Genomic DNA, 72,089 nt, shown 5'->3' on the forward strand with positions numbered 1-72,089 from the left:
TGAGTGTAAGTTTAAAATCTGGGCACTGGCTCCAAAATTAGCAATACAAGAGAGAAGCATGCTGCCAGGCCATCGTTTCTACTATAACTGGTGCAGTCACACAAGCGATAGTCTACAGTATCCATGTGGTTAAATAACCTAGTGTCAAACTCAAATGGTTTCCAGTCCATAGAAAGATGATGGACAGTGGACTACGTTCATCACCTTGGCTGTTGGGGCTAAGGTAGGGTAGAGAAGTATGGAGGTATAAGATAGAAGGATAGCTAGGACCTGATGTTGAGTGTGTCCATTGCAGACACTCTTTCCAGTGTGCTGGGTCAAACAAATGAATTACTTGTGCCAATGGATAAATAAACCCTGTGTTACCTACATTGCTTACCATCAACTCTCCCGCTGTGATTCCCTTGCCTTGGCATCCATTAGTTCAGCTATTTAGCAAATATTAATGGCACTCCTATGTAGCAGGAATGTGTTGTTAGTGATGCAATACAAATAAAATGAAGAATTGTGCCTGTTGAGAGATACAAACAAGTAGATAGTGTGGCAAGTGCTCTAATCTAAAGAATCACAGGATGTCATGAGCACCCATAGAACAGGCAGTTATGCCAGGCATCAGCCTTCCTGTCCCTCTCCTCACCATTTTTATCTCTGTATCTGTTGCTGTAGAGAAGGCAATGACAGCTGTTTTATTGTCAGCGTGGTAAGAAAACTCGAGAGACACAGATCTCACAAGTGTCCCCATCAGAGGAAAGGTGAAAGCAAAGAACTGTAGAGCTAAAAAGTCCTCTCTTCAAATGTCCTCCCTAAAACCTTGCCAGCAAACGAAGCTTTTGCTGCAAACCCAGGAAGAAAAGCAGCATCACAATTTGCAGGGCAACCTTCTGCTAACAATACATCTGCTGGGGCTCAGCCAAGTCCCAGAGTGGCTGCCCAGCCAAGTCCATGATTAATGATGTCATAGCAAGCAAGATGAGGCCTCAATTGAATGAGCCTTGGCTTTTAACAAAAGCCTTGACTAAGCAGTAAACTGACCAGAGGGATAACCAACTGTGGAATGCCCCAAATATCACTGACATGGAGTGTAAACAGGAATCAAAAAAGAATACCAATCCAGGGTTGTAGGCAGATGCAGGATTTGATGGGAGATAAATGGCACCATTATTTGGGGATGTCTAAATTTGTGTCTTTCATTGTATATGGAGAGTACATAGCTAGGGTAGTCTCATTTTTCAGATGCAGAAAACTAAGGCCCAGGTGTTAAGAGAAATATTCTTGAACACGGTTAAGTTGGTGATAAAACCAAGATTGGATCCCAGACTGTCTCTACTATTCCACACAGTTTTCATAAAGCTCAGCAAGATCTTATATCCAAGCAACGCTATTGGCTTCCTAAGTCTGGAAACTCCTCAGAGGCATGAGTAACTTTCAGCTTTTCCATTCATCATTGGTTGCTAAATTTCATCAAGTAAAGTTGGTTTTTTTTTTTTTCAAGGAGGAGTCATGGATACAATACTTCCTAAGTTGTTTTATGTTTGAGAATGACTGCATGCTACCTACACTCCTGAACAACTTAGCTGGGTATAATAGTGTTGGGTCATGCTTCCTTCTTTTAGACTTGTAGACACTACTCCATTTTCTTACAGTGTTGAAATGGTCTTTGTGGAGAAACCTGAGACCTACATGATAATTTTCTGCTTTAAAGAAGGCATAAGTTTTTTTCTAGTTTTTCTTTAGCCTTGACTTTCATTAGCATAACCTGAATATATCTACTATTGGTAGCATATCTACTGTTGGTAGCATTTGTCACTATTTTCCTGAGAGTGATTTATTCAATCTGGAGATTCAGTTCTTCATTTTAATTAAATTTCCATTTTTTAATTTTGACCTATATTTTCTATTCTGTTACTGGGGCTCTTCAAGAATAGCAATGACCTCTTCCAGCTCTGGGGCCCTATGAAGAATAGAATCAATGGGGGCCTCGTCATTAGTCTTTGTAAAGGGTGGCCAGTAGGGCTGGGTAAGTAATCCACCTGCCTTCCTTTCTGTCAGAGGCCACCCCATAGTGGAACCTTTTATTATAAATACACATCTTGTGAGTGATATCAGAAACAAGTTAAAGAGAAGGGCCAGAACCAATGTGACAACAGAAGTCATTTCTTAGTAACTTTTGCTAAGGATGAAACAATTTTCTGGCAAGTTAAAAGAAATTTAGACAATATGAGTTATGATTTTTTTTCTTTTCCTTCAATGAGAATTTTAAACTGTAAGTTATTTCAGAGAATGAAGCAATGATGACCTTGTCTACTACCCTATAACCAGTGCTCACCACTGGTCTTGACAGTTTAAGCACCTAATATTTGCTAAATAAATAAACAAAAGCAGTAAACTTGAACTGATGAGTGTTCAAGCTTGAAAATAAAGAAATGCAGTATCTTCTATCACCATGAAGTCTCTATTGCCAACGGTGTAACCAACATGCACACTTCAGTCTGAATGACTCGTGTTTTGGTTTGTTTAACTGTGAGATCACTAGTGACCCCTTAAAATTCTTTGGCTTTCGTAAATCCCTAAAGAGTCAGTGCTTGTAGAAAGAGACATTCTGGTGGTTCACAGCATTGTAGTATGGGGAAACGCTGTGAAGTAGTAGAGGGCACTAGGACCACATTTAAATCACGACTTTACCATCTAAGTGGCCTGAGATAGTAGCACTAAATTTCGTTGAGCCTTGGTGTTCTTATCTGCAAAATGGAAAACTAATTCCTCGTAAGACTGTTGTGAGAATTAGATAAAACCAGTTATAGGAAGCATCTAGAATGGCACCTAGCACAGAACAAGTATTCAGTCAATGGTGTTTATTAGTCCTAATTATTAGGAATAATAATAATATTATTAGACACCATTGATACCCAAGTCCAAAAATAATATTCACCTTACTGAGTATTCAGTTGTACCTCTGCTCCTTGACGTGGGTTGGGGAGAGAGAGGGCAGAAATCGTGATGGCTGTACAGTTACGTGCAGTGGAATTCCTTCCTTTTTGACCCTCCCAAACTCCTCTTAACACCTAATTTCGCCCCACCAATTGTAGCACAAGTCTGAGATACGGAGCAGAGAGAAGGGCCTCTCTCGTTCTTCCAAAAGAAACAACATTAGGTTTTATTTTAAGAGACACGAAGGAAATTTATTAAACTTGTCCTCCCAGAGGATCTAATAACTTTAATGAGTGGGCAGACCTCATCACATACCTTGGATAGCCCAAGATGTTTCACAGTCCCATGAGACTAACTGATTGAGTTGCTTTTGCTTATTCCGTTAAAGTCAATTTCCAGATAATATCCTAACTCATCACCCACAACTCGTCTATGCCCTCCATGTGACTCTACTCCGTAGAGTTTTATGGCAGAAATAACCTTAGTGAGGGACTTCTGGAGTCCCAAGGGAGAGTCAGCAAAGGCAGGTGATTTGTGCTTATTACGCAGCCAGAGCAGATTTGTCTACATGTTGAGGAGGAGGCGGGTACACCCCAAAGCTGTTCAAACCTTAGAGTTAGTAACAACTGCAGCCTGCAGCTCACTCAAAGAAAAGAAACAACCAAAGGCCATGAAAACATTGAACTCCCTCTGAAGAGAAAGTGGCTTGTGGATGCTGTATGACAACAGGCTTAAGGAAAGGTTCCCTACACACAGCTCAGAGGAACATTTCTCTGTAGCCTGACTTGAGTACCTGTTATGAGTTAAAGACCGTTCAGAGGGTTGGAGAGAAAATAATGAAAAAGGAAGATGAGGTCCCTGCTTTCATGAAATACACATTCTAGTCATGGGAGTGGGTTGAAAGACAAAAGTAAACACAAAATTGAAAAAATTACCAGTGAGTTACAAGGGCGACATAAAGAAATAACACAAGTTGATGTAAAGCATCAGTGGGTGACCACCTAGTTCCACTGGTCAGGGATGGCTTCATGGAGGAAGAGCTGATATTTGGAGGGGAAAGACCCAGCCATGAGAAGATCTGAGGCAAGAAAACTGCAGGCAAAGGGAACAGCTTGTCTAAAGGTTTTACGGCAGGGATGAGCTTACAGTGCCAATGAAGGGCATTAGTTCAGGGGGTGAAAGTACAGGCAGAATTTGGTGCAGATCAGTCAGTAGCTAGCAGCTAGATCATGCAGGATTTTGTGTATCATGGTAACAGGTATGACTTTACCATTAAAACCTTGTCTCCTAGAGGTGGCCTAGGGTAGAGAAAAGTGGAAAATCTTAGCTCAGAAGGACAAAGGCACGCATGAGAAGCAAGAAGGCAAAATGGGCTACATAAGCGAGAGCCAATCTAAACCCCAGTACTAAAGCCAATCCACATGTATGCATTTGAGTTAAACCCTCTGAAAAATCTTCATAAATTAATCTCATTGCACCAGTGGCTCTGACATTATGATCTGGGTTCCCGCAGGTACTGGTTACAGGGGATTTCCTACTCAGTAGTGTTAAATGCGTTTCCCATCCAAAGGATTAAATAAGTGGTTTTGGGTGCGTGGTCAGCAGTGGGTTTTGGTACCCACTGTTCTTTTAACTAACTGGGGATTCCTGGCGAAGACCTTTGCATTCTCTGGCATCAGTCTACTCGTCTGTATACTGACCAGTGTCTACTAATGATCACCGTTGTCTTTGCTAACAGTCTGAGGTTGTATAACTCATTGACATCTGGCATAAGTTCATAGGGATGTGTTAAAAAAATTAAACACATTTGGCATAATCATATACAAGGCCTTATAAATAGCTGCTAAAGCCGCATGCCAGTCGCCAAATTGTGATGGATGAACCAGGTAAACACAGTGCCAGAATTAATAACGTCTTGTCTATAATTTATTCCAATTTTCTATGTGAAGGGAAAGCTGTGTTTTCCTCTCTTACACAGCCCCCTAAATCCCCACCACCACCTCTAGGCCCCACAGGCAGGCATTTTCATTTACACAATGCGAGACAATTGCAAAATGAAGAGAAAATGGGTTTGCCCGTTCTGTTAATTGGCAGTTTGAAAAAGTACAAGATAAATTTGGTGCCTGAGCGCATGGAGGGAAGTTTCTGAGAAGATTGCTGATGGTTAGGCGCCCTCTACTGGTAGACTCGACAGAAAACCACCAAATGCTGAAAGATTTTTTTTACAATTCTGGGATCCTTGTTCTTCCTGAAATGACCTAGAATGCAGGTGTTTGTCTTCAGGGATTTACAAATGGAAAACAAGCTCAAACCAGGCCATACCTCATTGAAGAAAACTCTTTTCATGTCTTTACAAATCCTGGAAGGTGTCTTTAAAAAATTGTAATAGAAGTGAGCACAGAGTACCCTGGGCTCAGAGACGGCAAACACTGTTTTTAGAAGCTTTTCAGATGGAATGCTCGCATCCAGTAAAAATGAAATCTTTTTAGAATTTAAGGATACTCATGTTTAAAATTACAGACTTTGAGGTTATATGGAACAAAAAAAGGTTAGCACTCCCATGATAAAAATGGGAAACATCTTAGAGACCCGAGCAACATGCTAATGTATAGCCACTTATTTTTTGGCCTTGAACTGAGCCTGGAATATGATGGGTGAGGGCACAGGATTTACAGTTATACCTGGCTTCGAACCCTAGTTCTTCCACTTACTGGAGAAGCTGCTTAAAGCCCCTAACTTTCCTTTATATGACTCTGTTAAGTATTTCAACACAGCATATGGATTAAGTCCATGAAATTCAATCTCCCTCCATCAGCATCATTGTACCTATTCAACATGAACACAGAAAAAATGTAAAAATATTAGAGTGAATTGCAGAGTTTATTTATTCTCTCTGTATTTATGGAGTGGCCTCTCATAAGAACACTGGATTGGGAACTTGGGAATATGAATTCAACATAGACCCTGCTCTCAAAGAGCAAAAACAGTCTAGTAGAAAAGATAAGATGCATAGACAAATAGCTATGATAAGTCAGAAAGGTTCAGGACCGTGAGAGATACAGTCAATGGGAATTCTCAAAGGAGAAATTATTTCCAGTTCTGAGAAATCAGGAAAGGCTTTCTTTCCAGTATTATGCCATTCCAATGACTTCTGAGCTTTCCCTAGCATCAATTCTTGACCACAAGGAAAAATAAAAATTAGCAGTTTAATAATTGCATTACATATTTGGGGAAGTATTAGTAATAATGATATAAAAAACAAAAAAAAGTTAAAAAAGACAATTACAAATTTGCAAGGGGAAAAACATTACATAAGAAGACAAATATGGCCGGGCACGGTGGCTCCCGCCTGTAATCCCAGCACTTTGGGAGGCCAAGGCGGGCGGATCACGAGGTCAGGAGATCGAGACCATCCGGGCTAACACGGTGAAACCCCGTCTCTACTAAAAATACAAAAAATTAGCCGGGCATGGTGGCAGGCGCCTGTAGTCCCAGCTACTCAGGAGGCTGAGGCAGGAGAATGGTGTGAATACAGGAGGCGGAGCTGGCAGTGAGCCGAGATCGCGCCACTGCACTCTGGCCTGGGCGACAGAGCGAGATTCCGTCTCAAAAAAAAAAAAAAAGACAAATATATTTATTTACAGTACACCACAGGGCTTAGTAATGAATAATACTTACACTATCACAATATTAATAACATAAGGACAAACTTCAGAATTTGCCAGTAAGCATGATTTAGCTATACTGAGAGTAGAGAAAGGACAATAAGCGTATGTGAGTATGTAAAAGAATTGGATGTTCACTTTCAATTAAAAATTTAATAATGTCTACAACTATGATATTAAGAAATATAGTAGTGCCGATATAGTATTTGGTAATATGGAGGTTTAGACTAGAAAAATTGGCTAAAAGTTGAAAGCAGTTGTCTTAGGGGGCAGAGTACAGGAAAGGAATAAGACTTGGGACTGCTGATTTTCATTATGACTACTGTAATGCTGTTTTAAGTTTTTAAAGCATGTATGTATGTATCATTAAATAAATTTTTTAATGAACAAGAACAGAGGATGATGTAGTGGACACGTTTCTTTATTTATTTGTTCAGTTATTTGGTCGTTGTTTGGTTGATTGTTTTTTCTGTCCATTTTCTCCCCATGATTATTCTAAAAATGCAAACTTTTCTTTCTCAGCAAATTTTATTCCTCCACTTTAAACGCATGGTTTCTATGGAGGGTTACATTTTTTAAGATAAGCTTATTCCTTGGCTACAATTGATTAATCCAGAATTGGGAGGGAGAGAGGAAGAGAGAGAGACAAGAACGAGAGAGAGAGGAGATAGAGACAGAGAAAATGAAATGTCACATAAATATAGGTAATGATGAAGAAGAATTGTAGCAGTGTTGAAGTCGCTGGTTCCATTTATTCCTGAGGACCAACATCACCCTTGCCTTTCCAGTAACTTGGTTTGTAAGTTTTACTTCCTATGGGATACCTCCTACATCCTTGATACTTTTCTTCACAGCTAGTTTGATATTGTTTGTTCATTTTTTTCTGTAAAGAACAGTAACCACACTCCTACTCTAAAAGGGCATCTGAGCAGCAGCCCCTGGTGCAGTTTCTCAGAGATTCTCAGGAGATACCGGAGATGGCAGAGTGGATGGTTTTAAAAGGTGGACTTTCCTGTGACTAGTAGGCAACTGCATGCCTGAGTCTGGGAGGAAAACTTGAGTGATGAGGCAGGTGAAGATGGATTGAGAAAAACCTTCATCTAGTGAGAAGGAGACCCTGAAGGGAGAAGGAGATATGCCATCAGCAATCCAGGACTGGGCTGGGTGCAGTGGCGCATGCCTGTAATCCCAGCACTCTGGGAGGCCAAGGCGGGCAGATCACCTGAGGTCAGGAGTTTGGGACCAGCCTGGCCAACATGGTGAAACCCTGTCTCCATTAAAAATACAAAAATTAGCCAGGCATGGTGGTGCATACCTGTAGTCCCAGGTACTTGGGAAGCTGAAGCAGGAAAATTGCTTGAACCCGGGAGGTGGAGGTTACAGTGAGCTGAGATCATGCCACTGCATTCTAGCCTGGGTAACAGAGTGAGACTTTGTCTCAAAAGAAAAAGAAAAAGCAATCCAGGACTGGTGCAAACCGGAACTCTGAGGACCCCAATGGAGAGTACCCGAGAAACTTCTTTTGAGACACCAAGAGTGCAGTTGTTCCCTTCTCTCTCTCTTCACTCCACCTCCTGTCTTTCTAAAATCTATTTGGAGGTTAAATCTCCATGAACAGTGGGCATACAGTGGTGATAATTGGCTATGGTGCAATACATCCTAAGAGGAGGAGCCTGGCTAAGGAAAGGAAGGACAGGGACACAGGAGTGGGCAGAGCACAGATGGAGCCCCAAAGCCAACTCTATTTCTCTACAAGGCTGGAAGATCAGGAGAATCGGGGGAACAGTGGAGGACAAAGATGTCAGACGTAGAATGGAGCTTACATGGATGAAAACCTACTCGAATTATCATTTGAAAAGTTAAAAAAAAAAAAAAAAGGAAGGAGAAGACAGTTGATGCTGCAAAACAAATTAAATCCATGCTTAAGGATACAGAGGGAAAGGTCTGAAAGGAAATACTAAGAAAGGAAATAACAGAGATGAAAGACCAGGAGAAATAAAGCATAAGCAATTATCAAAGAAAAAATACAAATCAACCCTTCATTGGCCAAGGTTAAAAAAAAAAAATGACCTCTGTGTATGGATTGCAATTCCCATGCCGTCTTAGGCAAAATAGTATGAACATGTTCATTTAATTTTGGAATACTGTTTAAATTAAAAGTATCAATATACCTAAAAAAATACTTTAACGAAAATAAAGGGCTATGTAGAGGCCGGGCGCAGTGGCTCACGCCTGTAATCCCAGCACTTTGGGAGGCCGATGCAGGTGGATCGCGAGGTCAGGAGATCGAGACCATCCTGGTTAACATGGTGAAACCCTGTCTCTACTAAAAATACAAAACATTAGCCGGGCATGGTGGCGGGTGCCTGTATTCCCAGCTACTCGGGAGGCTGAGGCAGGAGAATGGCGTGAACCCGGGAGGTGGAGCTTGCAGTGAGCCAAGATCGCGCCACTGCACTCCAGCCTGGGTGACAGAGCGAGACTCCGTCTCAAAAAAAAAAAAGAAAGGGTTATGTAGAAAAGGAAAAGCAAATTAGAGGTTATACTTCTAACAGTATCAATCCCACAAGGTAGTGGAGCAACAGTTACAGTTTGGAGCAAAAACTATTGAGATACAAGTCGTCTTTTATCAATGGAAGTGATTAAAAAAAAAAAAAGATGTACGTATTAAACAAGAACTCCAAAAAAATCCATAGGAAACAATTATTTAAAGATTATCTCCAACTAATTGAGAGATACTAAAATATTACAAACTGAAAAATGGAGACTTTGCATTAAATTTGACAGGATTCAGCTCTAAAACTAGATAAACATGCTTCATATTTATCTTGTTCTCTCCAGGATAAATGTAAATCTAGTTGTAAAATGAATCTAAAATCAAAACATCTGCTCCTTTTAAAATAATGTGAAATTCATGATTCTATGAAAAAAATCTGAGTTTAAAACGTCAGCTAATATTAACAAAGCCTGAGAAATGTGGAGAGAGGAGAGCATGGAGCATTGTGTACTCAAAAGATCCTTTCCTTCTTGACTCTGAGAATTAGTCAAGGTGCAGCCAAAGAGGCTTTTGAAACATTAAAAGATAAACATCAAAGAAAGTAAAAGCAAAGAAAACATGGTTTATAGAGCAAATAGGAGTCACAAATGAAACAGCATAAAACAATATTTAAAAAGTATAAAAACTATGTGTTAGAACATGAAATAGGCCTTTTGTGGTAGTCAGAGCTGATGTTAAACGGCTCTTAAAAGGCAAAGACTCTTGAGTTGTTTTTTGTTTTTTTTTTCAAAATTTAGCCAATTACTGTCAACAAGAGAACATCTAAAACAAAGGTGTTCAGAACGTGCAGAGAAAAATATTAGACAAAGATACATCAATAAAATCAAACGAAAGGAAGGAGAAGTACAAGCAAGAATATCAAACACCAACTTCAAGACAAAAATATTGAAGGGAGCAAAAGTTCACTTCTTTTGATGAGTGGTACAAACATGTACGAGATGAATAAAATAGCATGGCAGATTTAACAAAACCTCTGAAAAATGGTCACGCAGTAATAGTTGGGGATATTAAGATATATCACTATTCATGATAGGTCAAACAAGCAATGATGAAGCATGTATATAGAAACTACAAAATCTACTCAATAAGTAACATGGATATCTCTTACAAATGAGCAATAAATCTCAACATTCACCATCTATAGAATACATTTTTTTTTAATTGAGCATTTTAGGTTACAAAAAAAAATCTCAAATTAAAAAACCAAAAACAATAAATGAACGGTACAGCCTTTCCTCTCATCCTTTTTTCTTACCAAAATAAAATAAAACTAAAAATGATGAAATTATTAAGCCACAGAAATAAAAACCTTGAAGTAACCTTCTAAATAACTTACACACAAAAATAATTCACACTGCAATTACAAAATATAAATAATATAAATTATCTCCTTGAGATTTTTAAAAACACATCCATTCAGATATGTGTCTTGTGAGCAAACATTATGGGTGGGAAATATATCAACGTGTTAAGAGTAATTAGCTTTGGGTAGTGTTTATTTTCTTTGGTGTAACAATTTGTCTATACACATGCATTGATCTTTAAATGGAACAGGTACTTGACAGAGGCTGTATCTTTGTGTTTTCAAAGTTAGAAAACTGTCCTTGGGGCCATTGCAAGTTCTTGCCTCATTTTTAAGATGGAAGATAGAAGTTATCTTTAGGGAAGATAACCCCTCTTGTAGCATAGCTGTGAAACAAATATGTAACCAGTGCTCTCTAGAATCGGTGAACTAATTTAAATATAGATAACTTCAGACTGAGCAATGTTAAGTTTCAGTTCAACTACGTGAACTAGGTGAAACATTTTTAGGGACAAGATTAACACAGAATTAGAGACTTGCTTTCTTTAAATTAGATTTAAATTGCTCTGTGCCTTAAATATATAGCTTGTTCTTGAGAGATATATTTATGTTTATAGCCAGACTTTTATTGGAAAGCCGCATTATGACTGGGAGGACAGGCTCCTCTTGCTAGAGCAATATTTCTCAGCCTCTGGGCTGGGACACAGGCAGAAGGATATGCCCCTGCTTGTGCACTTTCTCTGGGAGTGGAGCAGCATGGGGGAAATGGTAATTATAAGAACTGAGGAACTGGGTGGCTGAACACCACTGAGGCTTTGAAGAGAGAAAATGAGAGGTTTAGGGTGATCATCAGAAATTCAAAGTAAAATGTGAACACCAGAGGACCCTAGGTCTTTATAGGGTGGGATACTGAGACTTGGGAGAGGACATCTGGGTGGGCGCCCTGGAGAGCCTTGAATTGTCTGGGCCTATAGAAGTGGACTGCTCCTCCTTGTTAAAGGATAGGCCCCCAACCACTTTGAGAGCCATGGAGAAGCTTTAAGTGCGACAGTAAGGACCACTGTGCTAGGGGATAGACTCGCAGGAATTGAACTGAATTTGATGCTGGAGTACCCGGATTAACAGTGTTGCTGAGAGGCTGACCATGCCACACCTTATCAGGACACTGTTGAAGCCTGGGAGTGAGTTTTCTGTGCTCTGGAATGTAGACCATATCCAGTGAGTGAGGAGGAACATCTTCCCTGAATTAAACTGAAATTTAGTTAGTAGTGTTAGTGAAATTCAGTTAGTACTGTGATTGTGACTGAGCAAGGTCTCTTCCCAAATGCTAGGGAATAGTTAGAAGTAGGGGTCAGCAGTAGAGGAAAGTGGCTCTCCTTAAAGTTGCAACACATTAGGGTCAACAGCAGCGTAAGCAGCTACACAGTAGTAGCAAAAGAAGGAAGATGGGGACAGTCGCAGGTGTGAACCATTAGCCACAGTACTTGCAGGGGCTGAGGGGTGGGTTTGCTGGGTAGTAAGGGGAATGTGGCATAAGTACCAATAGCAACTACTACAGTCCACTCCTTTAGCTCTCAGCCTTATGGGTGCTTCTGACACTAAGTTCTCCCCCATCTGGATACAGCTTCTCCATGATCCTGCTTGGTCGTAAATTCTGGGGAAACTGATAAGAACAGCATAAATCATACCCCTGCTGCTGTACTTGATCTCAAGGCTTTACTTGATTTTATCGTTTTCCTTCTCTATACCTGTTTGTAGTTATAATTGGGCATGAGAGTGCCCAGAGGTACCCCAGTGGATCACTTCCCTGCCTGCCTTGTTTAATCACAGTTCTACCTCTTCATGATGATTAGGCTATAACCCCTCACAAGACACATGGTAACTACTTTCTTTAATTGCTGGTCTGTTGGCACGAGAAACCCAAAGTGACCACGTGGTAAATGCAATTTAAAGTTCAGCGTAATGTTTACTGTGTCCTTTGATGGAAGCACAGGCCTTCTGAGAACCAGAACTTGAGACTCACACTCAGGGGCAGGAAGCACAAGTTCCTTAAGAGGGCCTCTGGGAATGAAAGTCATAGGAGGCTCTCCTACGTCTACTGTGGGGTTCCTGGATCCATGTGTTCTAGCTATTGGAGACGCACTCCAAACGTTTTTAAAAGCTCCATCCTTAGGGGGTGTCATCTCAAAGCTGATGCCTCAGCTGCACTTTCCAAAGGACATTCTACTGTTCTACCAGGCTGGTAGCTTCTACATGGTACAATATATGGTAAGACCAGCTAATACCATGCCCATGTGCCCACTGCTGTGCCTCTCTTTGCCAGTCTCTTGGACTGAGGACATACCGTGCAAGATTACATGTTGGAAGATCAAGCCCTCTGTGAGCCTTTGGAATAATGGTACTGGCAGAGCGACTTTAGGCAGAAAAGGTAAACTGGTATCCAGAATACATGCCAATTGTGATCAAGATGAATTGCTATTTCCAGAGAAGAAGGGATCCAGTGTAACTGAATGGCCAACAGTAGTAGCTGGTTGGTCTTACTTATGGGATGGTACCATATAGTTGCTCAATTTGGTCTCTTTTACTGGCAGGTTGGATGTTAAACAGTTGAAGTCCAACCTGGCAAGTCTCAATCTTGGTGAGAGGAAGCCAGTGTTGCTGGACAGATGCATAGCCTCTATTTCTACTATAATCGCAACCCTACTCACTACTAAACAATGGAGTGGTCAAGGACCGAGGTTGGCTGCCATTAACTGGCTGCATCAACCTTTCCAGTTGGGTATTGGTGCCTCTTCTTCAGCGGATATTCTATGGTGGGCATAAAATGCAGTACAGGGATTACTACACTTGATGTCCATTCCCATATGTCCATCTGCATAACTCTTCCTCAGATCTCCTTGTCTTCTCTTCCAATCTTGCTTTTCCCACTTTCTTAACAACCAGCTAAGCCATTTGCATTGGTCATGAGTCCATATATATTCTAATCTCAGGTCAGTTCTCTCTCCACACAAAGCAGATGGCAATGAGCATGACCTGAAGCTCTGCCCACTGAGAAGTTTTCTTCTCATTTCTGTTTTTCAGGGCTACCTCTAAGTGGGGCTAGAGTGAAGAAGTTCATCTCCAGTTCATACAAACCTACCGATCTGAGTCCATTTATGTATTAAGTACAGGAGATTTTCTCCTCTGCCTTCTGAACATAGAGAATGATTCTTGAGATGAAAGGTGTGAGCTGTGCGAGAGGCACTGATATAATAGAGGAAACTGACATGGGGTCTGATGTCTAGGCCATCTATACTCTCTGAACCTTGTCCAGCTCAATCCAGAATATCCCACTTCTATCTTGCAGTGGCCACCTCAATTTTATGACTTGATGAGTTTGAGAGTCTTCAGTTCATTATGTGCAATTCTGACTCCATGGCCATTTGGTGTCTTAAGGTAAGACGTGGTGTCTCTGTCAGGGTTCGGTAGCAGATGCGTTTGAGCATGCGTGTGCACACACATGCATGTGGTTTTAATAGCATATATGTCTAAGCTGCAGATGGTACTCTTTTGCTCAAGAACCTAGGGGATCATAGGAAACCCTATGAGTTCTCTATTGGGACTTGCTAGAAACTCCATAAAGCATCCCAAGTGGCAGGGTTGCTTACAGTGCAGGCTGGACCTGCCTCAGAGCCCTTTTTGCTTTAGGTCCCCTTAAAACATCAGCATTACCAAATAAACGGGTCAGAGTAGTATTCTCAAGAGTGTAATATGCTGTGTCTAAAACCCGAAGAGGCCACCTAAGCCCTGTGCTGCTTTCTCAATGGTAAGAGATACATGGTGCAATAGCCTGTCATTTACATTAGAAAGGATGACCCATTTTGTGCCAGAATACAGGGTCCATAAATATTTAACTGATGTATCAGGACTCTAAATATTTTCAGAATTTCTCTCTCTCCTTCTAGAGTGCATGTGTTTTACCACTTCTTGCATATCAGGGCCAACTTACATGATGTCAGCAATATGGGTGAATGTGATCATCTATAGAATGTCCAGATGGTCCAGATCCTTTCAGACAATATAGGGACAGAGAGAAAGATAATTAACATATCTCTGGGGCAAGACCATGAATGTATACTGCTATTCATCCCATATGAATGCAAATTGCTTCTCTCTTCCTATTTGATGAGTATTGAAAAGAATGCGTTTGCCAGATCAATAGCTTCATGCCACTTGCCAGAGTCTCTAATAAAGACACCATTTCCAGAACAGCAGGTGCAATTGGCTGTACTAATTGGTTAAGTTTGCAGTGGTACATTGTTATTCTCCATGATGAACCTAGTTTTTGCAGGACCATTGCCCCTGCATCCTTTAAATCTTTATCTGCCATTTCCCCAAAGATATAATGATTATTTTACATTTGCTATCTTGGCTGGACATGAAGGGAGTTTCACTAGCCTTCACTGAGCCTTTCTTATTAAATAGCTCTAAGTATATAGGTCAATGAACCAACTAAGGATTCTGCCAACAACTTAATGTGTCCATTTCCATTATGTATTCAGGAACTGAGGAAATAACCACTGGGTGGTATCTGGATCCAGGGGACACTGTGAGATAGACCTGGATCAGGACTTCATTTATTACATGACTCCCCTATACTTTTACTCTATTGGAGGCCCAGATGGAGCTTTGGGTCCCTGTGTGTCAGTGTCAACTTGAACTTTGTATCTACAACCCTCAAATGGTATGGGTATTCCATTTTTCTCATTGTGCTTTTACCTGAGTAAATGACCAATGTTCCCTTTAGAGAAGAACTGGGGGAATCAATACCATATGTATTTACCATGTGTCCCACCCAGTTTACTACAGGTGAGAGTCTTCTTAACTGAGCTGCTACAGCAGCCAGGGACTATCACTCTGCACCTACCACCAGTGATGATACCTCCTTTAGCAGAAGGTTCGAAGTGATCCAACTTCAGAGTTTCATCCTTAAAGTCAGCTTCCTAGGACTACTCCTGGTACCAATTATCTCAGCTCAGGTTTCCCAGAAGTAAAGTCTGAGACAGAGATTCACATACTCTTAATATACTGAATGCTCTTTAGAAGAAAAAAAAATGTTAGTAACTGAGGGAAGCAGGCTAGAGCAGCAGAAGGAATCGAGAAGAACGTGGTCTCAAGTCAAGTCTAGCGCTGATTTAGTCCATGAGAATTCCAGAGTGTTTTGCACATCACAGTTGTCCAGCCTTGAGGCAAGTGATTGGATTTGGTAGGTTATTTTCTGAAGACCACTGATGTAGAGGAAATCTTTTCCTTTGCATACAACAGAAGGCAAATCTTGCCAAGGAGAAAGTCCTTGGTACAGCCCATGCCTTCTGTACATAGGCTGAAGGGGTTAACAGATGAAGACCAGAATCACAGGCATCACATCAGCCCTTTCTGGTGCAGACACCGACAAAGCCCAGCACAGAGTTTGTGGTGTCAAGCTGTGAATTCCAATTCCACTGCTTGCTTGCTGTGTGACCTTAGACAAATAATTTAACTTCTCTGAGCCTTAGTGTCATCAGCTGGAAAGCTATGTAGTAGAAACGTACCTATGTCATGTGATTGCTGTGAAATTTTATAATATAACATGTGAAGTGTTTGCCAGTAAGCTCTCAGTAAGCTAGCTGTTTTTATCTTCATTCTTATCATAAATTTTCAAGTCAATTTGGAAGTGAAAGATGTTCTCTCTAAGAAGGCAAGAAAAAAGGAGCCATAGAAATTAACTCCTTTCTTCCATAATCCTTTGTAAACAAGGAAAAATTCCTAAAGAAGATAGACAAAGGAGATGGATTTGTTGAATCAGAATCATCTAGTTCAGCTGGTGACCTCTTTTTGACTGGCTCATTCCTGGGAAAACCAAGTATCTAAGACTCTCAAATCCTTCTGGAAGCTTGGTTACAGAATCCTGTAGAAATGAGTTTCTGAGCCCTGGCTATAAATTTTGATTGACTTTACTTTTGCCTAATGTTCGAACGAAAGAAAGCTAGCTTCATATTCTCTGGGACAACCTATCCAGAAGTTCAGTGAAAGGGGAAAATTGCTGTTGACTTTCACTCCAGTAAGTCAAGAGCTAGAAAAAAAGTGGATATTGATGTGGTGGAGCCAGAAAATCATTAGGCAGGAATCCAGGAGACCTAAGGTCTATATTCCAACTCAGCCGCATCAAGGCCGTATGATCCATAAAATACGTTGGCAGAAGGGGAGAGGAATTTGAAGTTAGAAGTACCTGGGATTAAATCCCAGCCCCACAAATTTTCAGCTGCAACTTCACAAAAGTATTTAACTTTTCTGGTATTCAGTAACCGCATCTTGAAAATAAAGAACATGGAATGATTTTCAATTTTGACTATACATTAGAATCACCAAGGACATTTTTCAGAAATGCTGGTGCTACCCTAGACCAGTTGAATTAGAATCTCTGGGGTGGGGCCTGGACATCTGTATATTTTAATTTTCCCTCACGTGATTCTGCCCAGATGATTCACATGCACGGTGAAGGTTGAGAACCACTGGTTAGATCATCTCTCAGTGCTGACATTGATGTACTCCAACATGGCAAGTAATCCAAACACCTCCATTGCAGGCTTTTAAATGTGCACTTGTACTGTGAGCTCCATCCCAAAAATAAGGTCAGGAAAAGTTCACACTCTGATTTTTTTTTTTTTATGCTTTCAATGGTATCTTTGCGGCCTGAGTCCACAGTTGAGTGAAATAAAGAAGTCTTTGCAGCTGGTCGAAGAACAGGACTACTTTGTCTTGGGGTGAAGGCTGATGGGACCAGTGGAATTTTCTTATAATCTTAGCCATGTGGTACTTCATAGAAAGATGCTTTGTTGAGGGTTGGGTGCGGTGGCCCATTCCTGAAGTCCCAGCATTTTGGAAGGCTGAGGCAGGGGGATTGCTTGAGGCCAGGAGTTCACTTAACATAGCAAGACCCCATCTCTACAAAAAATAATAATAATAATAAAACAAAAAAATTGGAATGGCTTAGTGGCACATGCCTGTAGTTTTAGCTACTCTGGAGGCTGAAGTGGAAGAATTGCTTGAGCCCAAGAGTTCAAGGTTATGGTGAGCTATAATAGCACCACTGCACTCCAGCCTGGGTGACAGATGGAAACCTTGTCTTAAAAAATGAAGAAGGAAAAGAAAGAGAGAGAGAGAGAGAGGGAGAGAGAGAAAGAAAGAAAAAAGAGAAAGAAAAAGAAAGAAAAGCAGGGGGAGAGAGGGAGGGACAGGGGAGCGACGGAGGGAAGGAGGGAGGAAGGAAGGAAAAGAAAAGTGCTCTGTTGGCATCAGAGTAGAAAATTCACTTGAAATCAGATTTCAGAATGATAACCAGTGACTGCTTGTTTTTTATGGTACTGGAATTTTTTCTTTCTTTTTTTTTTTTCTCCCTGATACTGATTTTCCTCAAAACCACTCACTGTCATTTGTCTGAGTGGCCTTAAAAAAAGCCAGAGCCATATGCTGTTTTTGCATCTTCCTGACCTCCCATCAATCCAGTAGTTTGGACCATTTCCTGGGTGAAAAGGGAATCTCCAACTCTGCCCAAGAAAACTGGGGGTCAGTTTTCTTCTGCTTATTGCCTGTGAAGTCAGTGTTCTACCTGGCTTAGCTAAAGAGATCAGGGTCTTAAGCTAACACCACTCACTGACACAGCCAATTAAGGCAAAGCATGGCTTAAAACAGCAGAATTAGAAATCTTGATCGATTCATCTTCTGGAACATCTGCTTTGGGAGAAAACAATATGAGTACTAAGGCTATTTTCACTAACAAAATAATCTCAAATTCTTTTCTTTTTGTCAAAATATAAAGAATTGACAGCTTAAGAACTCCATTGCTCCTGAGAGGTCATAGTTTGTAGGAAAGCCCCAAGATGGCTTATAGTGCCAATATTTTTACTTGGATCCATCAACTTGCCTAAATGTCTTGGTTTTACATCCAGGTTGCTCCATCTGTACTGACCTGGCTTTTCTCCACGCAAAAAGTTTCTTACAAGGGGCCAGGAGGCAGGCAAAGTGCTTTAGGAAGAGAAAGTTTAAGCAGAACAGAAACCTAAAAATAGCCCAATTTAGTTAATATTTAACACTCTGTATTTTCATGAAGCAGGTTGAAAATTTAAGCTCCACCAGTGGCTAGGAAAGCCAAAAATATTTCTTTAATATTTTAGTACCTGAAGCCACTTAGCAGTAGGGGAAAGGCTGCCTGTTATGAAATGTGTTTAGTCATGGAGGACAAGGCCAAATTTCAACTGTTCAGAGAACTAGCCACCCATTGGCTATTCACAGACACAAGCCAAAACCACCAGGTTCAGAATGTAGTTGTGAAGCCTACAGTAGCAAGAATGCCTCTTTTTCCTTTTTCACTTTCCTAATCTGATTTTCAGTAAAGGAGCATCCCAGTTCCTACAGATTGTTCCTCAATGATGCCTGGATCTCACTTTAGAGGCCCTGATTGCTGTGGATGGGTTTTTGGGAGTCCAAGGAATGGTGTTCAGCTGGCGTCTCTGGGTTCTTGTCTTGTGGCTACAGGGATCTCTATCACAGCCCACCTCTCCCACTTCTGGCACCTGCTCTGCTACCTCCCTACCTTCCACCTCACACCTAATCCATGCCTATATGTACTTGGATACATGGGGTGGAGCTGAATTACTTAGCTCTTAAACCCTCCCAAGAGGTGAACTCTAAGCCAAAAATCCCGGGACTTTCAAACTCATTCTGCCTCATCCTGTCTTCCTTCAACACATGTTAATGAATTTTTACCAGCTGTGGTACAATAAATAAATAAGTGAATGAATGAATCAATCTTTTCCTAAAGCGCTTTGCCTGCCTGCCAGTCATTGCAAGAGACTTTTTGCCTGGAGAAAAGCCAGGTCAGTACAGGTGGAGCAACCTGGATGTAAAACCAAGACATTTAGGCAACTTGATGGATCTAAAGACCAAAGATGGTCTTTGTCTCTGGTTCCTGGCACAGAGCGTCCAAAACCCCTGGAATTTTTGAGTGACAGAAGTATAATTTGTGATTTGTAAAGGGGCCCCTTTTGACCATAGCCATGTTTACGCTAATGAGGTAACTCTTGGCAGGGTGGAGGGCCTAATAGCTTCAGGATGGGGACTGGTCACCAGAAAAAAACAACCACGTGGCTAGAGGGTTAAAATATCAGCCCCACCAGCTGGGCATAGTGGCTCATACCTGTAATCCCAGCACTTTGGGAGGCCAAGGTGGGTGGATCACCTGAGGTCAGGAGTTTGAGACCAGCCTGGCCAACATGGTGAAACCCCATCTCTACTAAAAATACACAAATTAGCCAGGCATGGTGGCGTGCACCTGTAATCTCAGCTACTCAGGAGGCTGAGACAGGAGAATCACTTGAACCCTGGAGGTGGAGGTTGCAGTAAGCTGAGATCACACCACTCTACTTCAACTTGGGGGCGACAGAGCAAGACTCCATGTCAAAAAAAAAATATATATATATATATATATATATACACGTGTGTGTGTGTGTGTGTGTGTGTGTGTGTGTGTGTGTGTGTGTCAGCCCCACCTTGGGAGAGAGGACAGGGGCAGGAGATTGAAGTCAGCCACCAAGGGCCAATGATTTCATCAATCGTGTCTATTTAATTAAACCTTAATAAGAAACAGAATGAGGAGGTTTGGGGGAGCTTTTTGGTTGGTAACACATCAAAGTGCTGGGAGGATGGTGAGCCCAGGAAGTGCATGGAAGCTCTGCACCACCTCCCTCCCCATACCTTGCCCTGTGCACCTCTTCCATTTCCTGAGCTTATCCTTAATAATAAACCGGTAACAGGAAGTAACGCCTGTTCCTGAGTTCTGTGATTGTTGTAGCAAATTATGGAGCCTGGCGAGAGCAGTTGCAGAAAACTCCAATTTGTAGTCAGCTAGTGCAGCAGTACAGGTAGCCTAGGGATGTCACTTGTGGCTGGCATCTGAAGTGGGGGCAGTCTTGTGGGACTGAGCACTTAACCTGTGGGGTCTGTACTAACTCTGGTTAGCGTCAGAATAGAACTGAAGGCCAGGACACCCAGTTGATGTCAGAGAATCAGAGAATTGATTGTGGAAGCATACATTTAATGGTTAGGAAAAAAACACACATCAGCTGAAACGGAATTGCTGTCTCTGCCTGTGGAGTATAAAGGCTAAGACGGTTTCCCCACTCACTACCTCTGAAGGCCATGTCCCTGTTGCATCAGGGGAGGGAAAAATAGGGTTGTCAGCTTAACAACACGAGCTGTTTTGGCCACCTAGGGGGAAGCACACTTAAGATTCGTTACTGGACCAAGACACTGCCTTGGAGCACCTACTTTGTGGGAAACCAGTGTGAGTACCCAGTCACTGCCACTCTGCCACATTCTTGGCTGCGGTACAAAGAGAAATTATGTCTTGGAACATCCTCTGGCATGTTGGGGCTGAGGTTCACTGAGGCTTGGTTATGCCTGGAGGGCCCTGGTGCTGCTTTGATGCTGTGATTCATTCGTTGATCTTAGTCAGTTCCACAATTTACATGCTGGTGTCAAAGTCTCACCCAACATAACCGCAGAGGCTTTCTGCCTTCATCCATAAAACAGGCTGGGGGATCAGGTGAGACTTTCTGGAGTTTTGGTACAGGGAGACAAAGATATGGGACATTCAGGGACTTTATTGGTGTGATTCATCCATCAGATGGGTCCATTTATCCCTCAAAGAGGATATTATGGAGTCTGGTGGGCAGGGAGTTGTAGGAAACTCTGAATTTGTAATCAGCTGTGGCAGAAGGAGGGTGTGATTGGCCTGGAATGCCACAGATTCTGTGGCCTACAAAAGCTGATCATTCTCCACAGTTCTGATTCGCAGGGACTTACATGTTCATGGTATCCTTGCTTCTGCTCCCACACGCTCTGTGTAGCTCTACACCTCCAGACCCAGAACTCAGCCTCCGCTTCTTTACTGGTGGCGGGAGGGAAGTAAAAGTGAAGAGCAAAATATTTTTTTAAAATTTTTTTTCTGAAGTTTATTATGGGAAGGTATTACATTGACATTGACATGATTCCTCTTCTATCTGTTTGATCTTCCTGTCCTCTCCTCTCCCTCCACTGCCATCTCTCTTCCATGCTCCTTTCTTTCCAATTCAACCTCAGAGACTATCTATTGACATTACTATATGTAATCTCAAAGAAATATTTAGCGAAAGGCCGGGTGCGGTGGCTCACACCTGTAATTCCAGCACTTTGGGAGGTTGAGACAGGTGGATCATCTGAGGTCAGGAGTTCGAGACTAGCCTCACCAACATGCTGAAACCCTGTCTCTACTAAAAATACAAATAATTAGCTGAGTGTGGAGGTGGGCACCTGTAATCCCAGCTACTTGGGAGGCTGAGGCAGGAGAATTGCTTGAACCTGGGAGGCGAGGTGGCAGTGAGCCAAGATCATGCCATTGCACTCCAGCCTGGACAACAAGAGTGAAACTCCATCTCAACAACAACAACAAAAGAAATATTCAGTGAAAAAAATTAAGAGGTAAAGAAAAGTGTGTGTGTGTGTATATATGTATATCTACCTATATATATACATATATATAAAATCCTGTAGTTTACCTTTTTTAAAAAATAAAAGAACATTTGCTTATTTAAAAAATGAAAAGGCAAACCATAACTTTAAAAAAAATGGTTATCTAAAAGAGAAGGAGAAAATAGGGTGGAGGGGATAAGACTTAATTGAAAATACCTTGTTTTGTAGATGTGACTTTAGAACCATATAAATATTTTATAAGATTATAAAATGAAGTAAAAAAGTAATCTTTAAATATCGAAAGTAAAATTAGATAAATTAGCCTTTCTGTGTATTAACATACAGTGGGTGGTGAAACCACTCAGTAAGAAATTAATCTAAGTGACTTTAAAAGATAGTAATTTGAGTGTAAACTTTTTGTGTGAGATAGCCTAAGGACTAAAAGAACTGGGGAAGAAACTTCTTCAGAATCATACTGTTGGTGGTGAAGTTTGTATCATTATGCTGAGGCTGATACAGTGAGAGATATATGTGTTGCTTAATGTGTTGCTGTCACTGGGAACTGAGAGAATTAGTATAGTTGAAAGAATAGACAGATGTCTATTCTTGATCAGGTTAAGTAAAATTTCTATAGTTTTTAATTAAAATGGGAAGTATGATTCTGAACTCATGATATCTTATAACTTAATGAATATGTGTTTCCTAGCGCCATCCATGGGAAAGGCCTATAAACAATGACCAACCCATTAATAGTGAGCACCCAACTTAAGGGCTCTAAATACCATTTCCCACATAGAAACCTCAGAGAAATGGCTAATTTCAGGACTGAGGCAGGAAAAATACAAGATGAGTCTGGAAATAGTTGTCATTTCAAAAATCAAGAAAACTATCAAACACTGCTAGGTCTCTGTCACAAGGACTCCATCTATGGCTTAGGCACCTAATGGCTAACGAGGGGACTATTGGAATATCAATAAGAATAATAATAACTGAGATAATCTGAAGTTCATCAAATATGTTTAAATTCATGAGTTTATAACAATTCTCAAACAAATCAAACAAAAACTAGACTATTGGACTTCTTTGGAGGATGCTAAGTAACAGTCTTATTATTATTATTATTATTTTGGAGATGAAGTCTCACTCTGTCACCCAGGCTGGAGTGCAATGGTGCAATCTCGGCTCACTGCAGTCTCCACCTCCCAAGTTCAGGGGATTCTCCAGCCTCAGCCTCCCAAGTAGCTGGGACTACAGGCGCATTCCACCTCATCCGGCTAATTTTTGTATTTTTAGTAAAGATAGGGATTCACCATGTTGGCCAGGCTGGTCTTGAAGTCCTGACCTCAGGTGATCCACCCACCTCGGCCTCCCAAAGTGCTAGGATTACAGGCGTGAGCCACTGCACCTGGCCAGCAGCTTTATGTTTTAAAACAAGCTAAAAAATGTTTTAAAAGAAGGTTGAAAGAATCAAATATATTCCGTCTTTCTTACAGAACCTGTAGTAATCAACAGTTGACAATGGAAGTTTTTAAAAATAAAAGTATTGTAGCTAATAAGTGAAAAATGAATGACAAATTTTGAATGCCATCATTTTTTGTCCTCTAATAATTTAATGTATCTAGATCGGGGTCAATACACATTTTCTGCCAAGAACCAGAAAATAAATATTTTAGGCATTGTGGGACATATAGTGTCTGTCACAAAGGCTCAACTCTACCATTATGGTGCAAAAGCAGCCAAAGATAATATGTAAACCAATGGGCTGTGTTCCAATAAAACTTTATTTACAAAAACAAGCAGTGGGCCAGATTTGCCTTTTAGGTTTGCCTACCCTTGATCTAGGTAATGATTATCAATGGCTGCTAACATCGTCGAAAAGGGGATATTATGTACCTCCAGATGGAAGTACATACTACCACCTATGAGGCAGACTTGATGGGGAAAAAAGCAAACCAGGCTCTGACCAGCCTCTAATTCTAAATTCTACATTTCAGGGAATTCAATAGATATCTAACACCACAAGAGGGCAACCAGCAAAATACAGATTTTAGGAAGTTCTGTAGGATGAAGGACCTTGTGTCCTCAATACGCAACTGCGAGGAAAAAAGAAGATAGAAGGATAATGTATTGATTAAAAGACACTTAAAAGACATAATAGCCATTTAAAATATAAATAAAAAGAATTGCCCTCAAAAGTCTAAATTCTTGACTTAACTCTTATGTAGAGCAGTTTAACTAACATAGCTCTTCTCCAGTGTTCAATTCCCAGGGCCATCATGATTCTTCCTCAGAAAGTCTCCATCCTCCCTAGAAGGGAATTGGAAGCAATATTTTATCCAGTTTCTCTAGGAAAGAAAAATTATCCAGGAGACAGCAAAGAGGGCAATCCCAAGACACTATGGAGAATAAAACTCCCCTTCCACTTTTTCAGTAATATTCCACTGTTTGTTTTATCTAACACACATTTCTCTAGTAGGATGTACAAAAAATAGCTTTATGTTTAGATGAAATGTAAATATTTTAACAATCTCTCATTTAACAAGTGAGGACACTGGAAATCATCTAAAAATGCTTTATTTTGTATATAGCATTTGGTAAATTGATTACTTTTACTTTATCTTTGGCTTTATTTTCTCACAAAATAATCATTGCCGTGTGGAATGCAGTCATTTTTACGTAGGATGCACAATTCAGAGGGCTATTAACTCCTCGAAAACAACGGGCTGCTAATATACACATTTTTTTCTTGTTTGGATTTATTTCTCACCAGAGAACTATGATGTATCCCAATTAACTATGAATCTCAGACTGTGGTAAACTGCAGTAGCCACAGCCCTTGTCAAGCCTGAAACATATGTGAGTCCTCTGCAGGTTAGAACTAAATTACTGTCTCAGTAATGACAATAAATTTGCTAATTAATTCACTTAATCAAATCTGACTGAATTTTGTTCTGAAGCAGCACACACCTGAGAGTCTTAAGACATTTGATTCTTAGAGCTCATTACCTGCAGGCAATTTTTTTCACTTTTCGTCAGAGAACAGGCTCTGTTCAGGCTCCTCCTCAAGCCTTAAAAGGAATTCTCTATGTAGTCAGCAGTAATACACTATAATACAAGAAATTAGAATAACCACTACAAGACGCGATTGGGCTGGATACTGGGCTGGATACTAGGCTGGGTATAGCAACTAGATGAGAAGACAGCAAAATAAAAGATCATGGAAAAGAAATAAGTAGATATAAACTTCCATGCTTCACCTTCCATGTATGAAAAATAGGACCATAAAGAATTGTTTCATCTGACCAAAATGTGAGCTAAACTCTTTCCCACATTCCCCAGCTTGTGACAGATGGCAGCAATTCCATCAGTCTGATTTTAGTACATGTCCCTTTTCTCTAATTGCACACTGCCCAAATCAAGCTTTTGCTAATTAATTGGGTTTCCATTCCTATGCCTACTGCTAGGATCTCCCCATATATCTGCTCTTCACCTGGTGCCTCCTCTCCACATGTGCAATGACCAGCTTTGAGTTTCAGATTCCCTGGCTCCCAACACTATGAAGCAAAATATAACCATGGGCAGGAAGGCTTGAGAGAAGCCATGCATTAGAAATCAATTGCCTCAGGATTCCATCTCCAGTGTTGTTACACAGAGCCTGGGTCTCTGGCTAAAACTCTGTATTCTTGTTGTTCCTAATTTGATCTGAGTTTGTTATTTGCATTATCCAGAACTTCTGCCCAATTTCTTCCTCTGTCTTCCCCTAGTTTCTTAGCCTTGTCTCCTGAGCTCCAATACCTGAATTCTGTGAACCACTGAACTTTTACTTACCTAGAACATGTCTTTCTCCTTTCCTAAGCCTATTTTACAGAACATGATTTTTTTTTTAATGGTGAAACAATGTATATTTAGACTTAGTCAGTTGGACTCAGTTTAGATGAACCCAATCTTGTTGGCAACATCCAAAGCATGATAAACAGTGGAATGTATGCCTTCTTCTCTCCACCAGGCCTGATTAGGTTATTGACGTTGGCCACATCAATGTCACAGAGCTTCTTCACAGCCTGTTTGATCTGGCACTTGTTGGCTTTGGCATCCACAGTGAACACAAGCATGTGGTTGTCTTCTGTCTTCATAGTGGAGTCGGCAGTTGGGAGCCTGATGATGAACGGCATGATGGTCAAGCTTGTTTCTCCTGGGGGTGCTCTTCTGAAGACATTTGAGCTGCCTCTGGAACCACAGTGTCTTGGGTCCCAGAAGGTGGGTGACTTGTCGATCTTTTTTTGTGGCTGTGGATGCCTCTCATCCCTGCCTTCTTGACTTTCAAAACCTTTGCTTTTGCTTCAGCTTTGGGAGGGGCAGGAACTTCCTTCTTCACCTTCGGCACCATCTTGTGAAAATGGCCCTTGATATTTCTTACCTGCCTGGCATTCTGGTCTTACCTGACCTTACCTGATTTAATTAACCTCTCCAGATATTTCCTTTACCTGGCCTTATCTGTCTTTCTGTGATGAAATATCTGGACAAAGGTACAGAAAGAGGATGAGTAGACGCAGCTATTGTCCCAAGAATGCATTCTATTACAAATTAAGCTAACAAATCAACATGTTGAAGTTCTTATTTTAAATTAGCTCCCGCTAAATATATATAGATTTTGTAATAAAACACAAAAGTTAAAAGAAAAACGTAGATGTTCTCTGTCACCTAATAAGAGGAAGTCTTTTACAGTAACTCTGGCAGAACTACGGCGAAGTGGTTAGGCAGATGAGCTACTGAGTTCAACAGATGGGAATTAAACCCTTGTCTTGTAGATTTTGTTGTGTATCAGCTCAGAGACTTTGGGCAAGGTTACCTAGCCTCTCTCACTCTCAGTTTCCTCATATCAGCTCAGAGACTTTGGGCAAGGTTACCTAGCCTCTCTCACTCTCAGTTTCCTCAGCTATAAAATGGTACTCACCCGTATTATCATAGGAAGATATTTCATCTTTCTCCCCGGTTCCTGGCACAAAGCTCCTAAAACCCTTGGAATTTCCTGGGTGATAGGAGTATCTCTTGTTCTAATGAGGTGATTCTCTCCAAAACCCGAGATAGCTTCAGAATGGAAGCTGGTCACCAGAAAGACCAAGACTTTATTAGAAGCTTGAAACCTTCAGCGCCACTCCCCAACCTCCAGGGAGGAGACACTAGAGATTGAATTAATCAACAATAGCTAACTCATTAAGCAATCATGTCTACCTAGTAAGAGTTCCATTAAACTCCCTGAACAACAGAGTTCAGAGAGCTTCCAGGTTGGTGAACATATGGAGGTGCTGGAAGACTGGCAGGACCGGAGAGGGCATGGAAGCTCTGTGTCCCTTCTCCACACTTTGCCCAATGCATCTCTTCCATTTGACAATTCCTGAGTTGTATCCATAGTAATAAACCAGTAGTAATATGTAAAACACTTTCCTGAGCTCTGTGAGCTATTCTAGCAAATTGTGGAAACTGGGGAGGGGCCTAAAGAAACCCCCTGAATTTATAGCCAGTTGGTCAGAAGTATAGGTGACAACCTGGGACTTGGTGACTGGTGTCTGAAATGGGGGCAGTCTTGTGGGAAGGATTGAACCCTTAATTTGTGAAATCTGATGCTAACTGCAGGAAGACAGTGTTGGAATTGACATGAATTGTAGGATACCTAGCCGGTGTTGGAGAGTTGGAGAAGTGGTGTTGAAAAGGATGCCACACATTTGGGGTCAGAAATGTTGTGAGTAAAAACAGTTCATTTCCACCTCATAGGGTCATTACGGAAATACAATCAGATAATGTCCATAAAATGCTTTCAGCAGTGCCTGGGTCTTGATAATGATTCTATAAAGGGTTATTGTTGCTGTGGTTGTTATTATTATTGAATAAGGTTGACACGCTACACAAAGATGAAAGAACCTGGCCTGAACAGAGATGCGAATGCTTAGCCACCCGTATCTGCACTAAGATTTTCTTTAGGACTTTGGGGTCTTGTTTAGTCACTTGAAAGCAGCCTGTTTTCTAAATCATATGCTTGATTTTTATTAAAAATACCATTAAGCCACGCTCTAAGACAGCAGTCGATGAAATGAAATAAAATGTTTTCTTGGCCAGGCACCTGGCTCATGCCTGTAATCCCAGCACTTTGGGAGGCGGAAGCGGGCAGATCACTTGAGGCCAGGAGTTTGAGACCAGCCTGGCCAACATGGTGAAACGCTGTCTTTACTAAAAATACAAAAATTAGCTAGGCATGATGGCACATGACTGTAATCCGAGCTGCTCGGGTGGCTGAGGCAGGAGACTCACTTGTACCTGGGAGGCAGAGGTTGCGGTGAGCCAAGATTGGCCACTGCACTTCAGCTTGGGTGACAGAACGAGACTGTCCCAAGACAAAAAAATATATATATGTATTAAGCTGAAACCTCTAGTGCATATATTTTTGTTCACAAATCATGTACATGTACCATGTCAATCACAATATTATATAGTGTCAATCCCTTTCTAAATGATTTAGATACAAGACAAAAAGAGATTCTACTTGTTTCTTCTCTCACCCAAATGGATTGTCAGGCATTCACTCTGGAGGGAATGCATCCCATTTGGAGGTCACTACTGCAAGGGCTTGGGCCAAACCACAGCTCTCCAGACAGTACTGGGGTGGGGGGTTTCCTGGAATTCAAAGGCCAGTACTGTTGGCAGGGCTGGGCCACCAACAGCTCTCAGCCATATGTTTTAAGAAGCTGATTTGCATGGGAAGAGGTGACCTGCAGGGAAGAAATTTATGTCTGCCTGGAAATAAGACAGGAAAATAGAACAATGTGATGTCTATTTACTAATATTACTCCAAGGAGAAGATCTCAGCCCCGCAGAAAGAGTATTGACAGGCAGCAGCTAAGGGAGATTTCCAGTCTCCAGTGAGACCTAGGGAACCTGAGACAGCTGAATGTTGGGGACCTTCTCTCTGCTTGTGCTCTCTCTGCTTGGCATCAAGGAAGAATGCAGGGAATTCTTTGTTACCTCAAGAGTTGGAAGTTTGGGTAGTCTTGAAAAAACAGCCCCAACAGAGACTTCACATTCTCCAAGAAAATAGCAGGGTTGGACCACCCCACCAGGTGGCTCCAGAGGCAATTTGCTTCTACAAACAACCTGGAACAAAACTTCCTGTGAATACACTCCCAGGGTACATTCCAAGGCGTTCCCTAAGTGACTAGGTTGGAGATGGCCTGAATTCCCATGTTGGGTAAATGAAATACAAAGTGCCAGTCCGATTTACATCGTCACCAAGAGCCCACCACCTCCTTCATTTTATATTCCTGTTCTCCAGCCTGGGTCCTAGGGCCAAGTCCTCAGGGTGCAGTGGATGGTCTACAGCCTGGATGAATGTGGAAAAAAGTGTCTGGCATTATAAGGTCATGGTGTCAAATCCTCCAGCTTGCAAAGGGCAAGTTCAAGTTCCACAAAGTCACAAAGTCAAATGAAAGCACCATTTCCTTTGTTAAGGAGAAATATCAGCAGTAATAAGTTTCTTATGTGGCCATAGCAGAGGTCATCGACTGGTCATATGTAGCCTGCCATGGGTTGTACATGTCCAACACAGCATTTTACAATTTTGAGCAGGAATACCTTCAGATAGAACACGTGCCCTGCCCTTCAACACAGCCCAAACCACTCCTTTTATATTCAATTTCTTTCACTCAAGTGGTTTGCCAGGCTCCTGAAGTTCCTTGATATCTCAATGCCTTCTTTATTCCAGTTCTCATTGCACCATCGCGAGAATGCCAACATATTGATGACAAGAAAGGTTGAAGATGCCCAGTTAGGAGAATGAGTGGCAGGCTTGGAATTCTCAACATACATTTAAAGTGTGAGTTCTTCTATCTGGAGCAAGTTCGTTCAAGTGTAAAGTGAACTTGCTGTTCTAAAAAGCACCTCCTCCTTTTTGTTCCTAATGTGCTGTAATCTCAGAGTTCTTCATGGTAGATCAGTGGGCTGACTGGCAAAATGAGAGTACGTTAGGCCAGGCATCAGGACCTGTGCATTCCAGTTTCTGCTTTGCAACTAGTTCATGCAGTAGCCTCACACCAAATGCTTTGCCTCTTCAAATCATAAAGAAAATGAAGGGGTTGTGTTGGATGATCTTCAAAGACCCTCCAGGCTCTTTCCTTCAAGTGATTCCATTTTTCTACATAGGAAGGGGAACATATTTTGCTGGTGAGAACCATTGTGTCTGAAGAGAATTACTGTTCCGTGGCCCTGGTCTGGAATTTATTCTGCTTACAGATTTTGAAATGCTTCAGCCAGATTTATGCTGTTTTTTTCTGGCCCAAGACTTTCTATGAAAAGTAATTGCCTGCAAGATCTTATACAATTTATTCAGTATGTCCCAGAAAGCTATGGAAATCTGGACCTTCCACAAAGTTTGGGTAGAATTCTTTTTTGAGATGGAATCAGTAATGGTCCAAAAAAGTATGGTAGCAGCAAACAGGGATTCCTCTAGAACGACCACCACAGGAAGCTTCGGGGTATCAGTCCTTCTCCCTTGACAAAATATCTTGTCCCTGAGGAAGCTCAGTACAATATAGGAAGCCCTGCTATCATGTCACAAGGTATAAGTATGCCATATGGTGGCCCAGGAAACCTGACTCTATAGTGAAAGTAATGAAAGGAAAGAGACTTCCCCGTCACATGTGAAATGAAGGTTGGGTTAGAGGTTTACTGTGAGAGCAAAGAGCAGCTATTATAAGGTTATAGTGCCACGATGCCAATACACTCACCCGCAGGCTTCTCGCTCTGATCATAAAAGGATGTTGGTCCCCAAGGGCACACTTCTCTGTATTTTAGGAAGAAGAGCTAGGATGTCTGGGGTCCTCTCCCTGGGGTCTAATGTGTCCCATGACGCCCCTTCCCTTTCGCAAATACTATTATGGAGAAACTTGACCATGCAGAACATAAGACAGCATAGAAAAATAGAGAAACTGTACCATATACGCCAGCATTGCCAAAGCTTGGTATCGTGCTGGGGGTGGAACTGAGAATAAGAGAGAGAGAAAGAAAAGAGAAAAAGAAACAATGGCAGAGATGGATTCTGAATTCCTATTTGTCACTGTTATTTATTTATTTATTTTGGTTTTTTGTTTGTTTGTTTTTTTGAGATGGAGTCTTGCTCTTTTGCCCAGGCTGGAGTACAATGGCGTGATCTCGGCTCACTGCAACCTCCGCCTCCCGGGTTCAAGTGATTCTCCTTCCTCAGCCTTCTGAGTAGCTAGGATTACAGGTGTGCACCACCATGCCCAGCTAATTTTTGTATTTTTAGTAGAGATGGGGTTTTACCATATTGGCCAGGCTGATTTCGAACTCCTGACCTCATAATCTGCCCACCTCAGCCTCCCAAAGTGCTGGGATTACAAGCATGAGCCGCTACACCCGGCCACTGTTACATTTGAAGAAGGCAGTAAACTGTCCTCCCGCAGGATTCAGCATCATGTATCCTCAGTAATGCAGAAATCACCATTGAACTTGGAGCCTTATATGAAGGGAAGTGAGGCTTCATTGGTGGAATAAGCCACCGGAAGTGCACATAAGAAATGCCAGCGATGAGAAAAGGGACTTGCCCAAGAGTCAAATCTGAGCAATAACCACCTTCAGGAAGGTGGGGTCATTTCTATGGCTTGGAGTCATTGCAAACAAGACCTACTTATCAGACCCATTAGTCAGATGGACAATCAAACCCAAGCTGTATGCTTCATTCAACAACTATTTACTGAGCACATTTAATGTACGAGACTCTGCTCTAGCCTTTGGGAATAAAGAAGTGAACAAGATAAGCAACACACCTGGTCTCAAGGACTTTGTATTCGGCTGGGGATGTGATACAACGTAGAAAAAAAAAATGAATGCACAGGATGGTTTCAAACCTCTCCTACTACAAAGACATCAAAATGAAGTAGTGTGTTGGGAAAGGAGGCAGGGAGGGGGCTTCCCTCTTGAGCAGTGATGCCATTTACCAACTACATAACCTTGATGAATTACTTAACTCTGTGAGTCCATGGCCCCATCTGTAAAATCATGTTAATAAATAGTACCCATCTCAAAGCGTTGCTATAAAAGAATAACGGAGATAATGCATGTGCATAGTGCAATGCCCGACTGAGTGTCTTTAGCCCCATGTTACTGCAGTTCCAGGCACGCCTGACAGCAGGCATGTGAGCAACCTGAAGCCAATCTGAATCCTGCAGATTCCTGACCCACAGAAACCATGAGAGGTAGTAAAATAATCTTTGTGGTTTTAAGCCACTAAGTCTTTGGGTAATTTGTCATGCAGCAACAAATAATTAGAAAAGCATTATTTTATCTGGAAAGGCAGAGACTTTCTTTTATTATTTTTCCCTGGAAGAGAAAAACTCTTCCAGAAGGGTTTGTTATCAGGAAAGCCTGTTCTAAAATATAATGTATTAATGAAAAATCTGAGGTTCAGTAAGGCTGACTGATCAGGAGAAAACTGTCATTGAAAAGATAGTTTGTTACTCACAGTTCCCAAGAGGAGTGGGCAAACCATGCAAGAGGTGCCACACAGGGAAGCTCTAGGGTTGATTGAGTCACAAGAATAAGGGTGAGTTTTGGGCAAGAGTCTTTATTGTGATTTCTCCAGGAAGGAACAGGCAAGACAAGGCAAGCAGGCTTAGGATTAGCAAGTTTGAATAATTTCAGTGAGGTCTGGGACACAGGGGCTATTTCCTAGTGTGATTAGGGCAAATAGAGAGGGGTCCAGAGTATTACAGCCCCATAAAGGATGTGGTTAGAAATGTGTGGGCTCTGAATCGGTGGGTTTACATTTGAAAAGTGGGAGAGTTGTCTCCAAGAATTGGCTAACCCTAGGAAGGGCAGTCCCCCCAGGGTCAGCAAGTCGCCAGATATCAAAGCATCAGAATATAGGAAATAAAAGACATGGTTAGTACAGAACCTACCAAGCAGTATAGAAGAAGACAATGTCTGAGTCTCATGTTCCTGGGATCCCTTGTGGCCAGGGCACTGATTTATGATCCATTCGTAGCTTCTGGGACCTAAGGAGGGAAATATGCTAGAAGAAAAAGATTTTGATTCTGAGAATGATTTTCTTCCTTGATAAAAGAGAGAGATACTTGCACAAGAAGAAGCCCTGTCGTCCTTTCCCATTTTGAACATTGATGTATGAGGACTCCAAGCTTACAGCTACCACCCACATTAGCTTGTGGCCAGGAGGAGACGACCAAGAGGATCACAGAGAAGGCAACCTGAGGTCCCATACCAGTGAGCCCCAGTTCAACTCTGCCACCCTATTTTTATTTAAGTAATATGGTTTTTGTTTTTTGGGGTTTTTTTGGATATTTGGTTACTTGCAGCCAGAGTATAACTGACATACAATGTTGGCCAGCAATGAGTAACACCATGAGACAATCACTTGCTTCTAATTCCCGGACCTCCTATAACCACCATACTTGGAAGAGAGAGAGGGGGACGTTTAGTTACCTTTCCACAATAGTAAAAATATTACTTGAGAACTCATGGTTGACAACTGCCAATTTGTAAAACATGAGAAGGAAGAGCTTGGTTAAGTCAGGAGTTCACTTAAGTGAGAAGAGAGACAGATGGGGAACAAAAGTGAATGCTGAAAGCCCTGAAGACCAGAATCCACTTCCACATGTTGCCTTGGGCAGGGGCTGCCTGCTGGGGGCCATGCCTGGTGTTCACTGCACTGGGACATATGGAAGCTGTGAAGAGTGTTTCATGTGGTCCATGGATGCCCTTCATTCCAGCTTAGTTGGAAAATATAGGATTCAGATGGCTGTGATTCTGAGCATCCCAGCAGTATCTGCTAGTAGAATAGGGAAGAATCCCTGTAATATAAAATCAGAGGAAAAAAGGAGGATGAGTACTCTGAAATTTTAATTGGTGAAATAAGGATGTGGGATGTACTATTTTGGTCTACTGGAAAGGGGTGGGTGCATGTTGCCTCAACCTACTGAACTTCATTGAGTGTTTCTTTTTTTTTTAGACAGAGTCTTGCTCTGTCGTTCAGGCTGGAGTGCAGTGATATGATCTCGGCTCACTGCAACCTCTGTCTCCCAGGTTCAAGCAATTCTCCTGGCTCAGCCTCCCAAGTAACTGGGACTATAGGCACGTGTCACCACACCCGGCTAATTTTTGTATTTTTAGTAGAGAAGGGGTTTCACCATGTTGGCCAGGCTGGTCTTGAACTCCTGACCTTGTGATCCACCCGCCTCAGCCTCCCAAAGTGCTGGGATTACGGGCGTGGGCCACCGCACGCGGCCAAGTGTTGTTTTTTTTTTTTTTAATAGAACATCCCTTATCACAGGGATTGATGTAAAGATGTTATTTTATGTTAAGTGAAGTATAGTTATCTTGAAGTTGCAATCTGTTGGTCACAAGGAAGAAAATACTGCTGAAGAAGGGGAAATAAAAGCAGAATTGGTAAAATAAGGAAAAATTAAAATCCATTATGATTAGGATACCCACGTCTAAACCATTGTCAGAATTCTGCCTGGAGTAGTCTACTGACTGTCTTGAGTGAAGATGGTTGGGGTGATGGGATGTATTTTCCTTCCATGCTGGAGGATTTTCTTTCCATCTGCACTGTTAAAGCTGTTGGGTTATTTCACCCACTTCCGTGTCTGTTGGGCTCTCTCCCTCTCTCCATGTTTGCTTCATTCCACACAATTATTGGTAGTGTGTGCCAGATACAAGCACTGGGGATATAGTAACAGATCAAATAGGCATCATTCCCAATGTGAAACTATGTTTTTGGACCCGCACAGCCAGTTTTTTGTTTGTTTGTTTGTTTTGTTTGTTTTTTTGAGACGGAGTCTTGCACTGTCGCCCAGACTGGAGTGCAGTGGCGTGATCTCGGTTCACCGCAACCTCCGCCTCCCATGTTCAAGTGATTCTCCTGCCTCAGCCTCCCGAGTAGCTGGGGTTACAGGCGCCAGCAACCACACCTGGCTGATTTTTTTGTATTTTTTTTTTTTTAGTAGAGACAGGGTTTCACTCTGTTGGCGAGGCTGGTCTCAAATGCATGACCTTGTGATCTACCCACCTCGGCCTCCCTAAGTGCTGGGATTACAGGCGTGAGCCACTGTACCCAGCCACAGCCAGTTGATTTTTTGCTGCTGTGTAGATAAACACAAATACAAAATGCCTATTATAATCACTATTTCCAACTCTACTTGCTGAGGTAGCGATCACATATCCCCCAACCTGCAGCCCTCTCCATTTGATAGGCACTGTGTTTTCTGTTTCTACTTTGGCAGGAAAGTCCAAGGAACAGAGGAGCTCAGAGAAGACTAGAACTCTGTATTCCGTACCAGTAAACAATTTGTATAAGCAAAATAAAACTTTTTAACTTTCCTCATCCCAATCTGCATTATATTTCCCTCTGGCCATTTCGCCACATGGCTTAGGAGTTGGGGCTGAGTAAATGCCAGCGCAGGAATGTGTCCTAGACTTCCCATGAGGGGAGGGCAGCAAAGACATGATGCCAGTGCTGTTGCTTTCCTTCCCTCCTGGGATGGAGCTTGAGGGAAGAGACAGGGACGGTGGAAGAAATATTGCCATAAGCAGCGTGAGCATTTGGTCATAGAGGGAAGAACCAAGGGACAGTCACAGACCCCAAAAGAAACCCCATGCTCTGCCTATTGCCACCCCAACAGAGCATGCCATGGCCATAACGAAGAGGAGGCTGAGTGTGGGACATTAAGAAGAGAGAGGGTCTGAGGTAGTACTTGTGTGTCTCTTTAGAGCCCATGAACTAGTTATCCAGAAGCTCTTTATGCAGCCAAACAACAATAACATGGAAATCAGAGGTCTCAGAGGACGTCCCAAGGGGACAGAGAGGAGCAAAGCAGGAAACCAGCAGAAAACCTACCACGGGGCCATCTAGGCATGGGGCACGGTGCCCTGATGCTGGGGTGAGTGAAGTAAACCAAGACATGGACAGAGAATGGCAGGGGGCTATCAGGACCGCTGGCCTCAGGAGAACCAAGGTGGGACTAAGTCACCCAGAAAGGACATGGGGCCTGCAGATAGACTAGGTGTGTACCAGCTACCACAGACGCAAAGAGGAAGCCCAAGGACACCACCACCATAGCGATGGAGGAACCATGGAGAGCTCCAGGACATGGATGTACATGGGAACTAAGCCTTCTTCCCACTGCTGTCACAAGGCCACTGGGGCTACCAAGGATGCCTAGATGCCATCTGGAAAAAGAGTAGGAGGAAGGCGAATAAATAGAAAGACTGGGCAAGCAAGTGGGATACCGCAAGGACTATTTCATTCAGAAGGAACTAAAATGCCATTAAGTGGTAAGTGGTGGGTTTAAGTCTTATCTCCTCTCCCTTACCCTCTGCTTTTATTCGTCAGAGTGATTTTTTCTTATCTGAGTAGGATGTGTAAATTTCAACCGTGCTACATACATAATCACTGAATACCTACTAGAGCAAAGTCACTCCAAGTGTGGCCACCTGACCAACTCCCAAGACAACACTGCTGGTCAGGGGACCATACATTGAGGGTCACTGTCAGGAAGCATGCAGCTGAGCCTGTCTCTAGAGATGAGCAAGTCTGCATCAAGCAGCTTCAGAGGAAGGCAGACCCACCTGTCACTTATGATTTATTTCTTCTGTTAATCATCTGGATTATGTGGAAATCGTCTCATCTATTAACGTGGGCTCAACTGCACAACTGAGGCATGAACGATGACCCTTAAAGATTTCAGCCTAGTTTCATTGTTACTGAAAATGATAGTAATGACAAATTTCTTCATGCCTACATCCCCCTATTTATTCTGCATCCTCTGTGTCCTGCTAGTGTTGAAAAAATAACCCAGTCCTATGCCTGTCCCATAAACAGAATACAAGGGTCACCTGGTCTCCCGAAGTTCACCTGTTCACTGACATTAGGTCAGTACAGTCGTCTGCACAAGGAATTAGTTCCAGGATCCCTACCTGCAAGGATACCAAAATCCCAGGATACTCAAGTCCTCTGTATCCATGGGTTCCAAGGATATGGAGAGCCAACTATATGGTTCCCCCATGAAAATAATTAGAAATGTAGTTGGTTACATCAGGGTAGGATAAAAGCGTATGATTCACCTTAAATACCTCAAAGATATTATGCCCTCTAGGGTCACTGGGATGCCAGACTTTTTGGTAAGAAAAAGACACAGCTCACATCCTGGGATGGGCAAGGATAAGAGAGAGCAACTGCAGGAATCTGTGTGGGAGTTTGGGACGATTCTGATTGGAGCAATGGGGCTGCAACTGTGTGGGTTCAGCCAACCTCTTCATTCTAAAGGGAGACCCAGAAAACCACAGAGCAGGGACACAGTGGGCAATCAGCTTAGCTATGTACAAGAAGAGGCTTTAAAGCTTCCCATTAGATTACACTCTGTTTCTCAGTGATGCTTGGAAAAAAGCCAAGCCTCTCAAAAGATGCATGTCAATTCACTAAAGCAGCATGGAGGTGGGAGTGGAGGGAGTCTGTTAATCATCTACATAGATCCTTGCTACTCACACTATCGCTAGGAGACCAGTAGCATTAGCCACATATTCAAGGATCTTCTTAAAATTGCAGAATCTCAAGCCTCATTCCAGACTACTGCATCAGCATCTGCATATTAACAAGATCCCAAGTACTTAGCACATGAAAAGTTGAGAGGTACTGCTGTTCTCATACCCTAGCTGCACATTGTAACCACCTGGGCAATTTTTAAAAGGCATGCCTAGGAGTGAAGACCAGGTCTTATAATTTTTTTAATTCCGTGATTTTAATGTGTAGCCAGGAAGGATCAGTGGTTCTCAAACATTAGCAAGCATCAGCATCAGTTGGAGGATTTGTTGCAGGTACTGAATCAGAAACTCTGGGATAGGGCTGTTAGGCTTTCAAGTTTCTGGTTCAGTAGGTTTGGGGTGGGAGCAGAGAACTGGCATGTCTAACAATCTCTCAATAATGCTGAAGATCCTGGCCCCCAGACCACACTTTGAGTACCTTGACCTTAATGGAGATAAGAAATGCCAGCTGTGGTTCCAAAGTTCCCAAACTTGCAGTATCAACATCACCTGGGAACTTATTACAAATGCTATTTGCTACTGAATGCTACTGAATTAGAAATTCTGGGGGTGGGGCTTTTCAATCACGTTTAACAAGCCTTCCAGGTGATTCTTATGCAGCCTTAAGTTTGAGAACCTCCAGTTGCGGTGGCTCATGCCTGTAATCCCAGCACTTGGGAGGCTAAGGCTGGTGGATTGCTTGAGTTCAGAAGTTCAAGACCAGCCTGACCAACATGGTGAAACCACATTTCTACAAAAATTACACACAAAAAATTAGCTGGGTGTGGTGGTGTGCACCTGTAGTCTCAGCTACCTGGGAGGCCAAGGTGGAAGGATCACCTGAGCCCAGGAGGTCAAGGCTGCCGTGAGCCATGATGACGCCACTGCACTCCAGCCTGGGTGACAGCGAGACCCTGTCTAAAAAAAAAAAATGTGTGAGAATCACTGGTCTGGGTGTTTACTTACAAGCTGCTGAATAGTCAGTAATTGGAAATAGATTTTTTTTAAAAAACTGCCTATGTTTGCCTACCTTTCTCCATGTGTTTGATCTTTGTAAACTAAGTAACCTTTTGTAACCTGACTTGGCTAAATGGTAGAGAACCTTGAACTCTGGCCAGACCTCCTCGACATTTGTCCACTTAGGCACAAGAGCAATAAGAACAATCATTCATATATCTATATATCTATATTTGCATATCTGAATGTATGTGTGTGTGTATATATGACATATATGACATATATGACATATATGACATGACATATGACATATATATGACATATGACATATATATGACTTTGACATATATATATATATATATATGACTTAAAATTTCACAGTGAGCCACATCAACCCTGGCAGATGAGTATGACAGTTACTAGCTTCCATTTCACAGATGTGCCTCTGAGAAATGAAGGAAAGCAGATAATGGTTCCCTAGCCATCATCTTTTTCCTCATTCATTCCACCCATCAGAAACCCGATACTGTTCAAGAATCCACTCTCTTCCTTATAATATAAGAGAAACTGATGAGTAGATTCTAATCACTCTTAGCCAGTGGTTCTCAACATCAGCAGCCTGAGGAATTTTATAAAATATTGATACCAGATTCTGCCCCCAGAGGTTGATTTTATTGGTCTGGGGTATGCTCTGGGCATTGTGATAGTTAAAAGATTCCCCAGTGGGTTCTGATATGCAGCCAAGGGTTCAAACCACTGGTCTAAGCCAACTGTGGTAACCTCATGCTTTTTACTAATAATTGGCTTAAGGGAGATTTGTGATGTGGTCTGGTCAGTTAGTAATGCTCAAGAGCTGCTAGGAAAAGGGCTTCTTGTTCTTAAAGAGAAGAAGAGAGTCACTGTACTGCCTCGAGATGTTGTTGAATCTAAATGTGATGGCTGGAGTTGCTGCAGCCATCTCGTTGCCATCCTATAGATGAACCCAATATACAAAAAAGGACAAAGCCAAGGAAACTACAGATCCAGAGCCTAGGGTCAGCACTCCTAAACCTGCCCATTTCACATTACTTATAGTGCATCAGATAATAAATCTTATTATTTACATTCTGGTGACTTAGAGTTGTCTGTTCCTGGCTGCCAAAGTTGTACTAGCAGAAACATTAGGTGATGCAGGTAAAGTCACACAAGATAAATGTGGATTCGGGTCTTCTGATTCCAGCTCCAGGGCTCTTTTCACTAAATTATACTGTTTCTTTGTAGAACCCTGGGCAGGATATTTTGCCATGAAAACTGCCCAGGAACTCACTTTGGGCCAGCAGCTACAAAAGAGAATTATCACCATTGCATCTTAAGGATTGAATTTCCTTGCTCTTACAAAAGTGTTTGGAGGTTGTTTGCCAGCAACCTTAAAGTTAAGCATATTGAACTAAGGGTAGGGTTGGAGGTGACAGAAATCACGCATTTTATTTGTCCTGACTGGAAATTGGGCTTGTCTCTATTTAAATTGAAGAATAACTAAATCACTTACAGGATTAATGAGGAGAGAAGACCTTTGGGAGCCAGATGATAATGATATACATAGTGTTCTGGATATACACAAAGGGATGGTTTACCCTGGAAAAACCAAGTAATTAAAAAAAGGCTATGTTAATTTCAGGCTTCCTTAGGAACACTGGGGGGTGAAGTACATCAGTGGATAAAGTTAGTAGAAAATGAACACATTGGTGGAGAGAATGAGTAACACAGAGGAATGTAATTAATCTTATATAGGGGCAGGCAGAAAGGGGAAAGTCTCAAACAGTGAGGCAATTTGTCAGAGGGTGAAGCCAACAGAGATGGATGACATTTTTGTTTCTTATGTGAGTAAACTATTGTGTCCCTGGAGGCACAAATTGAAGGTGGAATTATTTTCAAGGATGATACTCTGATCATTTCAAAATATGCAAAGCACCAAGTACTGCACTGCATCTGTCATCATGGATGTACCATCAAGATAAAATAAAAATAGGTTGTGCATATACAATAGGGAGAATGAAGTAACCATCCAGGTGATGTGCTTTTGTGTTTTGCGTTAAGTACGAGTATGGTTAAATATGAAGGCAACAGAGCAAATTGTTGATCAGCTGAATTACTCTAATCAATTAAGACAGTTGTAATAAACTAGTCATTAGCCATTCGGTATACTCATCATCTTGCCATCTAATTGGGTCAGTTGTTCACTAATGTAATTCACTGTTCAGGATTCTACCAATTAATAACCAAATGGGTACCTCATCTCCCTCTACACTCCAATCGTCATCTCTCGAAGGGAATGGGAGTCTAACAAAATCAGTAGAGCTGCGGAATATACATGAGGAATATTTGGTAAAGATGATTACATGCACCGGGAGTATGGTGTCAAATGTCCAGTCATAATTGTTATTATTAGTCCATAAAATTAATTTCAAGGTTAGGACTGTCCCATTAGTGAAAAGACCTCATCTAAGGAGCCCGTACTTGTAAACAAGCCCTGGCACCTAGGAGCTGGCTGGACTCTGTGGGGATGTTATGAGGACCTTTCATGGTAACAAGCAATGATCTAACTTATTCATCTATAGGTGTGTTCCTGGTGGTCTTTGGCTGGAAGCTATTGACATTGGCTAGATAGAAAATACATGAAAATTTAGTTCCAAATATTTCTAACTGTTTAGGACCTTATTAGGAAAAAAAAATCTGCATTTGTGAGAGAATGTTTACTTCAGTGCCAGGTTAATGAGAACTGGCTATTCTTACTCCCTCTTTCAGATTTTCCAGCTGTCTTTGTAGAAGCCTCTGCTTCTGACCGTATTTCCATGGTTTGTTCACAAAAGCTCAGCAGTTCAACCAAAACAGTTGGTTTGTGGATCTTTCTTAGTGTTGACTCACCAAACACCCTACTGAACAGCTCTCTCAGTTGCTCAGACTCCAAATCTTGGAGACATCCTTGACAAATGTATATAAATAAATATGTATATATACACGCAGATATCTATATATGTGTTACACACACACACAAACACACACACATCCAAACTTTTAGCAGACTGAGTCAGCTCGATATTAAGAATGTTGGCCAGGCGCAGTGGCTCATGCCTGTAATCCTAGCACTTTGGGAGGCCAAGGCGGGCAGATTGCCTGAGCTCAGGAGTTCGAGACCAGCCTGGGCAACACGGTGAAACCCCGTCTCTACTAAAATACAAAAAAATTAGCCAGGCATGGCGGCGTGCACCTGTAGTCCCAGCTACTCAGGAGGCTGAAACAGGAGAACTGCTTGGGAGGTGGAACTTGCAGTTAGCTGAGATAGTGCCACTGCACTCCTCTAGCCTGGGCAACAGAGCGAGACTCTGTCTCAAAAAAAAAAAAAAAGTTAATGGAAAAACCGTTTATTCTGAGCCACTGTGTGTGAGCATGACCCAGGGAACAATCTCAAGAAGTCCTCAGAAAATGCGCCCATGGCAGTCTCATTAGTTTGGTGTTATACATTTTAGGGAGACAGGAGTTACAGCGAGGACATAACTTAATACATGAAAGATGACATTGGTTTAGCCCCCAAAGGGAGGACATGTTGAAGTTCAGACTTACAGGTTATAGTTGGATTTAGAGATCCTTTAATTTGTAATTCATTAAAGGAGTAAGGCTTTGTCTAAAATTTTGGAATCAGCAGAAAAAAAAATGTTTTCAGATAAGGATTTCTGTTAACCAATACATTGGGTCAGAGTGACCTCTAAAGGGATGTGACTCAACATTTGCCTTGCATGACCTTAGGCCCTGTTTATAATTTGGTACCTTTTTTCACAGAATCCACTCTAGTAGTCTTTTGATTTCTATTTTAACATTAATGCTGGTCACTTGTGGCTAAACTCCAAAAGGGAGAGGGTATAATGAGTTGTGTCTGACTTCCCATCTCTTCATGGCTGGGAATTCAGTTTTTAGGGTTTTTCTGGGGTCACCTTGGCCAAGAGGGGATCCATTCAGTCAGTGGAGGACTCAGAATTTTGTCTTTAGTTTGCAAGAGAATATCCCAAATATGGTCACCTCTCACCACCCCCACCATTACCGTATGGGTGGGTCTCACCTGAACTATTTCAATGGTCTTCCAAATGTCCCCTCCCCTTCTAGCCTAGTCTTTGTACTAGGCTAGAACAAAGGCAGAGTGTTGATACTCACTAGATAATATCACTCTCTGCTTGAAAAACACTTCCCATGTCATCTCGATTAAGTTCTAAATCTCTCACCATTGTTACAAAGTCCTACATAAGCTTTCTGCTGGCTGCCTCTGTGACCTCATGTCCCACAGATCTCTGCCTGGCTCACTCTGTTCTAGGCACATCATCCCCCAGGACCGTTCCTTGATCACTGTGGGTGCTGTCCCGCCTCAGGAACATTCACTTGCTGTTTCCTCAGCCTGCAACCGTCTTCTCTCAAATATCTGCAGAGCTGGCCTTACTCACCATCCTGACAGAGTTTACCTTCTAGCATTTGGTGGTGGTGGTGGTGGGGCAAGATGTGTTAGGTAGTGCAATCAACAAATACTGATTCTTTGATCATAGCATCTTTATTTTTTTTTATTATACTTTAAGTTCTAGGATACATGTGCACAATGTGCAGGTTTGTTACATATGTATACATGTGCCATGTTGGTGTACTGCACCCATTAACTCGTCATTTGCATTAGATATATCTCCTAATGCTATCCCTCCCCCGTCCCTCCACCCCATGACAGGCCCCGGTGTGTGATGTTCCCCTTCCTGTGTCCAAGTGTTCTCATTGTTCAATTCCCACCTATGAGTGAGAACATGCGGTGTTTGGTTTTTTGTCCTTGTGATAGTTTGCTGAGAATGATGGTTTCCAACTTCATCCATGTCCCTACAAAGGACATGAACTCATCCTTTTTTATGGCTGCATAGTATTCCATGGGATCACAGCATCTTTAAAGAACCTGAAGATTATCTTAAAAATCATCTCATTCAACCATTTTGTTCTACAAGATAGAATAAAAGGAAGTTCATAGGTCAAATGTATCATCTGAAGTCACCCAACCAGTTAGTTGCAGATCAGGGTCTACAACCCAGTTCCCTGGCTCCTAATTAAGTGCTCTTTGCATGAATCATTCAGCAGGTCAAATCTGTTAAATTATGAAGTAGTATTTTTATTTATTGGGACAAGTTGATTTGATCAGCATTACTTGATACAGTAATGCTATATTACTAAATTTCAGAGAGTTCTAGGTTGAGAATTTTCATTTATATTCTAAACATATTACATAGTTATGTGATCAAGAAACTGTCTCAGTTACTTTCTATGCCTTCTATTTCTTCCAAAACTTTTTGACCTCCTATATACTTATTCAATAAATATTAAAGACCTAGCAGTCTAGAAGAGAGCTTGGATGTGTACATAAATAATGATTTTAAATAAAAATTTTAGGAACTCAGCTAGTATTTTTAGGTGGTTTTTAATGGGAACAGCGTGAGAGCTGGAGACAGGTGAGAGAGGAAAGGTTTCTGCCAGCTGTGAAAACAAGGGAAACCTCAAATGGAAGAGATGGCATTTGGACTGAGGGATGACCAGGATTTGGACAGCAAGGGGAGGAAAAAGCAAATCGGCTAGAGAGAAGAGTACAAGTAAAAGCAAAGTGTCTGCACCAGCCTGGGCAACATGGCAAGACAACATTTCTACAAAACAAACAAACAAAAATTAGCTGGGCATGGTGGTGCATACCTGTAGTCCTAGCTACTCAGGAGGCTGAGGTGGGAGGATTGCTTAAGGCTGGGAGGTCAAGGCTACATTGAGCTGTGATTGTGCCACTGCACTCCAGCCTCAGCAACAGAGTGAGACCGTCTCTCAAAAAAAAAAAAAAAAAAGTGTTCTACAACAGAGGATTCGCTGCTGTTCCAACTGTTTATAAACATGCTGGAAACAGAACATGGTGAAGAAGAATTCCCCCATTTGCTCTGTGACTCCCTCCCCCACCCACCTCAGTGAACTCCAGCAGGTATTTAGTTTCACAGGATATTCCTGGTCCACAAAGTGCCCTTTTCTTAAACTCTTGAGAATAGTTAAAATACTTGCCTCAGGATTGTTATTCCCTAATTTGCATAAAGTGTCAAATGAAACATTTAAGTGGTACAATTACAGAAATTAAGTAGTACAGAAATTAAGTAGTACAGAAATTAAGTGGTACAATTACAGAAATACTGAGAATTCCTGGTCAATCTCAATCTGAAGAATACAAATCAAGTCAACCCACTCACCTCACTTGGAGGCACTGACATGTTATCCCTTCCCTGGAGGGTGGCTGGGGGCCATTGAGAAAGAGAAGCGCCCTCCTTTCTTCCTTCAGGCCAGGTGGATGTCCATCTTCACAGAATGCCACCTGAGTTTTATCCTGAAAAGGCCCACACCACATGGAGGCATCCTCTGCGAGCCAGGAGCCTCTGTCCCTCAAGGTGACCCTCACTCAGGGGACAGCCTGAGTCCCAGGCACTGGCAGGAAGCCTCAGGCTCTAACCACCTGACCTGGCCCCAGCATTTACCTGCCAGATGCCTGTCTGTCTGTGTAGGGGAAAGAAAATTCTTTCTTTTCCATCTTAGGTTCATGGATGAGGTGCTTAGTAACAAAAGACAGATTAACAAGAGAAGAGCATACATATTTATTTAATGTAAATTTCATGTGACATGGGAGTCTTCAGAAATGAAATTTCAAGAATCAGGAAACCTGTGTATTTTTGTGCTTAGGTTTGATAAAGAGTGGACAGTCATGCAGGAAGTATGACTGGACAAAGGGGGTGTGATCTAATGGTAGTAGACTAGAGGGACTTAGCAGGGTCTGTTTAGATTTATTGCCACCCGTGAATCGTTAAGGATCTTGCCTCCTCAGAGGAAAAAGTCATCTAAGGGGCAGAAGTAGGTTTAAGGCAGAGGAAGAGACCAAGGCACATTTTAGAGCAGGAATGAAAGTTTACTAAAAAGGTTTAGAGCAGGAATGAAAGGAAGGAAAGTACATTTTTTAAAATTATTATTATATTTTTCCATAAGTTATTGGGGTACAGGTGGTATTTGGTTACGTGGGTAAGTTCTTTAGTAGTAATTTGTGAGATCCTGGTGCACCCATCACCCGATCAGTATACACTGCACCATATATATTGTCTTTTATCCCTCGCCCCCCTCTCTCTTTCCCCCCAAGTCCCCAAAGTCCATTGTATCATTCTTATGCCTTTGTGTCCTCGTAGCTTAGCTCTCACATATCAGTGAGAACATACAATGTTTGGTTTCTCATTCCTGAGTTACTTCAGTTAGAATCATAGTCTCTAATCTCATCCAGGTCATTGCAAATGCTGTTAAATCATATATATAATATATCTGCAGATATTTGAGAGCAGATATATATATATTATATTATATATATTTCATATATATGTATTTCATATATATATTTCATATATATCATAATTTCATATAATTATATATATTTCATATATATATTATATATTATATATATTATATATTATATATTATATTATATTTATATTATATATTATATATATTATATATTATATATTATATTATATTTATATTATATTATATATTATATATTATATATATTATATGAAATATATATAATATAATATGTATATATCTGCTCTCAAATATCTGCAGATCTGGCCTTACTCACCATCCTGACAGAGTTTACCTTCTAGCATTTGGTGGTGGTGGTGGGGCAAGATTTGTTAGGTAGTGCAATCAACAAATACTGATTCTTTGATCACAGCATCTTTATATATATATTATATAATATATATAATATATAGTTTATATATATACACCACAGTTTCTTTATCCACTCATTGATTGATGGGCATCTGGGTTGGTTGCACAATTTTGTGATTGTGAATTGTGCTGCTATAAATATGCATGCACAAGTATCTTTTTCAAATAATGACTTCTTTTCCTCTGGGTAGACACCCAGTAGAGGGATGAGGGATTGCTGGATCAAATGGTAGTTCTACTTTTAGTTCTTTGAGGAATTTCCACACTGTTTTTCATAGCAGCTGTACTAGTTTACATTCCCACCAGCAGTGTAGAAGTGTTCCCTGTTCACCACATCCATGCCAACATCTACTATTGTTTGATTTTGTAGCCATTCTTGCAGGAGTAAGGTGGTATTACATTGTGGTTTTGATTTGCATTTCCCTGATCATTAATGATGTTGAGCATTTTTTCATATGTTTGTTGGCCATTTTTTATATCTTCTTTTGAGAATTGTCTATTCATGTCCTTAGCCCACTTTCTGATGGGATTGTTTTTTTCTTACTGATTTGAGTTCCTTGTAGATTCGCATATTTGTCCTTTGTCAGCTGTATAGATTGTGAATATTTTTCTCCAAATCTGTGGGTTGTCTGTTTACTCTGCTGACTGTTCCTTTTGCCATGCAAAAATGTAGTTTAATTAGGTCCCAGCTGTTTATCTGTGTTTTTATTGGATTCCTTTTTGGGTTTTTGATCATGAAATCCTTGCCTAAGCCAATGTCTAGAAGGGTTTTTCCAATGTTATCTTCCAGAATTTTTATAGTTTCAGGTCTTGGATTTAAGTCCTTAATCCATCTTGAGCTGATTTTTGCTTAAGGTGAGCGATGAGGATACAGTTTCATTCTCCTACATATAGCTAGCCAATTATTCCAGCACCATTTGTTGAAAAGGTCCTTTCCCACTTTATGTTTTTGTTAGCTTTGTCAAAGATCAGTTAGCTCTAAGTATTTGGGTTTATTTCTGGGTTCTCTATTCTGTTCCATTGGTCTATGTGCCTATTTTTATAACAGTACCACACTGTTTTCGTGACTATGGCCTTAAAGTATAGTTTGAAATCAGGTGGTGTGATGCCTCCAGATTTGTTCTTTTTGCTTAGTCTTGCTTTGACTGTGTGAGCTCTTTTTTGGTTCCATATGAATTTTAGAATTGTTTTTTCTAACTCTCTGAAGAAAGATGGTGGTATTTCGATGGAGATTGCATTGAATCTGTAGATTGCTTTTGGCAGTATGGTCATTTTCACAATATTGATTCTACCCATCCATGCACATGGGATGTGTTTCCATTTGTTTGTGTTGTCTATGACTTTTTAAATTTTTTAATTTTTTTTTGAGACAGAGTTTCGCTCTTTCACTCAGGCTGGAGTGCAGTGGCACGATCTCAGCTCACTGCAACTTCCATTCTGGTTTCAAGCGATTCTCCTGCCTCAGCCCCCCAGGTAGCTGGGATTACAGGCACCCGCCACCATGCCTGGCTAATTTTTGTATTTTTGGTAGAGACAGGGTTTCACCGTGTTGGCCAGGCTGGTCTCAAACTCCTGACATCGTGATCCACCCACCTCAGCCTCCCAATGTGCTGGGATTACAGGTGTGAGCCACCATGCCCTACCTGTCTATGATTTCTTTCAACAGTGTTTTGTAGTTTTCCTTGTAGAGGTCTTTTGACTCCTTTGTTAGGTATATTCCTAAGTATTTTATGTTTTTTGCAGCTATTGTAAAAGGGGTTGAGTTCTTGATTTGATTCTCCAACTCGCTGTTGGAGTATAAAAGAGCTACTGACTTGTGTACATTAATCTTGTATCTGGAAACTGCTGAATTATCCGTTCTAGGAGTTTTCTGGAGGAGTCCTTAGGGTTTTCAAGGTAAATGATCATATCATCAGCAAACAGGGACAGTTTGACTTCGTCCTTACCAATTTGGATGCCCTTTATTTCTTTCTCTTGTCTGATGGCTCTGGCTAGGACTTCCAGTACTATGTTGAAAAGGAGTGATGAGAGTGGGCCTCATTGTCTTGTTCCCATCCTGAGAGGGAAAGCTTTCAACTCTTCCCCATTTGGTATTACGTTGGCTGTGGGTTTGTCATAGATGGCTTTTATTATGTTAAGGTATGTCCTTTGTTTGCAGATTTTGCTGAGGATTTTAATCATAAGGGATGCTGGATTTTGTCAAATGCTTTTTCTGCATCTATTGAGATGATCATGCGGTTTTTGTTTTTAATTCTGTTTATGTGGTATATCACATTTATTGACTTGCGTATGTTAAACCATCCTTGCATCCCTGGTATGAAAGAAACCCACTTGATCATGGTGGAGTATCTTTTTGATATGTTGTTGGATTCAGTTAGCTAGTATTTTGTTAAGGATTTTAGCTTCTATGTTCATCAAGGATATTAGTCTGTAGTTTTCTTTTTTGATTGTGTCCTTTCCTGGTTTGGGTATTAGGGTGATGCTGGCTTCATAGAATGAATTAGGGAGGGTTCTTTCTTCCTCTATCTTGTGGAATGGTGTCAAAAGGATTGGTACCACTTCTTCTTTGAATGTCTGGTAGAATTCTGCTGTGAATTCATCTGGTCCTGGATTTTTTTGTTGTTGGTAATTTTTTAATTACCATTTCAATCTCACTGCTTGTTATTGGTCTGTTCAGGGTATCTAATTCTTCCTGATTTAAGCTAGGAGGGTTGTATTTTTCAGGAATTTATCCATCTCTTCTAGGTTTTCTAGTTTATGTGTATAAAGGTGTTCATAGTAGCCTTGAATGATCTTTTGTATTTCAGTGGTGTCAGTTGTGATATCTCCTGTTTCATTTCTCATTGAGGTTATTTGGATTTTCTCTCTTCTTTTCTTGGTTAATCTTTCTAATGGTCTATCAATTTTATTTATCTTTTCAAAGAACCAGCTTTCTGTTTCATTTCTCTTTTACATTTTTTTTTTGTTTCAATTTCATTTAGTTCTGCTCTGCTCTTGGTTATTTCCTTTCTTCTTCTGGGTTTGGGTTTGGTTTGTTCTTGTTTCTCTACTTCCTTGAAGTGTGACTTTAGATTGTCTGTGCTCTTTCAGACTTTTTGATGCACCTAACACTGGAGCTCCCAAATTTATAAAACAATTACTAATAGACCTAAGAAATGAGATAGACAGCAACACCATAACAGTGGGGGACTTCAATACTCCACTGACAGCATTAGATAGGTCATCTAGACAGAAAGTCAACAAAGAAGCAGTGCATTTAAACTATGTTCAGAAACAAATGGACTTAACAGATACATACAGAACATTTCATCCAACAACTGCAGAATACACATTCTATTCAACAATGCATGGAACTTTCTCCAAGATAGACCATATGATAGGCCATAAAATGAGCCTCAATAAATTTTAGAAAATTGAAATTATATTAAGCACTCTCTCAGAGCACAGTGGAATAAAACTGGAAATCAACTCCGAAAGAAACCTTCAAAACCACACAAATACATGGAAATTAAATAACCTGCTCCCGAATCAGCATTGAGTCAAAAATGAAATAAAGATGGAAATTAAAAAATTCTTCAAACTGAATGACAATAATGACACAACCTATCAGAACTTCTGGGATACAGCTAAGGCAGTGCTAAGAGGAAAATTCACAGCCCTAAACACCTACATCAAAAAGTCAGAAGCAAAGTACACTTGAAAAGGGTCTAGCAGGCAACTGGAGAGATCCAAGTGCCTTATTCATCCCTTGACTTGGGGTTTTATATATTGACATGATTTGGGTGGTTTGTGTTTCTTCTCCCTGATTCCTCTCTTGGGGATGGCTATCTGCATGCACAGCAGCCTGCCAGCACTTGAGAGTGTGCAGTTTGCATGTGCAGTGTGCATGTGCAGTGTGTTTACTGAAGCTGTACACATGCTAACTTGAGGCATTTTTCCGTTACCAGTTGAACATCACCAGGGGAAGATCATATACTGGTTAAACTCTGCTATTTTGCCTCTTAGTGAGCATTCTTGAGCCTGCTCACCCAACTTCTGAGATCTTATCCGGAAGCTGCTGATCACCAGCTTCAGGTGTTTTCTATCCACTGGGAGACTGGTTCCCTGGTGCCAGCTGTGACCTATTGTCATTTTAGACAGTTTAACAACCGCCTGACCATCACTTGATGGTCACTTGACACTCCTGGGCAGGGGCCCTCTCCAGAGTAGGTCTGCCTAACCACCTACTCTAATAGATTCTTCTCTGTGTCCCCCGTGTCTTCCGAGAGAAGGAAGCCCCTTTGCTCTGGGTATAGGGAGGACACTTCTCACATGAGGATCTTGTGATCTGCTTCAGGAGAGAAGGGTGGAAAAGGAAAGTCAGAGAGACCTTCCTGCTTCTGCTGTTTTCTCAAATGCCATGGTGCCATATTTTGGGATAGTGTGTCCTGAACTCCATCAGCTGCTTCCTTCCAACCCTGATAATTACTCAATTACATGTTTCTGGAATCCCCTCCAGTCTCACCAAGAGAGGAACAAGACTAGCAGTTGCCAGTTTGTTTTTCCTGGGCACTGTGGTCACATCTGTTGCAGGTCACCATTGTCTTCCCCTGTTGACTTGGAGCTCTGGTAAACCTCCTTCCTCCAACCAAGTCTCCCTCTTCTTCAGCCCTCTATTAGGTTGCTGTTACAACAGCCCAGTTGCCTTGATATGTAGTAGCCTCTGCTGTCTCGATATGACTGTTGATACAAAGTAGCTTTCACTTCTAGTTCTTACCAGTTTGCTCCTCAATCTTAGAGTGTTTTTCCTGGGAGTAAACCAAGTCTCCTTCCAGCCTTGGAAGGAGGATATGAAGGTTGAGAGTTTGAGTTTACTATACAGAAATGTGCAGGGAAGCTCTTTGCAGGCCCACCCCCAGATGGCTTGCCTGGTGGGCCCCTAAATGTTATATCTACAACACGGAAGGACTCTGCAAATGAGTTTCTCTTTCTGATTATTTATTTAACCTACCTTTTCAGTGATCTTAGCAATTACTTATGAGCTCTTTTACTTTTTTCAGTTTTGTCTGTTTTATTAAGTCAAAAAAATGTGTGATCTTTTACACTGATCATAGGCCTAAACCAAATCTAGATGGAAGAAAGATTTTTAAAGCCTTTGGATATTTAGATAATTTTCCAACTTAATTGGAGTTGATATCTCAGTGCCATATGCAACAGGAAAATTACTAAGGAAAGTGTTGAGATTATTCCTCTTAAAATTATTTCTGTGTTAGCATCTACACTTTGCAGATATATATTGAGATTTTTATATTTAGCTTCTTTCTCTTCCTGGTTTTATAAGGTAATGCACATAAGCAACTGAAATAGTGTCTGACATGTGCTAAGTGGGCAATAAATGTTAGCTATTAAAGTATTCTGCACTGCTGTTTAGATGGGAAGGCAGAGGCAAGAAGACTTAGGAACAGTTCCTTTCTTGTGTTTACATTGTTCCTAGAAGAAATTAAATATGTGCGCAAATCACCCAGCCAGGGATGAGTATGTGTCCCAGGGAGGCTGGTGTCTGCTGTTTGTTCATTTTCAGGATCCTTGTGCTCAGGAAGCAGTGTGGATTCTCCCCTGGGTTGGCAGTCACAGCCTGTCTCTGAAGTGTGAAAGGCCACATGATTCATCTCTATGACCCTCAGTGATCAATGATAAGGAAATGTTAATGCCAGTTCTTAAAGAGCTTAAGAGTTGTTGTTGTTGTTGTTGTTGTTGTTTTGAGATGGAGTTTCGCTCTTGTTGCCCAGGCTGGAGTGCAATGGCACCATCTTGGCTCACTACAACCTCCGCCTCCTGGGTTCAGGCTATTCTCCTCCTGCCTCAGCATCCTGAGTAGCTGGAATTACAGGTGTGAGCCACCATGCCAGGCTAATTTTGTATTTTTAGTAGAGACAGGGTTTCACCATGTTGGCCAGGCTGGTCTTGAACTCCTGACCTCACGTGATCCACCCATCTCGGCCTCCCAAAGTGCTGGAATTACAAGTGTGAGCCACCTCACCTGGCCTTAAAGAGCTTTCCATGTCAAAGTCTATCTTGGGAACTGGCCAGCTGCCTCCTACCCATAAGAAGATGCCTTCGAAACCTCATTTTTTTATCTGGCACTGCCCATTTTTTGAGCTTGAGAAAGTCTCTAATTGAATAATGCAGACTAAATACCATTATCTGATTGTTAACGTGTTTAATATCAGCAGGGTTATTTACACCAGCATTTTTTAGAGGAGTTGGTCACTTGATCACATTTCTTAATTTGGAAGACTATTGTTCCCCCTACTCCATCTTCTCCCTGCCCCTAGTAAGAGAAAAGAGATGCATGTGGACATGTTTTCCAGGGGCAGGTGCATCCTGCTTAGTAGGAAGAGGCCATCTGGAAACACTGGGCCAGATATTGGAATCTGCATGGTTAAAACACAACTAAATGAATGATAATATACTAGACATTTAATACCACCCAGTTCCATTTTCTTCCTTATTTGTAGTAATAAGCATGGAGTACTGTGCACCCAAAGAGATGAAGGTAGATTTCATTTATACACTCGTGTGGAATGGCTCTGCCCAGACCCGGGGCCCCTGGGTGCCCACCTTGGGTTCTCCTCAGAGTAGCCCTTTTATCTCAGACCACAATGTGTGTGCCTCCCCAGAGGTGAGAATTTCCCATCACATGTGTTGGATGTTACAGAACATGTCCGGGGAGGCTGGCAGCGGTTTCTTCCCCCATTCACAGCTAAGGGGTTTCCAGAAGGGAGATGCAAGCAGCTGATGTTCTCTGAAATTCTAGCAACAGTAAACTGAGCATACCCAGGGGGACGGGTTGCCAGTCATATTTCCTTTTGCCCGGTACTTTGCCACTGTCAGATTCTAAAATGCTGCATTTCCAGCCACATCCCAGAACACTTTTAGCTTAGTTTCACAATTTCTTAAAAAAAAAAAAATCACTAGGTTCTTATGCCCCTGCCCCCTCTTCCCTTTGGGCTCGAGGTTCTTTCCCCCGGCTGCTGCTGCACTGAGATAAGGCTGTGGTATTTTCCCTGCCATTCCACAATCATACATTATCATAAGAAAGTGCCAGGCATCCATCAGCCCACAGCCCCTGATTTATGCTCAAAGTTGGGATTATCTATCCTGCGCCAAATCCCTTCAAACGGCCAACCTGATCAAAGAGAATCACATCCACCAGATAAAATTCGAATATAGCTCCATGCAATAGAATGACAGGCAGGATTTTTTTTTTTTAATCTCCAAACTGCTTCAACCTCCTCATTTTGTCAGGAATTGTTCTTTATCCACAGTGCAGAACACGCTGAGCAACCTTATTGTCCTTCCTGCATCCTTCCCGCTGGATTCTGCGTGGGGAGCCATTTATGGAGTTTGCTCCTGGGGTAGGAGTCATTGTCCACCAATAATTCCCTGCGTGCAGCTTGCAGCAACCAAGTCTAGCTCAGCCCAGAGCCAGGTAGAGGAGAAACATTACAGTACAGTACATGGATCAGTCTGACTTAACAACCAGTTGCTAACTATGACAGTGTGTAACCGGGAGAAAGCCAAGATTAGAAAGCAGTGTCTTTAATGCTGGGGACCATCTCAGTGACTAAATTAAATTGAATATCCTCTAAATCCAATCATTCAGTTCATTCACACAGCAAATATTTATTGAATGCCTTATATGCAAGGCTCTGTTGAACCCAAGAAGTATAGCATCAAGGAACTTGATATCTAGAAAGAAAAGACATACCCGGGTTATAAAATAAATAAAGGATAGCAGAGATCTCTAGTTCAAAAGAGGAATCCGAGCCCCATGAACTCAACTACACCTTCCTCCCACCTCCCACCCCAAATTCCTGGTGAATTGACCAAAGAATCTAGCATAGAATTTAGAGGGAAATCCACATCACTACTGGAAACTAAGAAAGGATTGTATCCACTGCCAGAAACCTTGAGGGATTTCTAGAAAATATAAAGCAGGTAAGTCTAGATGAAGGTAAGAGCTTATTAACACGCAGGTCACCACATTTGGAGGGCAAATGTACTAAAAGATTAAAGAAAAGAGGAAACCTTACAAGGCAAAATAAACCACAGAGAAATTGGCTGGAAGTAAGAAGGGAGAGTAGACAACCCAACACACTCCGAGTCCATCCATCTCCCAATACCAAATAGGACCTATGAAGCCTGGAGAAAAATCACCAAACAGGAAGCATGCAGTTCTATTTCAAAAGCTAGAAGGCGATCCAAAGGCACAGGAGTCTAGTGTTCTTTTTGTGACAGATTTCCTGAGAGAAATACAATAAAAATTCACAATTTCGAAAACTTGTACCTCCAATAGAATTTTATAGGAAGTTATATCTCTGAAAAAGTAGCAAGCATTCAAATTCTCTCATTCTCCATACTGGAGACAATAGAATATTACTTTATTCTTGACACTGATACAGAAATATAAGTTCAATGTTTTGGGTTCTTTGTATTTAAAGGTTACCAAGGTAAGACTAAAAACGTTCCCTAAAAATGTGTTGCTTTCGGGCTGCTAAATTCTAAGACACTGCCTTCCAAATCACCAGCTTGATTGAGAATGGCAGTCCAAGTCTGCATATTTGACCACTAATCTCACAATTCCCGCTGATGTTGACCAATCCGATGATGTAAGGAAAACTGTGTACCACCACTAGAATGTAAGGAATAATTCTCCCATTAGCGGGAATTTCATAGTGTTTCAGTGGGAAAAAGTAAAGGTGACAGATCACTGAGGGGAAAAGCCAAACCAACCGCTCTTCAAGAAAAATGAAGAACTAGCCCATAGAGGGAAATAATGAGACTCCATTTCCCACTGGTAGCATCCAATGACTTCAAATCTAGGGCTGATGTTGGCTTCTTGAAGCTCTAGGCCAGGTACACAGAGCAAAAGGGTGCTGAGGCACTACAGCCCACACTACTACCCGAACCCAGTGGGACTGACGCTGGGCTAGCCACTGGGCAGTGGGGTCTCCACGGAGGTGGTGCTCAGACAATGAGGAACTCTGTCCTCACCGGCTTTGGGTTGCCCATGGGACAGATTGCCCCCGAATAAAAAAATTGTGGAGAGAGTCTGCAAGTGCCACCTACAGTGAGCAGGGACCTCCTTCTCTACAAAGGAACAGCCAGAGAAATAGCAGCAGATATGAGAAGAGAAGACAATCGTAAGGTTTACTTGAACTTTTAGAGCAAATGTCCCCTACTGTCACCCCCTCCCCTGATAAAACAGTTGCTGTAAGAAACAAGAGAGGAAATATTTTCAATAAACTTTTCATTTGGAATAAGTTTAGATTTACAGAATGGTTGCAAAGATAACACAGAAAGTTCCTTTATATACCTCACCCAATTTCCCCTATGGTAACATTTTATGTAATTATGGTACATTTGTCAGAACTTAAGAATCAACACTGGTATGTTACTAACTGAACTCCATTCATTATTTGGCTTTGACCAGTTTGTCCACTAAATTCCCTTTTTTGTTCCAAGATCCAATGCAGGGGACCACATTGAATTTAGTTCTCACATCCCCTGAGTCTCCCTTAGTCAGTCAGTTTCTCAGTCTTTTCCTTGTCTTCCAAGACCTTGGAGTTTTTGAGGGTTACTTGGTGTTTTGAATGACCTTCAATTTGGGCTTTTCTCATGTTTTCGTCGTGATTAGATTATGGCTATTGGCTTTTGGTGGAAAATACCACAGAGGTGGAATGAGGGACGTTTTCATCCCATTGCATCAGGCAGTGCATGATATCAACATGATTTCCCACTGGTGATATTAACCTTGATCTCCTGGTTAAAGTATTGGTTATCAGGTTTCTCCGCCATGAAGTTAGTTGTTTTTTCTTTCCATACTCTGTTCTTTCGAAGACAGTCTGTAAGTCCAGCGTACACTTAAGGGAGGGGGAACAGCAGTAAGCTCCACTTCCCAGAGGGGCTTTATCTAAATATACTGTTTGGAATTTTTCTGTAAGAAAATTTCTTTTCTGTTTTCTCTGTCCGGACCCAAGAAAAATTTGCTTCCCAAAGGATCCCATGTTCCTTTTATTAAAGAACGGTATTTAGAAACCGAGATCTATACGTTGGGTGTGATGTTGCTACTGGAGTATCATTTCTAGAACCTCTCAGTAGACAGAGCTAGGATGTATGTATATGTCTACTAACCACTGTATACACACATTAATAGTTATTTCTGTAGCTATTCTCTGTGTGTCTAAGCTAAACATGAGTTCATATTGATACCCTCCCCACAGTCCAGTGTCATATGGCTCATTCTAGGCTTTGCTCCTTGCTGATTTGTAATGTCTCTCTCCAGCAGTGAGAAACCTGGTTCTCACTATCCACCATCCATTTACTTCTTGTTCAACCCCCAGTATATAAGTAAAGCAACCTTATAATTGTTAACCTGTATCTCCACAAAAAACAATGTTACCAACAAGAGTACAGAGTTTATATACAGTTCCTTTTGTCTTCAGCCTTATAGTACCCAGTTAAAATATTGTTTTCCAAAGTTACTTAGATCAGTTTCTTGTTTTCCTCCAGCCCCTCAGTGATTCCAACTAACATATGTAATACAGTTAAATTCACTCATCAGTCTACATTCCATCTTGGATCTCTTGTCACATAGGTTTATTTTCTGAATATGCATACACTGAAGTCACTTTTATGATGTTTCTTTCTTTGGGTTTAGACAAACGCATAAAATCATGCATTCACCACCTTAGTATCATAGAAAAATACTTTCATCACCCTAAAATTTTTTGTCCACCCTGTTTGTAGTCAAAGTTACCTGCTACCATTGATCTGTTTTCCAATTTGATGGTTTTGTCTTTTCCAGAATGTATATAAGTGGAATCAAATACTGCGTGGGCTTTTGGGTCTGGCTTCTTTCTCTTAGCTAAATGCATTTAAGATTCATCCATGTTGTTGTGTGCATCGATCACTCAGTCCTTTCCATTGCTGGATAGTATCCGTTTGTACGGATGTATCACAATTTAGCCATTAGCCTTTTCCAGTTTTTGGTGATTATAAGATAAAGCTGCTATAAGTATTTTTATGTAGGTTTTTGCGTGGATGGAAGCTTTTAATACACTTAGGAAAATACCTAAGAGTGGGATTGCTGGGCCGTATAGTAACTATATATAGTTTATAAGGAATTGTCAAACTCTTTTCCAAAATGAGGATATAATTTTTCACCAGTTCATCCACCAAATTTCCTTTTTTGTTCCAAGATCCAATGCAGAGGACCATATTGAATTTAGTCTTTTCTTTTTTATTTCTAATCTCAGCAAAATTCAATGTTGACAAAACAGAATCAGACCATGATGAATAAAGAAAATAAACTGGAGAATGGAAAAGAGCAAAACAACTCAAATTAGTGCATTTGGCTATCAGTTCATAAAACCCCTCCAGAGAATAGATGAAGATAACAGATAAATGTTATGAGAGAGAAATAATCAACTTCATGGATAGATCCAATTACTCTAATACATATTCTTACGTAAAACAGTGTCTCCCAAAGGAAGAAGCAGACACAAGCAATACAAACAATCATAAAGTCCCTTAATTGAAGTAGAGAAGAGAAGACCAGGAGAATTCATCAACTGACTTAAGAACCGTTTCCGAAAATAACTAAGCAGTGGAAGCATACATTCCATTCTAATCAGGAAATAAAAAAGAACATACGAATGCACAAATTAATAAAAATAAAATAAAAATGAAGGAAACACAAATACACAAAATGAGAGAAGACATGCAGAGAAAATTTAATAAAATAGTGTATAGTTTGTACAAATGTATTTTGATATATTTTAAAATGTAGATAAAATAGGCAAAATTTTTAAAAATACATGTTTTTAAAATTTACTCATAATTAAATTAAAACTCTAAATATAGCTGTAATCATAAAAGGAATCTTAAAAATGTATTAAAGTGCTTCCTTTCAGAACAGCACCAGCCCAAAGGAATTTATGGGTACTGTCTATTTCAAAACTTCAAGCTCCAGATAATTCATATGCTATTTAAATTGTACCCAGAACATATTATAAGAAAGAAGATTCTTGGTTCTCTTCCAGATCTAATATGACTAATTCAGTAATTTGTCAAAACAGAGAAAGAGAAGTTGATCCTCCATCTTATTTGTGAATACAGATGTAAACATTCTAAGTTAAACACTAACAAATTGACTCCAGAAGTGGATTAATAGAAATATACATCATCACCACAATCAGGCACAACCAACTCCAGGATTCTAAGGTGCTGTGGTTTGAGTGTGTCCCCAGAAATTCATATGTTGAAACTTAATCACCAATGTGATAGCTTTAAGAGGTGAAGCACATAGGAGGTGATTAGATTATGAGGGTGGAGCCTTCACGAACGGGATTAATGCCCTTATAAAAGGGCCAAGGGGAAACTAGCTAGGCTCTTTCTACCCTTCCGCCAGAGAGGACCCAGCAACAAGGCACCATCTTGCAAGCAGAGAGAACTGCCTCACCACACACCAAATACAGGTGCCTTGATCTTGGATTTCCCAGCCTCCAGAACTGTAATAAAATAAATTTCTGTTCTTTATAAGTTACCCAATCTCAGATATTTTGTTATAGAAGGCCAAACAAACTAAGACATATGGATATTAGAGCTTGTGGTAATATGACTCATCCTATTATTAGATAAAGAAGAGTATATTCCATCTCTACAAAGGCTGAAGTGCATTGGCTAGAATGAAAAATCTATTAGAAATAGAACAAAAAAATTCTTAATAAAAGTGATATGATTGAGAATATATGAAATGATATGCTGAGATTGTACTTGCAGGTGAAACATTGAATGTATTTCCACTAAATCAAAACATGACATGCCTTCTATCTCCTGTATTTTATTATTTTAGAAGTGATATAAAATATAATAAAACAAGAAAGAATAAAATTTTGAGTCAAAAAATTATATTGTATGTTAATGTTCATTAATTAATACACATAATTAATCCTTCTACTTAAGAGAAGGGCTATCTCAGTGTCCCAAATACTTGAGGCATTAACTTGTATTGTGTATTATTTCCTCAAAGGTTCAGTAATTTTAGAGAGATTGGTAAATGTACCAGATTTAAAATTGAGAGGAAGACTAATGAAAGTGTAGAAATGTCTGTGCTCTTGTATTTATTCATTGAATCTGTCACTTGTGATTCCATCAAACAGAAACTACTTTTTTCTCATTTCTTTAAGGCTGTCATTCAACTGTCACCTTACTGGACAGGCCTCCCCTGATTATCACATCCAAAATGCCACCCCACATCTCCAGCACTTTCTACCCCCTTGTCCTGTGTTATTACTTTTCTGCATAAGGACTATGATTACTTGACACAAAATACATTTCTTTTTATTTGTTGATTGCATTGCCTAACAAATCCTGTGTGACCATCACCATTACACACTAGAAAGTAAATGCTATCAGGATAGTGAGTAAGCCAGCTCTGCAGACATCTCAGAGAAGACTGTTACGGACCAAGGAAACAGCAATGATGTCCCTGAGGTAGGACAGCACCCACAATGATCAAGAAAAAGGCTGGGGGACAGTGTGCCTAGCGTGAGCCAGATAGAGATTTGTGGGACATGAGGTCACAGAAGAGCAAGCAGCAAGTTTATGTAGGACCTTGTAAGCAATGCTGAGGGATTTAGAACTTAATCTAGATGAGATGGGAAGTATGTTCATTTGCTTATGTTTTCATTTTAGGAAAAGTAGGCAGAAATCAAGAGTGAAGTTTGATTAGATCATTCTTGACATGTCTGTGTTTCATCTAAATGGTGGTGTTCAAAAGGCAATTGGATACAGCAGTCTGAAGTGGAGGAAAGAGGATGGGATTGAGGGATAAATTTTGGAGTTATCAGCTTTTAGATATAAAACCACAAGAATAGATTAAGTCAAGAGGAATGAATGTGACCAGAGAAGAGGTCCCAGGACTGAGCCATGAATCACTCCTCCCTTTGGATAAAGATGAGAAAGTGGCATCATCAAAGGAAACAAAAAAGGAGAGAACCCAGGAGCACGTGGTGCCTGGAAGTATCTCAGGGGAAGAGAGAGTGATTAACTGCACTGAAGCCTGTGGACACATTTAGTGAGAAGAAAACAAGCTAATGACCTGGGATGGCAATGCAGAGGTTATTGACAGCCTAATGAGAAATTTCGGTGAAGTGGTCTGATTGGAGTTGATTCCAGAGAGAATGCAAGGAGGCTGTAGATACAGCCACTACACAAAACTCTCCCAGAGAAACTTGGCTATAGGAGTTTGTAGAGAAACAGGACAGTAGCTGAGAAGTCTGCATGGTCCATGGAGGTTCTTGTAAGATGGAAGATACGGTGTTCTTATATGCTGAAGGGAGTGAGCCAGCAGGTGGGAAAATGATCATCTAAGAGAGGGAAGGGAAGCAGTTGTAGAAGCAATCCTCCTAAGTAGGCAAGAGGACCTGAGATTCAGTGCATAAATGGGGGCAGACACCTGGGATCAGGAAACAGACAGTTCACCTCTCACATCAGAAGAAAAAGTGGGATGTATGGGTAGAGGTGCAGGTTGGCTGGCAGATTAGGAGGCAGAATATGTGGGCATCTTGCTTCTCTTCTTTGAGGAAAAAAAGGAGAGAGGAAAAGTGAAATAGCTCTTAGGGAGCTTGAATTGACTAAAGAAACATAGGCTCATTCACCCATTTGATATTTAGAATTCTTTGTTTAAAACAAACTGACTTGGCATTGTTCTGAGCTCTTCTCTAGCCATGCTGCTTTGCACACAGACAGGCATGATGTTTGTTCTTAAATGTAAATTTAGTAGGTGATGTCTCCATTTCACAAATGTCATTACCGAGCGGAGAGAGGTGAATGAGCCTGTCCAAGTCACATTCATACCAGTAAAACTTGGTTTTCAACTCCTATTCAGATTGTACTTTGTATAATCAAATACCATAGGAGTGTTGTCCATATATACTTTTGATTTTTATGTCATTTATTTTATTGTTTTAATACTACCCAATTTTCTTACCCAGGAAATAGAGAGTAGACTCAGACCACTCAGAGTAATGATACTCTGTGTATCATTACTGCCATGTTCAACTTTCCTTTGGATTACTTTACGCAGGGCAACCATAAGATATGACACAGGCAGAAGGAGCCAAATCACCATTTATAACATTACTCTGAATTCCATGTTCCAAATCACTGGCTTTGAAATAAACTGTTGGTGTTAAATTTGTGGGTAGGAGATCTCTATATATGGAAATCCAGTTAAGTCCAAGTGCCCACTACATCATGATTCTGGCTCCTTTCCAGTACATTATCTTCTTCCATCCCAGTGAATGTGTCTCTTTCTACATCAAATAGTCCAGACCAATCTGGGACGCAGATATCTGAGGCTCTATAAGATTCCTCTTTATGGTTTCCTCGGGGTCAGAAAAAAAAAAACTCATTTACTAATGGGTACTAAACAATCAATATTAATCAAAAAATCATGAGATATACTTACATTAAACTTCATTATTTTCATTTAAAAAAATTTCTTATATATAGCATATTTTTTTCTACAGCTTAAATGAAAACAAAAGTTGCACATCTATACATATACTTTTCACATCCCGAAGAGTGTCAGAGGAGAAGTTATGTAGGTTATAGGTCAGGATGAGAATGACGATAATGATCCTAAGTACTGGAATTGATTTTTAGTTATAAAAAACATGCCTGGGCTGCAGGGTATATACACAGGATAGATCACAGGCTTCACAGTAAAAATATACAGGATGAGACAAAGGCTTTAAGGTAAAAAGCAGAGGATAAGGAGCATTTCTAGGCAACGATGCACATAATCTCACCTCCTTTGCACAGCATCACCTTAGTGCTCACATGGCCTCCCCATTTAACCAGTTAAACTGAATATGGGCAGCAATCTGGTTTCCAGAAAGTATCCATCCACTAAAACGTGCACCCTTAATAATGTCCTTATCACAACCTTTCAACTTAAGGATGTCAGATTTCTTTTCATCCCTACCTAGTACTAATAGAAAAAAAGTAAGAGGCCAGAGATTTTAAAGATGAAGACTAGAGCCGGGATGATTGGGAGTGAGTTTAAGTGAAAGGCGGTGGTCGGTTAGTGTTTGACGCTCTGCTCTGGGTGGTCTTGGTGGCAGTGCCTATAAGTGGTTTTCAGAATATTTCTTTTAGCAGTAAAAGCTCTTTAAAGTTTGATTTCACACAGAGTCTCAAAATAGAAAATAGAAAAAAGCAGTATTCATCATTTTTTTTTAGTTCAAATCTATATCACTAACGAAAGATGAAGCTTTTTTTTAAATAGAAATATTTAAAATCAGAGCTTAAGATCGAGTTGTGGCAACCAATTTGTCTCCATATTTTGGTTGGTTGTGCAGAAAAATCCAAAATTACATGGAAAAGTCATCGTATATAACAGGTCTGTCTGCTTGTTTTTGACATGTTGAGTCAACAAGCTCATGACAGTCTTCAATAAAATAGGTCCAGGGGGCTGAATGAGGAGCAGCAGAACTTGATTTATTAACAATATTTAAAATTTGCTCACATTTCTTATTTCTTTTTTAAAGAAAGTAAGAAAGTTAAATAACAAGCACCTAAAACTTACAAGAAAATCAGTGAAATAATAATATCATTATAGGACCTGTTATCACACAACTGATTAGCACACAATGCTTAACACATGTGGCATGGGGTGCACAGGATGCAAGAATGTGCCACCTATCACAGTCATACCCAAGTGGGCTTGTGTGGGTTTGATCTTTTTTTTTTTTTTTTTTGAGACGGAGTCTCGCTTTGTCACCCAGGCTGGAGTGCAGTGGCGCGATCTCGGCTCACTGCAAGCTCCGCCTCCTGGGCTCACGCCATTCTCCTGCCTCAGCCTCCCGAGTAGCTGGGACTACAGGCATCCGCCACCACACCTGGCTAATTTTTTTTTTGTTTTCTTTTTTGGTATTTTTAGTAGAGACAGGGTTTCACCGTGTTAGCCAGGATGGTCTCGATCTCCTGACCTCGTAATCCGCCTGCCTCAGCCTCCCAAAGTGCTGGGATTACAGGCGTGAGCCATCACACCTGGCCTGATCTTTTTTAACTCAGTTCCAAGACACTACATACTTTACCAAAGACAGATCTACGGCGTTTTCACATATAAGCAGAGAGGTGGTAGGCACTGTCTCATGCAGAGGAATGAGACACAGGAGCAAAAATTAATATGCTCATTTCCATTTTGTTGAATTTGGCATCAAGCAGTTTTCACCTGATGTGTATGTTGTGTTATCAATTACAGGTGACCCTTGAACAACAAGGGTTTAAACTGCATGGGTCCACTTACAGGTGGATTTTCTTTCGCTTCTGCCACACCCGAGACAGCAAGACCAAGCCCTCCTCTTCCTCCTCCTCAGACTACCCAACTTTGGGTAGGTAAACTGAGCTTGCATGAAACACTGTCCGCTGCAATTTGGTTGAAATCAGAGAGAGGAAGGAAATCAGAAGAAAGGAAGAAGAAAAAAACAATTCCACCAGGACCTTCTGAGACACAAGAACTTCATGATGAGCCACTTCCACTTAATGAATAGTAAATACATTTTCTCTTCCTTACACTTTTCTTAATTACATTTCTTTTTTCTAGCTTTTTAAATTTTATTTATTTATTTTTTTTTTTTGAGACAGAGTCTCATGCTGTCACCCAGGCTGGAGTGCAGTGGCATGATCTCGGCTCACTGCAAGCTCCACCTCCTGGGCTCACGCCATTCTCCTGCCTCAGCCTCCCGAGTAGCTGGGACTACAGGCGCCAACCACCACACCTGGCTAATTTTTTGTATTTTTAGTAGAGACGGGGGTTTCACCGTGTTAGCCAGGATGGTCTGGATCTCCTGACCTCGTGATCAGCCTGCCTCGGCCTCCCAAAGTGCTGGGATTACAGGCGTGAGCCACCGCGCCCGGCCAGCTTACTTTATTTTAAAATACACTATATAATACATATGACATACATAATATGTGTTGTTTTCCTTATCAGTAAGGCTTTGGGTCAACAGTAGGCTATTAGTAGTTCCGTTTTGGGGGAGTCAAGAGGAATATGCAGATTTTTGACTGTGAGAGGGGCCGGTGCCCCTAACCAACCCCTGCCTTGTTCAAAGGTCAACTGTAGTTTGAAAGAGTTAAATCATTAAAAAAGTGAAACACGGCCAGGCGCAGTGGCTCACACCTGTAATCCCAGCACTTTGGGAGGCCAAGGCGGACGGACTGCCTGAGGTGAGGAGTTCATGACCAGCCTGGCCAACATGGTGAAACCCCATCTCTACTAAAAATACAAAAGAAATTAGCCAGGCATGGTGGCATGTGCCTGTAATCCCAGCTACTCGGGAGGCTGAGTCAAGGGAATTGCTTGAACCAGGGAGGTGGAGGTTGCAGTGAACCGAGATCGGGCCACTGCACTCCAACCTGGGCAACAAAGCGAGACTCTGTCTCAAAAAAACAAATAAACAAACAAAAAGAAACATAAGTCAGACACTTGGAAAACAGGCTCCATCAAACAACTGAAAGAGCCTCTGGCAGGAAGATTTGGTGATAGAATTTCTGTCTCAAGGCCAGAATCAGCTCATGTGCCCTCAGCTGGGGGTGGAGGTTGGTCTGGCCCCTGAGGGATACATCTTTCTTTACCTCTCATTATTCTGTGCACCACTTGAGCTGTGCATCTGCGAACAAGAGCAAATCCAAGGTGTGCCAGGATCCATGTGAGAAGAGAAATACCCTGGACCTACAACTTCTAGGTTTTCCTACTCACAGAAAAAAAAAAAAAAAAAAAAAAAAAAAAAAAAAAAAAAAAAGAAAGTCTTAGGCAAGACTCACAGAGAAAAGTTAATTTAAAAAAAGAAGAAGAAGAGCAGCTTTGGTGCAGCCAGAACAAGAATCTAAGTTGGACTCCTAATCAAATGCCAACACAATCATGTTGGACAGGAAACTGCTTCGGTAACTCACCATCATGTTTACATGAACACTCTACTTGTTTAATTTTGGGTTTCCTCAAAAGCAAAGCCTGAGACAAGGGAATTCATGTGGGAGGTGATCCCGGGAAGCAAGAATGAGAGAGCAGGAAGAGTGACAACAAAGGGAAGGAGAAAAAAGCAATTCCACCAGGACCTTCTGACACAAGCAAAATGCTTCTAGAATGGCCCACCAGCATGACGGCAACTGGAGTCTTATCCATGCCTCCTGCCCCTCATGATGGTGGGATGCCTCCAGCGATGCTGGCTTAGCTGCACCTGCCAGGTCAGTCTAGGGCAGAAAGAGAAAAGCCCTCCTCAGTGCTCTTAAGATGGGTAAACCAAGCTTGCATGAAACGCTGTCCACTGCAGCTTGGTTGAAATTAGAGATGGGCCAAGGAGTTGTGCTGGGGGCACCAGACGTATCTGTTGCCCCACCCAATTCTACATGTGTCCTAGAGAGCCCCAGAGCACATCAACTGGGCTCCCCTATTATAAGCCAGTAATTTGTCACCAACCCTGTTTTCATTTTGGTGGTTCTTGACAGAGGCATTCATTCATTCATTCATTCATTTATTCATTCCTTAGTTCTGTTTTGAATGTCTGCTATGTGCCTGGCACTGTCCAAGGCACTAGGGATGCAGCAGTGAACAAAACAAACAAGTCCTTGTCATTATGGAGGAAGACAAAGAAATAAGCAAATGAAATATATAGTTTGTCATATCGTGATAAGTACCAGGAAGAAAAATAAGGCAGAAAAGGCGTCAAAGGTGCTTCAGGAAGGTGGGAAGACGAACAGAAGACACCTGGTATTTCATCCGGCTTGAATCTGTTTAACTTAACAAATTACCCCCATCTGGCTGACTTTCAGAAAACCAATAAACAAGTTTGTAGAAAAGTATACCTCTGTGTTGTCTCATATAAAGATATTGGCTGATATTCAGGCAGATTCTACCCACAGAAATTGGTATAATCCTGAGTGCGAATCCAAGTTGGAGATTCTCCAAACAAAGCCAAGAAGTCACATTTTCAGCCATTTGAGCCTTTTGTGCATTTTTGAAATTAGGATTTCAGCTTCATGCACAATATTCTGGTATCAAAGGCCACCCTGCAAAAAATTTTAAAAATAGTATCTCACATATTAATTAATTATCAGTGAACATCAAGATTCTACTCTGTGCTGAAGTTGAGCCTGGTTGCTGCCTTCAGTAAAAGCCAAAGTAACTTGTGGCCAGATGACCCAATAAGAGTAAACAATACCAAAGAGAGCACAATTGTGCTTTTTTTTTTTAATATGGATTGATTAAAAGTAACTTCTAAAAAATTTGAACACAGGCAGATTGTACAACAAAGGTTTCTCAAAAGAGCTGGGTTATGAGAAGGATCTTCAAGAATGGATCAATTCTAGCAGTGGGGGGTAATGATTGCATATTTTGTTAGTCAGGCCTGGCATAGATGGCAGTCAGGGAGGTCTGCTGCCTGATTGATGGCTTCTCTTATGAAAAGCTGCAGACATTGGGTAAGATTGTGGTTTGGTAGGTCTTGAGAAGCCATCCAACATTCACTCACCAAGACTGGTTGAGCACCTCATCTACCCCAGGCTGAAGATGTGACTTCTTGGCATTCTTTGGAGAATCTGCACCTTGGATTCACACTGAGGATTACATCAATTTCTTTGGGTAGAATCTGCCTGAATATCAGCCGGTATCTTTAAATGAGACAACACAGGCACTGTGCTGAGACATGGAGAAATCACCTGTAGCCAAGGGGCAGGGGCTGAGACAGGCTGTGAGTGAGGAAAACAGAGGGTGCTTGTAGGGTGGAAGGGATCAGGGTGTCTGCCTGGGTCACACCAGCGTGACACTAGGGTAAGGACAAAACTCAAAGTGTGGCAGTGGAAATGGAGAGGAAAAGAGAATATTAGTCATTCTATGTAAAAAAGAAGTCAACAGAATTGATATCTGACTGCACGTGGGGATTGAGGAAGATATACACTGACCATAATTCATTGTTTAAGCCTAAGAGAATATCAGCACAATTGGTAGAAACATAAAGCGATCACTTCAAGGATGACTCCAGAGGAAATACACACACATTACTTTGAAGCCATACTTCCATAGAGCTAACACCGTGCCCGGCACTAAGGTGACAACCTAGAGTAAATCACCACATATTCTCACAACAACCAAGGGAACCCAGGGAATTTCACAGTTGCCATCTCCATTTTACAGACGAGGAAACCTGAGCTCGAGGAAAGGAACTTAATGTATATCATTCAGCTAGACAGACAAGGGGAGGGTGGGATTCTATGCAAAGTTTATCTCATTCAAAAGCCTGCATTCTCTAAGAACTACCACTGCCGCAGAGGTTAAAAAACTAATGTTATTTTCTGGCTATAAAGTAATTTAATATAGCTAGTAATTATTAACATTAAATATTTATATTTTTCTGCATGCAATAGTAACACATGTGACATGTAAAAATGCTCTAATATAAAAGATAATGTAAAGTGTAAAAAATTCCAATAACCTCCTTCCCTCAGAAAATCATTATAAGTAGCATTTAAATATTATTATATAGTCTCTATTAATTCTAGTTTTTAAGTAAATCTTATTACCTTACTGCTACACCTTGTTTCTTTGTATAAAAGATCATCCACTTAGGTCTTTGAAATGAGTATTTCACATTTATCATGGCATAGCCTTAGGTACATATCAATGATTCAGTTCTTAATGAGGGAAAGGAATCATCCTCTGAGTTCCCATTCTCTGGATAATCTAACTCTCTAGATTTAACTCATTTCTACCAATTTCCACATGTTCAGCCTTCAAGTCAAAGAATTAGCATCATAAATTCTGATCTTGCTCACTGGGCATGGATGGGCAGTTATTTATTCATATCTGAATTTGTATGAACCTTCATGATCAATTTTCTAATTATTATCAGTCTATATCGCTTGACTTACAATCTCAGAAAAACTGATTCAGATTGAAAATACCAGGTATAAGGAATGTGTTGACATGAAAACTATGAATGTCAGTAGGGAGAATTCAGGGTTATTTTCTTAGTGGTGAACTCACCCTGATAGGTTAAAAGGGTAAAAAAAATGCATTGGTTAAAAAAGTTCTAAGCTTCATTCAACCTGTACTTTATATCAGTCAGTGAGCAGGGGATGTGGCAGTGAATACAATGAACAGTCCTGTGCAGGTGAAGCTTGCTTTTCATGGGGAAAGACAAATGAAGAAGCATGGTATTAACAAATTGTGATCATGCAATGAAGGAAACAGTCAGCAGAGAAAATAGAACGAGTCAGGAAAGTCTCTTTAGAAAAATGACCAGAAATAGTTCCTTTTAGCTGAGACCTGAAGCATACAAACAAGTTTGGTCTTCCACTTATCACCCACTCACTTCTTCAGTCTCAGTGTTGACTGATCCTGATCTGTTCTCCATTCCTGCAACAATGCAGCTGAAATTCACCAGATCAAATCATGTCTCCAGAGTGCCTGGAGTCACTTTAAATCCATGAGCACAAATGTCAAAGGAGCAACCCTAGAAATCCCTAGACGCTCTAGAAATCCTACTCAGCCCAGCAAATAAAGAGTGTGCTTTCTCACTCAACTTGTCAAGGTCCTAGCAGAAATAGAGTACAACGTAGATGTCTCAGAAGACTTTAATGAAAAAACCTCTCAAAGAGATGTGGGCAAAATTAAGAGAAACACTAGGGATGTTAGGGCACTCAGAGATGAGCAGGAGTGGGCAGTTGTTCCATCCTTAAATCTGAACAGGCAAGAGGAGAAGGAAGCAGTATTACTGAATCATGGAGAGCTCTGGAGCCATGGATAAAACGTCATCTGGTAGGAGCACCAGTTTTGGAGGGACACAACCACTGACATGGAGGAACCAGGGAAAAAACACCTAGACTTTTTTCTCTCCCACCCCAGTCTCCCACTGGTGCCTCTCTTGACAAATCCCACCAAGGGCCAGCCAACAAGGACATTAACATGATGCCGTCAGTAGGGGCAGGCTTCCAAGGCATAGAGCAGGGCAAAGGATGGAAATAGGGATGGGGGATAAACAGAGAACAAGGAATATTGCACTCCAAGATGCCAATTTCATGCTTTCTCCTTTTGCCTCAAAACCTCATAACCATGGTATCGTCTCTTTGGAAATGAGTTCAGCAGTTTTCTATAAATGTAAACATAAATTTACCACATGACCCACTGATCCTCTTCCCAAGTAGAATCTTTCCTTTCCCAAGAAAGATGAAATATGAAAATGAATGTTCACTCAAAATCTGTACATGAGTGTCCAGAGTGACTTCATTCAGAATCCTCCAAAGCTGGAAATAACCCAAATCTATACAATGGTATTGCACTCAGCAATACACATTGATGAACTACTGATACACGTAAAATGCAGATGAATTTCAAATGCTCCATCCTGTAGGATCCCTTTCATACAACATTCTCAAAAAGGCAGAATAAGGATATTAATCAGCTGGGTGACTGCCTGGAGGCCCAAGGTGATGTGAGATGCTGAAGGGTCACCCCCTTGGTTATTCCATTTTTCCTCAAGACCCCGAGGGATTGCCCCTTTTGCACATAAGCACATTTTGGGGTGTGGCTTTCTTATCCAAACTGCCTGGGTCTGGGGAGAGGAGAGGGGTTGACTACAGAGGGGCACAAGGGAATTGGGGCGGGGGGGTGATGAAACTGTTTGATATACTGATTGTAGCAAAAACTGTGTGTGTGTGTGTGTGTGTGTGTGTTAAACCTTATGAAACTCTGCATGAAAAGGGGCGAATTTTAACAGATGTAAATAATACCTTAATAAACCTGACAAGAAGAAGAAAGCCATCCCCATACCATCCCGCCCACTCTCAGATGATGATTTTACTTTTTATGTCAATGATAAAATGGAATACATCTTGAGAAGGCTGTTTTATAGTCTCATCATCAAGCTCTGAAAACCCTTAGGATCCGTAATTTCACCTGTCCTTCCTGGCATTCAAGAGGAAGAATTGATATCCTGTTGATTCGAAAGGCAAATGCTTCTTCAGGTGTTCTGTGTCAGGGATAAAATTCTTTCTCCTTCCCATCTCAGGTTCATGACTGATGCTCCTATCACAAAAGACAAATTAACAAAAAAAGTCATACGAATGTATTGAATATAAATTTTATGTGACACAGAAATGAAGACTCAATGAGACAGGGAAACCTGTGTTTTTTTATGCTGAGTGTGATGAAGAAGTGGATGGTCTTGGAGAAGTATGATTGGACAAAGGGGGTAGAGTCTAATGGTGATTAACTGGAAGGAACGTAGCAAGGACTGTTTGTTAAGATTCTTCTGTGTCCCTGCATCTTATAAAGATGTTTCCTTCCTCTGGATATAGGGAAGGCACCTCTCACATGAACTGCTTCAGGGGAGAAGGTTGAAGGTGACCTTCTGGCTTCTGCTGTTTTCTCAAATGCCACATTTGGTGCCATGTTTTGGGTTAGTGTGTCCTGTACACTGTTGCATGTACTCCTGTCACTCCTCCAACTAGTCCTCCCTTTCCCCTCTCAGTCCCTCCCTTTACCAGATTATTTCCTTCAATATGTAGACAAGTCTCTCTCGATTTCATCCCCCACCCCAGTTTCTGCCCCATCTCTCTGCCCCTTCCACAACAAATATCTTAAGTACTTATCTACTCAATGCTTTCTCCACTTCCTCATTTCTAATCCACTCTTTAAAATAATTCTTAAAATTTTCCAATATAAAGGAAATGATAAATAATAGTATAATCATTATTCATGTTTTCAATACCCAGATTTCACAGATGTTAACACTTAGCTATATTTGCTCAAGATCCTTATCTTTTTGTTTTTAAGAAATAAAACATTACCTGTATAATTGAATCCCCTTTTGGACTCCTTCCCAATCCTATTATCCCCTCATTCCCCAGAGGTGACCTCTATTCTGAATTTGATATGTACCATTCCCTCCATGGCCTTGTATTTTACCACATCCACTTATGTCCAGAAATGACATGTAGAATTGTATAGTGTGCATTTAAACTTGATACAACTAGTATCTTATCGTACTTTATCAACTTGCATCTTCAATTACTTTTTGCATCCCATTTCTTTCTTTGGTTTTATTTATTCATTTATTTATTTTGCTGGAATATGTTCTTTCATAATTCTTTCAAAAAGAGTGTGTAGGGGGGATAAACTTTGTTATTTCTTGCATGTCAGAAAAATTACATATTTCCTGCAGACTTAAATTATAGTTTTTGAATACAGAATCATATTCTCAGGTTACTTTCCTCAGATGATTAAACGTATTGCTCAATTGTCTTTCTGTAGCCAGTTCTGCCGGTGACATATGATCTGATCCTAAGTTCACATTGGATTTCTCTCTCTCTGTCTGTCTCTTTGTCTCTCTCTCTCTCTCTCTCTGCATGTGTGTGTTGTGTGTGTTGGCCTTTCTCAGCTTTAGATATCTTTCTGTTTGTACAGGTGAGAGTTCTTTTTCACCTTATACTACTCTTTACATTTGAAGACATTTCTTTCCTTAATTTGGGGAAATTATACCCTATTATTGCTTAAGAATTTCTCCCCCTGAATTTCACTATTCCTTCCTTCTGAAATGCCTATTAGCTTGACATTGGTCATCCTGGAGCTGTCCTTCCTTCTCTTTAATTTTTACTAGACATTTCATGCTTGTGGTCTTGTGGTCTGTGAGGATTCTTGGGATCTATTCCCCATTTT

This window comes from Pongo abelii, chromosome 19 (assembly GCF_028885655.2).
Source record: "Pongo abelii isolate AG06213 chromosome 19, NHGRI_mPonAbe1-v2.0_pri, whole genome shotgun sequence".
NCBI lineage: Eukaryota > Metazoa > Chordata > Mammalia > Primates > Hominidae > Pongo > Pongo abelii.